This window comes from Bufo gargarizans, chromosome 4 (assembly GCF_014858855.1).
Source record: "Bufo gargarizans isolate SCDJY-AF-19 chromosome 4, ASM1485885v1, whole genome shotgun sequence".
NCBI lineage: Eukaryota > Metazoa > Chordata > Amphibia > Anura > Bufonidae > Bufo > Bufo gargarizans.
Window position 1 is genome coordinate 42,124,800 of NC_058083.1, and position 72,089 is coordinate 42,196,888.

Here is a 72,089-nt window from a genome sequence, read left to right on the forward strand (position 1 = left end):
TCCAACCCCCACTTCTCCTCCGCCTCCTCCTCCACTTCCAACTGCGAATTATCTGTGTGCAGTACCAGTCAGTCATCAGTCGGTAGCTGGAAGCAGTGTAGCTCTGCAGTGGGAAAGCGGCAACAGGCCGTGCTAAAGCTGATATGCTTAGGGGACAAACAGCACACCGCCGCAGAGCTGTGGCAGGGGATAAGAGACCAGACTGAGCTGTGGCTCTCGCTACTCAACCTAGAACTAGGCATGGTTGTGTCTGATAATGGCCGTAACTTGGTGACGGCTTTGGAGCTCGGCAAGCTCACACACATCCCATGCCTAGCCCACATCTTAAACTTAGTGGTTCAGTGATTTCTCAATACTTACCCCAATTTGCCTGAGCTACTGGTGAAGGTGCGGCGCGTGTGTGCACATTTCGGCAAGTCATTGACAACTTCGGCCGGTCTGTCAGCGCTGCAGCAGTGCTTGAAATTGCCAGCTCACTGGCTGTTGTGCGACGTGAGCACGCGCTAGAACTCCACGTTCCACATGTTGGCCAGGCTTTGTGAGCAGCAGAGGACAGTAGTGCATACCAGCTGCAACATGGTTATCGCCTTTCCAGTCAGCTTCCGCTATTCACAAGAGAGGAGTGGGCATGGATGTCTGACCTCTGCGAGTTTTTAAGAAACTTTGAGGAATCAACACAGATGGTGAGTGGCGATAACGCTATTATCAGCGTAACCATCCCACTTCTGTGTCTACTCAAACGCTCACTGCTCACAATTAAGGACGATGCTTTGCATGTGGAAGAGATGGAAATGGGGGAAGACATTACACAGGTGATGGCTAGACCACCCTCAGTTCGTCTTCTCTGCGCAAATTGGACGATGAGGAGGAGGAGCAGGAGACGGTTGCCACCGCTACAGAGGGTAGTGCCCATGGAAGTTTAATTCCATCTGTTTAGCGTGGGTGGGCAGAAGAGGAGGAAGAGGATGAGGAGATTGAGAGTGATCCTCCTGATGACGACAGCGAAGCCTGTTGGTATTCTGGCACACATGGCTTACTTCATGTTAGGCTGCCTTTCCCGCAACACGCGCATTATACACATTTTAGACAACACGGATTACTGGTTGTTCACCCTTCTCGACCCCCGCTACAAAGAGAACTTCTCATCTCTCATTCCTGTGGTGGAGAGGACAAGCAAAACTGTGCAATACCAGAAGATCCTTGTTGAAAAATTGCTCCAAAAATTTTCATCTGACAACGCTGGCGGCAGAGTCCGTAGTTCCTTGGCCAACTGAGGAGGGGAGAAAAGGGGAACACACAGCAGTTCCAACACAGGCAGGGCAACACTCTCCAAAGCCTGGGACAGTTTCATGAGCAAAATGGTGCAATACCAGAAGGTCCTTGTGGAAAAATTGCTCCAAAAATTTCCAGTTGACAACGTAGGCGGCAGAGTACATAGTTTCTTGGGCAACCAAGGAGGGGAGACGAGGGGAACACACAGCAGTTCCAACAGAGGCAGGGTAACACTCTCCAAAGCCTGGGACAGTTTCACGACACCTCGCCAGCACCCTCACCCTGATGTGCGGCCTAGTGCTACAAGGAGGGAAAAATTTTGGAATATGGTGGAGTACATAGCAGACAGTGTCAGCGTCCTCAATGATCCTTCAGTGCCTTACAACTACTGGGTGTCCAAGCTGGACACGAAGCACGAACTGGGGCTCTACGCCTTGGAGGTGGTGGCCTGCCCTGCCGCCAGCGTTTTGTCTGAGCGTGTATTTAGTGCTGCTGGTGGCATTATAACAGATAAGCGTATCCGCCTGTCAACTGAAAATGCTGACCGGTTGACTCTTGTAAAAATGAACAAGGCCTGGATTGACCATGACTTCTCGACTCCACTAGAGGAAAGCGGCTGAACATAAAGGCACTTTAAATGTGTTGTTTATAATGTACTGAATACACTGTATTCCCATGCACCCCTTCCACCACAAGGGTTGAATCTTCCTTTTCTCATCCTCCTTCTCCTCTTCCATCATATCAACATGCTTATTTGTCGCATATAATGCCCTTCGCATATAATGTTTTACAGGGTCAGATCAGCTGCAGGCCCTTGTATATAATTTTTTAGAGGGTCAGCTCACCAGCAGGCCCTCAACTACAATGTTTTACAGGGTCAGCTCACCAGCAGGCCTTCACCTACAATCTTTTACAGGGTCAGCTCACCTGAAGGCCCTCGCATATAATTTTTTAGAGGGTCAGCTCACCAGCAGGCCCTCGCATATAATGTTTTAGAGGGTCAGCTCACCAGCAGGCCATCACATATAATGTTTTACAGGGTCAGCTCACCTTCAGGCCTGCACCTAAAATCTTTTACAGGGTCAGATCATCAGCAGGCCCTCACCTAATTATACCTACAGGTAATTTGCATGCATGATGCCTTGCTTGGATGTGGTAGCCGTAGCCATTTCTTAGGCTCCCTCTCTGGAATTGTACTCCGATTCCCCGTTACCCGTGGTCACCATGGTTTGCGCTGACAATAACATTGAAAGTTGATAGGCCAGACATCCGAATGGATCGCCGCAGTCACAGGGACGTGCGATCGGCCCCAAGTTATCTAGAGTCACCAAAGCGGCAACAGGCCGTCACCCATAATGTTTTAGATGGTCAGATCAGCAGGCCCTTGCTCTAAATGTTTTTGAAGGTCACCAGCACGCCATCAATAATTTTTCTAGGCTGTGTATGATGCCCTCCTTTATGTGTAATAAAGGGTGTATTGGAGTGCCGATCCTTGTAATTTTTGGCAGCCCTTTGACTTAGTGCAGAGGCTTTATGAGTGTAGTAGTCCCACTACCTGAACAATTGTACCACAATGTGAATGAGGCCCTCCTTTATGTGATGTACAGGTTGTATCGGAGTGCCTCATCCTTGTAATTTTTGGCAGCATTTGCACTTTATATGCAAGTAAATATACAGGAAAGAATGTTTCCTAACAATTTTTCCTCTAAAATCAATTTTATCTTCGGTTTTGTGCGTATTATTGTCAGTCTGTAAAAGTGGTGTACTACTCGGACAACATCGTTCTCAGCAGCGACCTTGGAGTCCAAGATGCATCCAGACATTCCCCCCATGCTGTTCCCGAACCATTTCAGTGGTGTTTCCATCAATTTCTGACCTTTTACTATGAACCAGACACCCTCCCCTCTTCAGAGCAGGGGGTGCCTGGTTTAATGATCAGGTTCTCCCATTGACTTCCATTATACTTGGGTGCTTAGTAGAGCACCAGAGCATCCCGATGTGTTCGGCGAGATCACCTGAGCACTTTGGTGCTTAATCAACACTAGACACAATACCCTTAAACCTGTGTACTTACAGTACATAGGCAGTTGTTAGGCCTTACCCATCTAACAATCGCCAAACAACAGGGAATAACGTTCAACGGACCTGGGTATTTGTCCATACAAGGATCCTCTATGATCTGATAACAGGGATGTCAGGATTTTGTAATAGGGGGGTGGATTTGTGACCAAACTTACATGATAAGTGCAAACGGAAAAAAACAATAAAAAATAGTACATACTCACACATACAGTATATACGAGTCCCAGAGGTCAGACCACACGGATCAAACAAGTTTAGGCCATTAATGTTAAAGACCCAGAAAACCAGTTAATACTCATGAATATGGATCCCACTGTGGAGAAACATTTTCTTCTATCATTTATTAAATCTACTGGAATATTAAAGAATAAAAAGTAAAAAAAAAAGTCCAACAAAGAGGTCTTTAAAGTAAATATCCACACTTGAATTCCTACATCGGCCACTAGAGGGAGCTCTCTGCATATTGCGTATACACTGAACTCAATGATATAACACTATGATATAAGCTCCCTCTAGTGGTGGCCGCAGGCGGATTTTTATTATAATTACTCTGTTAGTGTTGGGGATTTTGAGCTCTGTGTCAGAAAAACAGAGCTCTGATCTCTATAAAATATATAAAGATGTTATTCAGTACAGAATTATGGACCTAAATAACAACATGATGATAAAAGACGGAATGTCTCTAAAAAGAAAAAGATCTCTAAAAAGAAAAAAAAAAAAAAGTAAAAGGATAAGAGCAGCTTCCCGCAATATAGTACCTGTCGTTATGCCTCATCCTTCCTCTAGTTCATTTCACATCTCCTTTAGTTTCACACATCCTGGTTTTTAACAGTATTATATCACGCGTCACACAACGTACCTGCTATAATTATTACACTACTGCAATTTTATACTTTATTTCTGAGCTTAAATCATGATATAGAAAAGTACAGCATCAGGCACATACTTTGTACTTAGCTTGACTCACATTACTTGTTATGCTCTAGTCTACCCCAGAGCTGTATTCAGAATTCTGCCAGACACTGCTCTGTCGTCATGAGCTCATATTTCACTGCTGTTTCATTGCCTGTGCAATAGACAGGACTGAGCCCATGGGCATTAAAGGGGTTGTCCAGCAGGGAAACATTTTGTACATTTGCCAAGCTAAAGGTGGCTTACACAGGGGCCCGAGGACCTACACACACCTGGAGCTGCCCTGGTGAAGAGCTCACAGCAGTTGTTGAGGGCTCTATGGAGGTCATTATATCTCAGGGTCATGATATAGAGATACAGAAGAAAAAGCATCATGTAAATGTGTGAATAATACATGTTCAGCTACACATCGTGTGGAAGTAACACAAGAATGCAAGTGGATTAAACTACAGTTTTATGCATTTTTTTCTAATTACAATAAATTAAACAATCATTATTTTCACTGTCACGCATCATTTGACCCCATTCACATAATATCAGTCTCTGTCCATCTGTGAATTTTATGTATAGAAATAATGTACATACAAATATAAATCATGTTATAAATACATCACATGACATCTTGTACTGATCCCGAATGACAGTATATTCTGTATTATACTCCAGAGCTGCACTCACTATTCTGCTGGTGCAGTCACTGTGTACATACATTACTTATCCTGTACTGATCCTGAAATACATCCTGTATTATACTCCAGAGCTGCACTCATTATTCTGCTGGTGGAGTCACTGTGTACATACATTACATTACTTATCCTGTACTAATCCTGAGTTAGATCCTGTATTATACTCCAGAGCTGCACTCACTATTCTGCTGGTGCAGTCACTGTGTACATACATTACTTATCCTGTACTGATCCTGAAATACATCCTGTATTATACTCCAGAGCTGCACTCATTATTCTGCTGGTGGAGTCACTGTGTACATACATTACATTACTTATCCTGTACTGATCCTGAGTTACATCCTGTATTATACTCCAGAGCTGCACTCACTATTCTGCTGGTGCAGTCACTGTGTACATACATTACATTACTTATCCTGTACTGATCCTGAGTTACATCCTGTATTATACTCCAGAGCTGTACTCACTATTCTGCTGGTGGAGTCACTGTGTACATACATTACTTATCCTGTACTGATCCTGAGTTACATCCTGTATTATACTCCAGAGCTGCACTCACTATTCTGCTGGTGCAGTCACTGTGTACATACATTACATTACTTATCCTGTACTGATCCTGAGTTACATCCTGTATTATACTCCAGAGCAGCACTCACTATTCTGCTGGTGCAGTCACTGTGTACATACATTACATTACTTATCCTGTACTGATCCTGAGTTACATCCTGTATTATACTCCAGAGCTGCACTCACTATTCTGCTGGTGGAGTCACTCTGTACATACATTATATTACTTATCCTGTAGTAACCCTGAGTTGTTATAGGACCTCAATGTCCTATAAACATTTGTCATCCATCTACAGGATCATTGGGACCCCACGGTTCACAAGAATGGGGGTCTATGAGTCCTGTGTGTGAATAGAGCGGTGCTGCACATGCTTGACCACTACTCTATTCCATGGGACAGCCAGTGAAAATGCAGCTGAAGGAGAGAAACTAGCACAAAGCCGGTAGAGACAGAACACACCAAGAATGACTAAAAAGCAACAAGGACTCAGTGACAAGTAGTGCACAAAAGTCAGTCCTGTGCAATTGGAAAAACATAGGATGACCCAGTGGTCTATATGTCACATTTATCCCAGGTGTAAACCCACAGTGTGTCCAATGAATAAACCCTTATATGCCAAAAGTGAATTGACAGTGCCAATTGTTACAAATGGACCTCAACAAGTCTCTAGTCCTCTGGTTGTAGAATTGTGAAATCACTGCCCCACTGACAACGTCCAAAATGGAAAGCACCATGCTGGATGAACATCTTCAGGTGGAGGTCCCATACTTGACGTTCTTCTCGAGAGGCCCACAGGTTTTGATCCATTGGCACTGCCTGATTTCCCCTAGGTACTCTTCGTTCATACAGCTTCTCTATGTATAATCTGACGTTGGCCATAATTCCAAATACATTGTACAAATAACAGAAAATTTTAAGTGAAACTATTATATTGGTTGCTATTGGGTAGAGCAGAGGAAGACTTATCCAATCATCTAGTGACCAATCCTAAAATATGTCCTATAAACAGGGATTGAGGGGAGTCATTACTTTTAAGCCCGGATCACATGACTTGGACTCCAGCGAAAGTAACATGCAATAAGTCAGTGTCAGGGTTCATCCTCGTACTGCTTCTCAGTTGCTGTCCCGAAATCTTCTAGAACCGACTGCAGATACTCGAAGGTTGGTCTTTCCTCTGACGTTTCTCTCCAGCATTTCAGCATGATATCATACAGTTCTGACGTACAGTTTTCAGGGCAGGGCATGCGATAGCCTTCTTCTAGTAGCCGTATAACCTCAGGGTTCGTCATACCTGAAGGAAAAAATTGTCATAATCAATCCAAATTTCTAATAGGAGTTATTTAGTGTAGGGATCTGTTTGAACCGGTCCGGTGGTGACAGACTTCACTTGACTCAGCAGTTTTAAAGGTCCACCTCAATTTATTTAGCATCCATCAGACTCCAGCAAGTTCTGCTATCACTTGGCTAAAGCCACTGCACCAAAATGAAACAAAAATCTCTAATACTATGGGCACTTACTAAACAGTGTACCTACCTCAGCTATGTACAAGTCACAAGAAGATCAGGCTTTCAGAGGAGACAGGTCTACCAGCTTTAAGTACCTAGCCCAGACTGACAGTCTGAGGCCTCTATTTATTCCCCAGTAGGGATCCCAGTGACTACACCTGAGAATGCCTCAGGCAAAGGAGAATAGCTTTACTGGAGTGGGGTGGAATGGTAGGTCCCTCTACTAAACCTGCCCACCATTTCAAAAAAATCCAGCCCATACATAAAGTCTGAATAAACCAGTTCCAGCAAACAATACTTTGTTGAAACCATACAGCCTTCTGGATTCCTTTTATCTCAGCCATCTGAGCAATCTAGGAGAGATATAAAATCCCTCCAGTACTTTACCAAAGACACTGTTACATTAGCCATGGTTTCTTCACTTTATGTATGGAGCTGTTATTTGGTGATTGTAGATAAGTGAGCACAGGACAGTGGAATTTACTTGGACATCGTGTGGCACTAGTACCTATGCACAATATAGTATAGTATTTATCTTTTTGGTGGCTTTGTGATATTTGATAATTAGACACTATATGGTATATTTATTTGAATACTGTTTTACAATACGTCATATAGGAGAGGAGAGTCTACAGAAGGTACCGCATAGGGCACCAACCGGTGTAAGGCTGGCTTTGCCCATAATACTTTTAAATGTCTCTGATTTTATACAGTGGCCAACAGAGATCCATGACATAAAACTTGGCCTAGGTTTCTGAAACCCCCTGCTGTCTCTTCTGCTACCCAAAAAAAGGTTACTTTTAGAGGAATTAAAATTTCAGTCCCCTTGACTAGTGTCAGAGATGGGCAACTTTGGCCCACCAGAGAAAACTATTTGGAGGGTCTGCTATCAATTTATATCTTATTCTACGTTATCATCATTTTTCCAGATCCTAATACTTTATTTATCAGCTCTGAATTTGCCCTTGCAGCAAGTGATTGGCTCAGATCAGTTTCAAACTGGCCCATTATGTCAGAACTTGGGCCCACTGGAGTTTCCTCTGGAAAGCCAGGCCAACCCCTGCTTTCATTTTGCCTGTCCACGAGTTATCCATCATGGTAAAAGGGGCTAATACAGGTAATCATCAGATCAGGACCTCCTTTGAGAAACAGCGCGATTACAAAAATCAAATCTACTTTGGTGGACTAATGCCATCCACGAATGGCAGCTTTTATCGTATGTAAGGAATGGGTTTCAAAATGAGGAGTCTTTAAAAAAATTTCATGGCCTCTGCTTAGAGACCCTAAGCCCCTTAGGGGCCTAACTTTTATGAGAAGGTTATGCATCTCCTTGAAGACACAGTAGTGGTTAGGTCTAAAAAAATAACACAACATTTTTGAATGTTTTATAAGGTAAAAAAAAAAAGACCAGACAGATTACCTGGGTATGGAATTCGACCATATGTCACAATTTCGGTGAGAAGTATTCCGAAGGACCACACATCAGACTTTATAGTGAAGACTCCAAAGTTGACGGCTTCAGGGGCTGTCCATTTGATGGGAAATTTTGTACCTGTGATTGGAAAGGACATTTATTTTACAAGAACATCTTCCTAATGTTGGTAATTGTCATGGAGGTTATTTCAAAAGACACAAAGGGAATCAAATACTTGGTCATACTAATAATCCCAAGGTTTTTGTAATGAAGATTATAGATCAAAGCTGTTGGAAAAAAAAAAAAACGTCTTAAACAGGGACGTCATTTTCTATTTTCTTTCAATCTTGCTGTCTCATAATAAAAACTAAGAATGTGTTCCAAGAGCTCAGCCATGCCTACCCTCCTCCTCATTGTCCTTCATGTGGCTGTAAGGCAACTAGCTGCAGCAGTAGCCTCCTCCCTATCTGCTGTAAGATCAAATGATTGCTAAGCCACACCCCTTGACTCCCACCCATGCAGGCAATCCCCAGCTAAAGAAAGGATCAGCAAGAGATTAACCCGTGCCATCCTTGCAGGTTTTCTACAAGACTGTTTCAGTAAGATGCAGAAAATCCCACTGACTGACAAATGGTGGGGGCAAAATCATCTCCTGGTTACTTTAATCATCTCTAGGTTTTGTGTTCTTTTAAATGTCTGGAAACACAATTTCAAGAAAAGGGTATATTCACACAAACTATTGTATACAATGCAAAATTGTGAATTAAGCTATAAACAGGGTGGTAATTATGCTAATTTGCTCCAGTTTTTCTGGTTCTTTTTGGGGCTTCCTGTGTAGTATGGGCCAGGCTTGAAATGTCCCGAGCTTTCAAATGTAGGCAAAAATGCAAATTCTGGAAAAACCCTTTAAATATTCTACAGCTTTCAAACCAGCACCTGGATCTAAATACTTTTCTAATTGCATGTAATTAAAAATTTAGCATAGCCACTGAGCTATTCAATAAAATCTATCTGTATAGCGCCACCTGCTGTTTGTTTTTTTTCTTATTTCTTTGACCTGCTCACTGAGATGGCCGCTCATGCTCAGTTTCAACCTTTAACTGCCTCCTGAGCTGTGATAGGTAGAGCATGGACACGCCCCCTTAGCTCCAGCAGAAAAGACACTCCCCTTGAGATAAATCCAGCAGAGCAATGAATGTGGAAATCTCTGGATCCATGTGAGGTAAGGGCTGGTTCTTGCTTGGTTAGAAAGAGATTGTCATGTACTATATGGTGTCTGATTTTCAGTATTTACATTATTCATGGGAGAACCCCTTTAAGTCCTTCCAACTTGAATGCTCTCTGTCTACTAGACTGCTCAGTAGAGCACACTCTGCATTGAATACTGGAAAGATTATATTGAACACGTCGTAGAGTCTGACCACACGGGTATCAGATATGACAGCTCTCATGGGACCCAGCAGTTGAAAGTAGCATCAGGAGCAAAGGGCCAACATCACTAGCAATCACTGTGGGTAGAGATTGCAGACAATAATATCTTGTTTATTGAAGAACAGTAAAGGTTGATTTAGACAGGCTGACTGAGCGGACGATTGTCGGGAAGGACAGTTGGCTGCCCACTCAGTAAAGGAGACCATTGCATTTACATACAATGATCTCCTTCACAGTGTGAGGACGAGGGATAACTAAAGCAATCCTTCGTCCCCATACAGAATCATGGTTTCTGACCACATGATCTGCTGCCCGGGAGCCATGATCCTTGGTGGCCCACGAGCATTTTGCTCATTCATCGGGTGATTGGTGGCACATTTAGATGGGCAGATTATCGGGAACGAGCGGCCGCAGGAACAGTCGTTCCTTATAATATGGACAATTATTGGTTTGTCTGAATTCAACTTAAAGGTATCAAAAAGACTTCCAAAAATTAGACAAAAATTTCCCTCATTGGTGATAAATCTCTCTCAAATGGAATCACTTGCGAGTTTATGTTCCTTTTTCGTTTAATCTTTACATATTCGTGAGTTGCAAATGCAGTGCTCTGCTTCATGATTCTAGCACCCTGCACACGAGAAAGTAGAACTGATCGCCAAACTGCCAGTATCAATATGACAAGGTGAATCACCTACTTCTGCTTTTACAGACATAAACACAAACCAAAGAAACACCATGAAGTCTCCTCACATGTTTCTTACAAGAGGATGAAAGAAGCTCTGTCACTGTCACATGATATTGCCTAAGTCTCAGGAGCTTACAATTGAAAGGAAATTAAAGTCGTGCACGAGTGTTAATTTATTTCTCTGGAACCAACTTTTAAGTACTTAAAGGGATTATCCGAGAGTTATTTTTTAAATTTCATCTTGCCCCTCGCTGATGATTAAAATTTTCTTATAGGGCCAGCGCGGAGCTCCACAATCTACTTAGTTTGCGTGCCCCACAGTGTGCATGTGATCCTAGCAGTTACAACTCACGATGCATGCAGGTTGCGCCTGTGCAGTCAGGCAGCCTCAGGCGTTGTTAGCTCGTGGTCCTGGAAGTGCCACATCCTAACTAGTGATGAGCAGCAGGTGCCATATTCGATTTCGACGAAATTAGCGAATATTCGCTAGAATATTCGTCAAAATCGAATATTCGTCATTTTTCTAGTTATCGCGATTTGGATAATCGCGTATTGCGATTGTAACTTAAGGCTACTTTCCTATTGGTTTGATATCTAGAATAAGCGAAGATGACGAATATGACTAATGTATTCGTCATATTCCTCAAAACGAAGATAACAAAGTATTCTCCATCTTCATTTTAGCTACCTATTTGTCAACTTCGCTAATTCTAGCAATCAAATAGGAAAGTTGACTATAGAGACAGCTAAGTTTAATTCGCTATGCTTATGATTATATTACTTAGCTTTTTTTAAAAATAAATTTAATAATTATAATACTCGATAATTATTCTATTTATATAAAAAAAAGCTAAGTAATATAATCGCCTAGCGAATTAAACTTAGCTGTCTCTATAGTCAACTTTCCTATTTGATTGCTAGAATTAGCGAAGTTGACGAATATGGAGCTAAAATGAAGATGGAGAATACTTTGTTATCTTCGTTTTGAGGAATATGACGAATACATTCGTCATATTCGCTAATTCTACCAAGTCAACCATAGTAAACCGGGTCCAAGTTGAAATCGCAATGCAATTAATTCAACTTATAATAAACGAATTGTGATTTCAACGTAATTCTCAAATCCAACAGTACATTCTAGTATGGAGACATTCCCATGGTGATGGGGACGCTCCATGAGCACGGAAGTCAGCAGAAGCAGCAACGGGCACTGACTGGAGCAGCCAGGAATCCTAAGGACAGGCAAGAACTACTTTAGGGAAGTGGGAAAGAAAAAAATATAACAATAAAAAAAAAAGAATATTCAAAATATCGAATTTATAGCACTATATTCGAAATATTCGCGAATTAGCGAAGTGCCGATATTCGCAAAAAAAAAAAAAAAAATCGATATTCGAATATTCGCGCTCAACACTAATCCTAATTAGACTAGGGAGCACTGGCCAGGTAAGGAAATTTTGATCTTTACCTCAAGAGGGGCAAGATGAAATTAAACAAAAACATCTCGGATGATGCCTTTAAAAATGTAAGCATAACAAGATGATATTTCTCCAAGAAGCTTTTTAAGTTTTACAGGTATTTACAGATAAACCATGTGTGTTAAGTGATGGCAGTTCTACTTTATGATACCATGAGTCAGTAAAATTAGTCACTCACCCTCTTTTGCGATGTATTCGGTATCGATGATTCGTGCCAGTCCAAAATCACCTATCTTACAGCACAGAATATCAGACACCAGGACGTTGGCGGCTCTCAGATCTCGGTGGATGTAATTCTTCTTCTCAATGTAGGCCATGCCCTCAGCCACCTGAAATCAGAGCAAGAGGATAACTGTAGTTCGCCAGGGTAGTCATCTGTTGGCGACACTGGACAGACAGTTTTCTTCCTTCTGGAGAAGAACTTTCAGGAGAATAATTTCTGGAGGTAAGGGGGGGGTTCAATGTTTGCTATGTTTATTTGTAGTCTGTAATGATGGAGACACACAGGACCAACAAAGTGCAGGTTACCGCCTAGGGCACCACCTTGTGCAAATTTTGGTAGGAGAATATTTATTAGAAAAAACTATTAGGCTGGGTTCACACGGGCGTCACGTTTTGGCTCAGGATGCGTCCCGAGTGCATTGCGGCAAACCCGCGCGAGTAGGTACCCAATTGCAGTCAGTTTTGACTGCGATTGCGTTTCGTTGTTCAGTTTTTATCGCGCAGGTGCAATGCGTTTTGCACGCGCGTAATAAAAAAACTGAATGTGCTACCCAGACCCGAACTTCTTCACTGAAGTTCAGGTTTGGGTTCAAGGTTGTGTAGATGTAATTATTTTCCCTTATAACATGGTTATAAGGGAAAATAATAGCATTCTTTAATACAGAATGCTTAGTAGAAGGTCAATTGAGGGTTAAAAAAATATATATATTAACTCACCTCCTCCAATTAATAGCGTAGCTGCCGGTCTCCTGTTCTTTCTTCAGGACCTGTCAAAGGACCTGTGGTGACGTCACTGAGCTTATCACATGGTCCAATCACATGGTCCATCACCACGGTGATGGACCATGTGATTGGACCATGTGATGTGATGTCACCACAGGTCCTTTAGCCGGCAGCTCATGATTAAAGAAGTAAGAAGAGAACGGCAACTACGTGATCAAGAGGAGGAGGGGAGTTATTTTTTTATATTTTTTTTTTAACCCTCAATTGACCTTGTACTAAGCATTCTGTATTAAATAATGCTATTATTTTCCCTTATAACCATGTTATAAGGGAAAATAATACAGTGAATAGACTGTCATCTTAGCAACCATGCGTGAAAATCGCACTGCATCTGCACTTGCTTGCGGATGCTTGCGGTTTTTACGCAGCCCCATTCACCTCTATGGGGCCTGATTTGCGTGATAAACGCACAATATAGAGCATGCTGCGATTTTCACAAGTGATGCGTGAAAATCACCGCTCATGTGCACAGCCCCATAGAAGTAAATGGGTCCGGATTCAGTGCGGGTTTAATGCGCTCCACTCACGCATTGCCCCTGCGAGGAAATCTCGCCCGTATGAACCCAGCCTGAGGCCTCATGCACACGACAGTCGTTTTTTGTGTCTGCCCAAAAAAACTGATGCGGCATCCTTTTTTTTGGGAGGATCCATTTTTTTCCACAGATCCCTTGTAATAAATGCCCATCCTTGTCCGCAAATGTGAAAAAAGTAGGACATGCACAATTTTTTTTGCTGAAGGGAAACACGGACAACAGACGCGGAACACAAACAGATGAACTATCAGCATTTTTTTGCTGACCCATTGAAATGAATGGGTCCCCATCCTACCCACACAAAAAAACGGAACGGAGGCCGAGAAAAACAACTGTCGTGTGCATAGAGGCCTTATAGGGAATTAATGCACATTTCAGTGATGTTGAAGATGACTGACTCCAATACTCGGCCATGCAGATTCTGGACTTTCTAGTGCTTTCTTTCTCTGTCTCTTTCTGGAGCACTGTAGAGGAGGGATGGCCTTCTCTCTGTAGATCTCTCAGAGATAGTGGTTCTCTGGGATGTAGGACTAGTTTTTCTGAGGGGAGAGCATATGTAGGTTCCTCTCACTTCTCCAGTTACTATAGACTGAACTAGGGGCAGGGCTAAGTCCATCACCTGGCTTCCTGCAGGGGAGGATTATTAACCCGGACTAATCCATACAGAACAATAAGGGTGCAATACAATGCTGTGAAGTATGAAATAACATGATATTACATTTTAATAACAAGAAACTATTTTACAAGTAGACCATTCTGGGGTACTGCCTGTATACTGGGATCTGGTCTTTTTTGTTCTGGGGTCTGCTCTGAGATCTGTATTTCATAGTCTAGGGTCTGTACTTATTTTGGGACCCATATTTATTTGGGGCCTGGTTTGGGGGTCTGTACACTAGGATGTGGTCTTTGTTTCTTCTGGGGTCTGTTCTTAGGTCTGTATTTTATGGTCTTATGTCTTTATACTGGGATCTGGAGCCTTGTCTGGGGTCTGTCTACTGGGATCTGATCTTTGTTTCTTCTGGTGTCTGCTCTGAGGTCTTATTTCTAGTGTCTGGTCTGTGTTTATTTGGTGTTCTGGCCTAAGGTCTGTTTTTATTGTATGATCCGCTCTGAGGTGTGTAATTCAGGGTCTGGAGTCTGTATTTATTCACAGCTGTCTGTTTATTATGGGATTTCGTGTGGGCCTGTATTTATATAAGTCTGTCCCTCGTTGTACATATAGGTGACTTTATACCATTCCCTTGCTCTCCACATGCCAGGATCCCCGCACTCTCAGCTCCAGTACTTATAGACCAGTGATTGGGTAAGGACAGCACTAGAGCCTAAGGAGGTAAGTAACCACTGGACAACAGTTAGTTGACTAAAGCACCAATTAAAGGCTATGTACACTTTCGGGGGCACATTTTTTTATGATTGCATTTTGGGATAAAAATCTTTTTTTCAGTTGGTCTTTATTAAAAATATTGAGCCGTTTTATTACAAAGGGTTTACTGTTTGTCTAGCTATGTAAAGCGTACTTTTCACTTTTACTTTGTCATCTAATAAACCTTATCTCTAAACTACTAAGAGATTATAAACACTTATTTAAGCCACATTCTTATCAGTAAGTTAAGAACTGAGCTATAATGAGTGTTTATAATGTCAGAGGGCAGAGATAAGGAGCCATCAGATTAGCTGGCTGACGGAGCAGAGAGAAAATTCAGATCCTGCTACTAGAGCATCTCAGCCCTGTACAGTCGTGGCCAAAAGTTTTGAGAATTACATAAATATTGGAAATTGGAAAAGTTGCCGCTTAAGTTTTTATAATAGCAATTTGCATATACTCCAGAATGTTATGAAGAGTGATCAGATGAATTGCATAGTCCTTCTTTGCCATGAAAATTAACTTAATCACAAAAAGAACTTTCCACTGCATTTCATTGCTGTCATTAAAGGACCTGCTGAGATCATTTCAGTAATCGTCTTGTTAACTCAGGTGAAAATGTTGACGAGCACAAGGCTGGAGATCATTATGTCAGGCTGATTGGGTTAAAATGACTTGACCTGTTAAAAGGAGGGTGATGCTTGAAATCATTGTTCTTCCATTGTTAACCATGGTGACCTGCAAAGAAACGCGCGCAGCCATCATTGCGTTGCATAAAAATGGCTTCACAGGCAAGGATATTGTGGCTACTAAGATTGCACCTCAATCAACAATTTATAGGATCATCAAGAACTTCAAGGAAAGAGGTTCAATTCTTGTTAAGAAGGCTTCAGGGCGTCCAAGAAAGTCCAGCAAGCGCCAGGATCGTCTCCTAAAGAGGATTCAGCTGCGGGATCGGAGTGACACCAGTGCAGAGCTTGCTCAGGAATGGCAGCAGGCAGGTGTGAGCGCATCTGCACGCACAGTGAGGCAAAGACTTTTGGAAGATGGCCTGGTGTCAAGAAGGGCAGCAAAGAAGCCACTTCTTTCCAAAAAAAACATCAGGGACAGATTGATCTTCTGCAGAAAATATGGTGAATGGACTGCTGAGGACTGGGGCAAAGTCATATTCTCCGATGAAGCCTCTTTCCAATTGTTTGGGGCATCAGGAAAAAGGCTTGTCCGGAGAAGAAAAGGTGAGCGCTACCGTCAGTCCTGTGTCATGCCAACAGTAAAGCATCCTGAGACCATTCATGTGTGGGGTTGCTTCTCATCCAAGGGAGTGGGCTCACTCACAATATTGCCCAAAAACACAGCCATGAATAAAGAATGGTACCAAAACACCCTCCAACAGCAACTTCTTCCAACAATCCAACAACTGTTTGGTGAAGAACAATGCATTTTCCAGCATGATGGAGCACCGTGCCATAAGGCAAAAGTGATAACTAAGTGGCTCGGGGACCAAAACGTTGACATTTTGGGTCCATGGCCTGGAAACTCCCCAGATCTTAATCCCATTGAGAACTTGTGGTCAATCCTCAAGAGGCGGGTGGACAAGCAAAAACCCACTAATTCTGACAAACTCCAAGAAGTGATTATGAAAGAATGGGTTGCTATCAGTCAGTAATTGGCCCAGAAGTTGATTGAGAGCATGCCCAGTCGAATTGCAGAGGTCCTGAAAAAGAAGGGCCAACACTGCAAATACTGACTCTTTGCATAAATGTCATGTAATTGTCGATAAAAGCCTTTGAAACGTATGAAGTGCGTGTAATTATATTTCACTACATCACAAAAACAACTGAAACAAAGATCTAAAAGCAGTTTAGCAGCAAACTTTGTGAAAACTAATATTTGTGTCATTCTCAAAACTTTTGGCTACGACTGTACAGAGAAAAGGGTTCCATGTTTGTAATTAAGACTAATTTAGCAGAAATTTAGTTCAATGCAATAATTTAAAAAATTTGCCCCCAAAGGCGTACATAGCCTTTAAAGCTGTGTTCATTCTTTAATTTGCAGACCCAGCAGATTTCAAGGGAAGAATAGTGCTTCGTACCCGCAGGCCTATTCTTCTCATTAAAATGACATAAACCACAATGGAACCCAAGAGACCCCTTTGGGTCCAGTGGGTGGTGCGGTCTATTGTGCAAGGACATCAGCAACTACAGTACTGTATATTACAATAGTACACACAGTAGCACTATCACAAAATGTTTCCAAAATTACTGTAAAGTGCCCAAATAATCACCATTCAGTGCCCAAAAAAGAACGCTACATATGGTTCTCTAATAATACCACCATACACCACCTAAATATCAATGCTATCTAAAAATAGTGCTCTAATAATACCTCCATACACGCCTAAATAACTTCACTACATAATGTAGTTCTCCCCTGCCATTGCCGTTGTGACTATTACCAGGTCCTTAGTCTCCACTTACTGGTCCCAAATCGACACACAGCAAATAGCAGGAAATGCTTGACCCCCGCCGATCAGATATTGATGACCAATCCAGAGGGTAGGTCATCATAATAAAACTCCTGGAAAACCCCTTTAATCCCACCAGACCTCTTTAAGAGGATACAGAGCCAATTACACTAGCTGGTTAACCCCTTAATTTCCATGCCTATTTTCATTTTTGCATTTTGGATTTTTCCTCCCCACATTCCAATAACCATAACTTTTTTTATTTTTCCCATTCACATAGCCATATCAAGGCTTATTTTTTGCAGAACACGATGCATTTTTAAGGCCACCATTTAATTTACCATATCTTGTATTGGAAAACGGGAAAAATTCTTTGTGTGGCAAAATTTAAAAAAAAACAAAAAAAACTGAATTCTGCCAGAATTCGGGTTTTGACATTACAGCGTTCACTGTGCACAAAAATATAACCTAATGTCCTTATTCTGCGGCTCAATACGAATGCGGTGATACCAAACTTGTATATTTTTTTTGTTTTACTACTTAAAAAAAAATTTAAACCTCAAAAAATAAAAATTTTCTTTGCATTGCCATATTCTGACATCAATAACATTTTCATATTTCGGTCTACAGAGCTTGTTTTTTGTGTAACGAACTGTATTTTTTATTGGTATCATCAGCTGGAGGGCCACAGGTTGAGCATGCCTGCTATAGAAGATCTACCAACAACAAGTCAGCTTGTTGACAGTGTCCCAGTAACAATCCGATTTTTTTTTATACCTTGGCACAGAGCAAAACCATATGAAAAAAGTTCACTATAGGTGAAAATTAAGGTTAATTCTATATTATGTGATTTCCAAAAGCATGCCATACAGGGGCCCCTGAATCTCATGGGGTCTAGACCCTCGGGTTATAACGGTCACCACTGACATGGTATGGCAGTTAGTCACAGTTACCAGGGAGGATGTTTTCCTGCACAACTACGCGGCCACAAAAACAGTTTTAGCCGTGACTTGTTTGTGACTTTTGTGGTCGTCTGCTCAGTAGACCATGATGGGCACAAGGTCTCAAAACAAAGAGCTATCAGGGTATACGAGGGTCTCAGCAGTGATCGCCCCCCCGCCCACCTCCTTATATTACAGATGCAAATCTGCTGATTATCTTCATCAGAAGGTTCTGGAGATCTGTATCTGCAATGAGGCGAAGTTGTGCCTTTCTGTATCTTTGAGAAGTTTCTGTAAAAAACGTAGACTCAAATTTCACAGTGTGCAATGGAAAATATAATGAATGTCATCTTCCTGCCGCTGATCGAGATGTCACCACAAGCTAAATTTATACCCGGACCGTCTAAATTTAACCACATGAAATAGTATTGCTTTTTATTTTCACATTATCTTAGTTCTTTGGCCCTTAAATTTGGAGTTAAAGGGGTTAAATAATGATATTTGAAACTGTTTTTTAGTTTTTTCTAGAAAACGGCAACACTCTTTTTCATGGGCCGTGTCTGGTATTGCAGTAGTCATTTAAATGAGGCCGAGCTGTAATACCAGTCAGAACCTGTCGGTAAGGGTGGCGCTTTTTTCTAAGCTTGGGCAACCTCATTAAGCATGTCAAGTATGAGACATGTGATCGCTGGTGATCTAAGACCCCTCGCCCCCAACCTGCTTATCTCCGGAATAATGGAGCTGAGATGGGGAAGCAGTTTGCCAGCCGTTGCTGTCACTTAGAGATTTCCATATGATGTGTGAAGCGGATGGTGCACCGAGTGAAATCAGCGGGGCTGGACTCTAGCATCATCTTCTCTCACAGAAATTCAAAGCTGAAGAGTCTCCTTTTGTTCTAACAAGTTAAAGGTCTAAACTCTGCCTTCTGCTGAGTGATCAGGTTCCTGGTGTGATATTAGAGCCATGCACAACGCTCAGAGCCAATAAAAAGTCTCTTCACGTCTGCTCTTCCTCCCCTGTCACAGCATGCTGTCTCAGAGAAACTACAGCTCAGTCTCCCTCCGATCCCCTCCTATTATATGCTGTAGTTTTCAGGGACCGAGAAGGCTTCTGAAGATTTCCATATAGTCTGTAGCTAAGTAAAGGGAAGGTGAGGACACACATGTATCATACAGTCGGGTACTGTCCTGTCACGTACCTGTGCCGCCATGTCTACAAGTTTTGGAAAGCGCAGCTTTGCTCCTTCATCTGTCTTAAAAAAATCCACTAAACTCCCTAAAAAAAAAAATAACATGTTTTTTATATTATTATATATTATTGCATTTTTACGAAAGCTTTTTGATATTAATAGAATACATCATTATTTTATTTATGTTGTAGCAAAAAATATGCTATAAAAAACTCAAAATGGAACTCATGAATCCCATACTAACATACCATAACAATAAATGATGTGACTATACCTTTAAGGTGATAAGCGAGTGACAACGATGTCACTTGCTCCCTATCTCTGGAGCATCCTGTAGAACTAGATACTATGTATCACTGTGCTATACTTACCGTTACTCATATATTCTGTTACTATGTAAATGGGCTCTTTGGTGACCACAGCAAATAACTGCACAAGCTTGTCATGTCGGAGCATTTTCATCAAGTTCGCCTCATCCAGGAAAGCCAGAGGGGACATGCTGCCCTCTTTTAAAGTCTTTATGGCCACTTTTAAGTTGTTATTATAAAAACCTAAGAGAACACGAAGAAAAAACGATCTATTAATCAATCATTTTGATCCTCTGTGACCTTTTTGTTACCAGCGGTCTGCAGTCTGTGGTTCTCAGCTGTTACAAAACTATAACTCCCAACTTGACCTGACAACCGAGCTGTTTTGCAACTGCTGAGAAGCCTGAGGTCGGAGACCACTGCTCTGTAGGGTAACTGTATTGGCCAATTTATCCATGTCAACAAGATAGGTTGAATCAAGAATTTTTTCCACTACAAATTCTTCTTCACCCTGTACTTCAACAGTTGGAGGAGGAAGATGAATTCTCCCAGAAAAAGTATTTTCATGAAACGTTTTGAGTAGCGATACATGAAAAACAGGGTGAATCCTCATATTGTCTGGAACTTTTAGGCGAAAAGTGACCGGTTTGATCTAAGCAGAAATCTCAAAAGGTCCCACAAACTTTTGACCCAACTTAGCACATGGTGTCACGACCGCTATCCCAGCAGCAGTCGTGTCGCACCAGACGGAGGGGAAGGGGGACCCTTATCTACGGATGGGAAATAGAACGGCCACCCCTGACTAACCCTAAGCTGGCACCTGGCTGCCCTGATACCCTAGACGGCCTAAACCCTCAGTCATCCTAACAAGACTAGACTGGGGAAAGGCAGATGGGAGCACTAGTCACCATCACTCATGTCTAGGAGAACAACAGGGGAAGACAGCAACAAACAAACAATCTACAGCAGAGATAGGCTTATCCAGTCACGAGCAGAGAAGGTGATCCCAATAACGACAGTCCACGCCAGACAAGAGCTCCACAGCAATACCGTCAAACGATCTCCTTCAAAGGTCAGAATAGCACTGGAAGTAAGAACTATATCTGGCAATGACTGCAAGTAAAACTGAAACTAATATAGTAGCTGGAAGTGGCAGACAGGACTCACCTGAGAAGGATGCCTACAAACTCCCAGTCAGGACAAAAAGGTTCACAAGGCAAACCCCAGATGACATACCCTGAACCACGGGGCAAACTCACAAGCTATCGCGAGTAGCAAGTCGCTGCGACCTTCTCCTCCCAGACCTGTCTGGATCAGTCACAGTCGTGACACATGGAACCTGAACCTTCAAATTTTTGGTAGATAACCAAACTTTGTCACCTACGTGAAAGGTGGGGATTGATCTCCGATGTCTGTCAGCAGCCTTCTTGTAATATTCCTGAGCCTCCTTCAATGTATCCGTCAATTTCTCCTGGATCTCCTGTAATGAAGTTAATCTGTTGGTAACAGCAGGAATTGGAGTTGAAATGGGTAGATCTGGAATAAAAACTGGATGATACCCAGTGTTTAGGAAAAAAGGGCTTTGGGAAGTGGAGCTATGTTTAGAGTTATTATAAGCAAACTCTGCCGTAGGAAGGTAGTCCACCCAATCATCCTGAAGATAACTCACAAAACATTGGTCCTCTCGGTCTGACCATTAGACTGTGGATGAAAAGCTGAGGACAGATTAATTGTTACACCCAACGCTGAGCAAAAACTTCTCCAAAATTTAGAGTTAAACTGTACTCCTCTATCAGACACCACATCATCAGGAATTCCATGTAGTTTAAAAACTTCCCGGACCATTACTTCTGCAGTATGTTCGGCAGAGGGTACCCCCTTAACTGGAATAAAATGAGCCATTTTAGTGAGACGGTCCACAACTACCAGGATGGTGGTCATCCCTTTAGAAAGGGGAAGGTCGACCACAAAGTCCATAGAAATTGACCCCCATAGTCTTAATGGAACAGTCAGTGGTTGAAGTAACCCCAGAGGAGAAGATCGGGGTGTCTTATTGCGAGCACAGGTTCGACACGAAGCCACATAACTCTTGACATCTTTCTTGTACCCAGGCCACCAAAAGGAACGTGATAAGAGTTCCTCTGTCTTAGAAACCCCAAAATGACCAGCAAGTTTAGAGTCGTGAACCAACCTGAGGGCTTCTACTCGAACTGATTCAGGTACATAGAGGCAATGCGCTCTAGAGTCCAAAAAACGTTGCTGTAGTTGAGGTTAAAGTCTTTAGGAGGATGATTAAGAAGTGGGTCATTCTCATACCCCTCCTTGAGAAGATTAAGAAAGGTCTTAGAACTCATGGCCCCTAGAAAGTTCTTTTGAGGCAGGATCGTACATTCAGAGTTGCTTTCCTGGAGAGGCCCAGACAACATCCGTGACAGGGCATCAGCATTACCATTCCTTGACCCAGGGCGGTACGAGATAACCAAATTGAACCTCGAGAAGAATAGGGTCCAATGTGCTTGTCTAGATGACAACCTCTTGGCAGAACGAATAAATTCTACATTTTTATGATCCGTGAGAATGGTTACAGGGTGCTTAGCCCCTTCCAGCAGATGCCTCCACTCAGAAAATGCTTGCTTAATTGCCAGCAGCTCCTTGTTTCCAATGTAATAATTCTTCTCGGCTGGAGACATCAGTCGAGAGAAATAAGCACAGGGATGAAGCTGCATTTTTTTCTCCAATTCGCTGAGAAAGGGTAGCTCCCACAGCAGAATCTGAAGCATCAACTTCTACGATGAAAGGTAGTTCGGGATCTGGATGTACCAGTATTGGTGCAGTAGTGAAGAGAGTCTATAGTTTACTAAAGGCAGCCTGTGACTCAGATGACCACAAAAAGGGTATTCCTTTCTTTGTCATCTGTGTAATTGGAGCTATTACCTTGGAGAAATTCCTTATAAATCTCCTGTAAAAGTTGGCAAATCCAACAAATCGTTGTTCCTCCTTAACATTCCTAGGGACAGGCCAATCCACCACTGCTTTGATCTTATCGGGATCCATGCTTACCCCTTCAGAAGAAATTATGTAACCCAAGAACTGGATCTGACTTTGTTCAAACTCGCATTTCCTTAGTTTGATGTAAAGTTGATTCCGCCTTAGTCTCTCGAAGACAATACAGACATGCTTGTGGTGTTCTTCCAAATTATCAGAAAAAATCTGAATATCATCCAAATATGCTATTACAAACTGATCCAGCAAATCTCGGAAAACATCATTAATAAAATGCTGAAAGGTTGCGGGAGCATTGCACAATCCAAAGAGCATGACCAAAGACTCAAAATGTCCATATCTGGTTCTGAAAGCAGTTTTCCATTCGTCTCCAGAACGAGTGCGGACAAGGTTGTATGCCCTAATTTGGTAAAGAGCTTGGCAGAGCGGAGTCTCTCTCGCATTTCTGGAATCAGTGGGAGTGGATAGCGATTTTTAATTGTGATCCTGTTTAAATCTCTGTAGTAGATACACGGACGCAGGGTTGAGTCCTTTTTCTCCACGAAGAACAAGGCTGCCCCAGCAGGAGAAGTTGAGTGTCTGATAAAACCCTTCTCTAGATTCTCATTAAGCCACTCCCGGAGCACCTTCAGTTCAGGTTCTGATAAAGAAAAAAGGCGACCAAAGGGTATTTCTGCCCCTGGAAGAAATTCAATGGGGCAATCATAAGAGCGATGAGGAGGCAGCTGATCGGCGTTCTTCTTATCACAAACGTCCCGAAACTCAAGATATTGTGGAGGTAGCTTGTCATATGACTGGGTAGTTACCATAGCTGCTTGTGAACCCAGGGTTGGTGGAGAGCTTATTTGATAAGATTCCCTGCAATGTTTTTTGCAATGGTCAGATGTAAAACTTAAAGAACGTGTTTCCCAGTTGATGGAGGGATTATGGATAGAGAACCAAGGAATGCCCAGAATGATAGGGAACTTGGGTGATGTGATCAGCTGAAAGCTGATAGTCTCCCTATGATCAGTCTCAATTAGGAGTTTAAGCGAAACAGTCTCATGGGTAACAGGTCCTGAAGATAAGGGTGAGCCATCCACAGTTTCCATATCAATAGGGGCGAGTTTATTTCTTATTTGAATGTCATGATTTTGGGCAAATTCAATGTCTATGAAGTTTCCCCAGCATAGCAGAACAAGGTATTTCACCATGTTCTTCTAAATTTATTGGGACAATTAATTGCGTAATGTCCAGAGTTTCCACAATAAAGACAAAGTTCTCTGAACGTCGTCTTTCTTTATCCTGAGTAGTAATAGATTTTTTAATAGCATCCACCTGCATAGGTTCAGGACTGTCAGAATCCGGAAGAACTCTTGGACCCTTAGGAGTAAACTGACTAGTAGAAAAACACATGTCACCATTACTGCCTAGGATTCCCAGTCTCTCTTTTCTCCTTTCAGTAAGCCTGTGATCAATTTGAATACATAATTTAATAAAAGCCTCAAGGTCTTCAGGACTTTCTACTCTGGCAAGCTCATCTTTTACTAGTTCAGAGAGTCCTTGACGGAACTGACTCTTTTGTGCTGCTGGATTCCAATTGGTATCTGAGCTCCAACGTCGGAATTCCGTGGTGTACTCTGCAACAGAGTGTCTACCCTTCCGTAATTTGTGCAATTTTGCCTCAGCAGTAGCACAGTGGTTAGGATCATCGAAAACTTGATTCATAGCAGCCACAAAATTATTGAAATTATCCAGGATTACATCATCTTTATCCACATAAGGGGAGGCCCAGGCTAAGGCTTCCTCAGTCAGGAGATTGATAATAAACAGCACCTTTTTCCTGTCAGAAGTAAATGCAGCTGGTTGCATCTGAAAGTATATACGACACTGATTAAGGAAACCTCTGTAATGGTGAAGGTCTCTATTAAACTTGAGTGGTAGGGGCATTCGTGCGTTAGTATCTACGGCAGCAGTATCGCGGGAACGAAAATCCCGCAATTGTCTATACAGATCAAGGATGTTCTCTTGTAGTCCCTTCACTTCAATTTGTAAATCAGAAAACTTTTCCTGGTAGTTAACACCAAATGCCTGCAACTCAGAGATTTGCGCCCTGAGAGGAGCCACAGCAGCTGCTACAACTGCCTACATGTTTTGGGCCAGAATATTCTGTCACGAACTGGAGTCAGGCTCGGAGGCCAGTAGCTACAGCAGCGGAGCCGATATTCACACAGGTCACCCTGGCTGATGACACGGGTTCACCTGAGGTGCGGGGTCTAAGTACTAACCGGTATTCGCCAGAGCTCCTGATGGTGGAGATGGACTTTGCTGCGTGTTAGTACCAGGTTGCGGTCCTCAGGATAGCCCCACCAGGAGGTGAGCAAGCCAAGGTTCAGTAGCAGATATAGCAGGCAGGGATCAAGCAGAAGCGTGGTTGAGAAACAAGCCAAAAGTCGGTAACGAATAGTGCATGTTGGGATTAAGCAGAAGCATAGTCAAGGAACAAGCCAAATGTCGGTAACCGATGGTAGCAGAGATACAGTCGGCAGCAGGATAGACAGGAGCGAGATATTGGCTGGTAAAGGCACAATATTCTGGCAACCAGGAAGTGCAGAGACATGGCTTAAATCAGGAAGTTCATGGGAGGAGGCAAACAAGATTCAAGACAAGATCATTCAAGGAATTGTCTAAGGAACTGTCTAAGGAACTGTCCAGCATTTCAGGTGGCTCAGCAAGTAGAGGCACTGCCAGACACAGCAGAGGTCCCAGGTTCAAGTCCAAATCCTAACACTGCCCCACATTTATGACCAGGTTGTGTATCTCCAAACACATACTCACCCATCCACACTTCTCCAAACTGTCCTGCTCCAAGCTTCTTCACGAGCCTAAGAGACTCCCGGGGGATTTCCCACACGTCTGTCTCCCACTTGCTCCTGATCAGCGCCGGGCACGGCTTTGTCAGTTTGCGGCATAAGCCGTCTGCCTTGGCTGCAAAAGTCATAGATAGAAAAACAGTATAAGGCTTCAGTCACACATCATTTTCTGTTTGCCTTTTTATTTAGTGGTAAAAATAGGTTTTTTAACTGCATACTTAACAGATCAGGTGTTTTTTTTTTCAGCTATTTCTCACCTCCCATAGAGATTCCTCTAGGAAAAATGACTAAAAAAGCAAACCTAGAGCATGCAGCATCTTGAAAAAAAGTAGCAAAAACAATAAAAATGCTCAAGTGAAACACAAAAAATTGCCATAAAAAACTGAAAATGTTTAGTCAGTAGGAAATTTCGTAGCTCACTATAGACGCTAAAGTATTATTTGGTCACATAAAAGAAAAAACACATAAAACATAGCAAAAAGCACACTTAAAATGTTTGTGGAAAAACAGCTGAAACCTAATGTTCCCTATACACATGAATTTGGTCTGGTGTTTTTCCACTACTAAAAACATCATAGAAACCACTCACTTTTTTCTGACGTGTGTTCTGCATGTCCTATTTCCCTTAGACTTTCAGATAACATCTGGATCTGGCGTTTTTACCTCCAAAAATTAGTCAAAATCCACATGTGAAAAAACTTTACTAAAAATGCAAAAGTGCATAAAATTGTCACTAAAAACTTTTGTTTGAACCCAGTTTCACACAAATGAGTTTGGTCCAGAAAATACAGTCCATGTGACAGTATCTCCCAGACCAACCCGTAACTCGGATGACCCAAACTCATTGCACATTACTGATCTATGATGTTGTGAGCTCCTGGCCGACCAGGGGTCTATTGTACTATGCTCGCAGCATCATGTCAGCTGGACCATATTGTCTGGACTAAACACACCTGTGTAAACTGACCCAATGTATAAATGTAGAGGTCAGTGGAGGCGTCTATGAGGGCAGAAACCAACCTCTAAGATCATGTGTCTTGCTATGTCTTCTCCATCCTACCCTAAGAGGCCATTTAGAGAACCATTAGGGCAATAACTCAATAATAGATGGGAGAACTGCAGAAGGAGTAATTCCTAATATAATGTTTTTATTGGTTTAATTTCCATTTTAGAGCATATAGTACGGTAGCTGAAGGCAACTTCCCACATTTCCCATAAGTCCCTTATCATATATGGACGTTAGGTTGTCCTGTGTCTACTCTACCACACATAAAGCCATCCATGTGCATGAAACGACAGTCGACCGAACATTCATTCAGCCAACTATGACCCAACCCAATACACATGCTCTCCGCTCAGCTGAGCATGCATGTGTATTAAATGGGAGAGGGGAGAAAGCTGCGATCAGAAACCTTTGGCCAGCGGTTTATCTCCCCAAGAACAAGTTGTTGGATTTCAATGTGCCCGATCCTGGCCCCTACATCAGCTGTCAGGCTCCATACACATTAGGTAGTCGGCAATATACATATCATGTGTACAGCCCGGCCTAAGATCCTTGAGTGTTTCCAAAGCTACTATTCATGGAGTGACAGTGAATACTTGTCCTCCTCTCCAACCAAGAATAAGAATTTGAGGCCCCACGTTCTTGGCGGAGGTGGGGTTTTTTAAGTCGGAGCCCCACGTAACTTATTTTTATGACCTGTCGTATTGATAGTTTATAAAAATAGAATCACTGTCAAATAAAATGTTCTGCAGCTTTCTAATATATTTGGTGTCTCAATCTGTCCCCATCTTCAAGATCTTTGCTTGCTGTCAGCGCCTGAACACCTTCTTGTTCACCTCCATACAATAAAAGGTCCTGCAGACCCAATCTTCACAGCTCAGGGTTTCCTTTAGTTGCATTCAGTCTAGACCTTCCTTTCCAATCAAAACATCAGCCACACAAATCTCTTCCCAGTCCTCATAGTTTGTTACAATGTATTGGTGCAGGTAAAATGTATCAGCCCGGGGTACAGCCTAGTTTAGTAACTGGAGGATTTTCAATACTCGACACAATTTTGGCAAGCCTTTAGCTGCGAGAAATATTAGCTCAAGTGTCGCCTGGTGCCTCTAGATATAAATAAGAATGTTCCCATTCACTGACAGCATGCAGAGATCTTGAAATAGTCCGAAAAATGAAAATAGAAGTATATTAGAAAGTTGTAAAACCTTTCATTTTATATTAATGGGGTTGTCCAATTTCTAGGTGGTTTTTAAATAACCCACTGTTTCAAAACGTGAATTCAATAGATTTGAGAATTGGACTCCACTTAGAACTTCATCTTAGGTGGGATGTAAGTATTGATTTGCCCTATCTCTTGTACACCCCGGGGTGTCGGTCATGTGTTATAACGTGACATGAGTTATAGCATGACCGACGGAGTCTCACCCCATAGGCTAGTGATGTATAAACTTTTTATTATTCTGTATGTGATTTGTCTGTGATGTCTTATATTTAATCACACATAGGTAATATATTTATTCACTTAGCCCATGTAAGCCTTTTCATTCTCAAATCTTTTGAATTCACGTTTTGAAACACCCACCTGGTGGGACCTGTCAAAGAAAGCATACTTAACTACTCCCCTGACACTTAGTTCTGGTACCATGGAACCACGGCTGTCTTCACTGTGCTTCCTGCGCAGACAGGGTTACGTATCGCATAAAGACACGTCACCACTGCAGCCACGGGACCGCCATCCATGCCAGAAGATTACATGAAGGGACCAAAGTGCAGTAAAAGACCGTGGAGGACCCACAGAGCCTGAACAGAATGTCAAGGGGCAGGTAAGTATGCTTCCCTTGATGGATCCTGCTAGGTGAGGAGGGGATTATAAAAAAAAAAAATTGGAAGTTGGACAACCCCTTTAAGCTTGATTTACATAAGAATGATCTATGCAATATTTTAGTGACCTTGTACAATTTTGTTGCAAATTTGCTGCAGATTGTTACCTTGACTCCATAAGGAGATAAACTGCAGCAAATAAAAGCACATGAATTATAAGCAAATACCGCTTCCCCCGAAGAAGCCCCATCACTACTAGCGCATGCACGTGTTGTAGGCTATGTCCCCCTCTCTAATTTTTCCTTACGTTATAATCAGTCCCCAGAGTGTCTGTTATAATCCCCTGACCTTCACGTGTAATATCCCTATGATACACACTTACCGGAATAATGTCCGACAAGTTCCTGTAGTGAGGAGAAGGTGAGGGAGGGGGAGATATAATATCCGCCGTTGTCCAGCATCCTGATCTTATAGTGTTTGATTATGTCTCCTTTTGTTGCATCTTTGTCGCGGACAGAAAGCGAATAGGTGCCTGGCGGGAAAAAATAAAAATGGCATATTATCTTATTACATACATTTGTGGGCAAAAGTCTTGAGAAATTTTGGTTTTCAAAAAGTTTGCCGCTTCAGTGTTTTTGGATCTGCTTAGATGTTTCTATGGTATACTCAAGTACAATTCTATACCATAACTTTTATTGATGAATCCATCAATTTTATTCAGACTCAGTATTTCCAATGTTGACCCTTCATTTCAAGACTTCTTCAGTTCGCTGTGCTATGCTGGATATCAGCTTCTGGGCCAAAACCTGACTGATGACAGCCCATTGTTATCTAATCAGTGCTTGGAGTTTATCACAATTTCTTTTTTGTTTGTCCACCCGCTTTTTGAGTATTGACCACAGGTTCTCAATAGGATTGAGATCTGGGGAGTTTCCAGGCCGTGGAACCAAAGTTTCAATGTTTTGTTCACCGAGCCACTTAGTTTTCACTTTTGCCTTGTGACTTGTTCTCCATCATGCTAAACAAAGCATTGTTCATCACTAGTATTGAGCAAACTTGTGGTTTCAAGTTCAGTGTACAAGGTTCGGGTTATCTAAGAACTCTGTTATGGATTCCGCTACCACGGACCATAAGGTTATGGTCTGTGGTAGCGGAATCCATAATGAAATTCTTAGATAATCAAACCCAAACCTTGTATGCCGAACTTGAAACCACAAGTTCGCTCAACACTACTCATCGCCACATTGCTCATGGATGGTTGGGAGAAGTTGCTCTTGGAGAAGGATTTGATCTCATTCTTTATTCATGACAGTGTTCTTAGGCAAAATTGTCTCTCCCTTGGGTGAGAAGCACCTCCACACATAAACGGTCTCATGAAGCTTCATTGTTGTCATGACACAGGACCCATGAAGGCACTCAGCTTTTTTGCTCTGGACAATCGTTTTCCCAGATGTCCCAAACAATCTGAAGGTGGCTTCATCAGAGAAAATAACTTTACCCCAGTCCTCTGAAGTTAAATCTCTGTGCTTCCTGCAGAATATCTTTATGTCCTTGATGTTTTTCTTGGAGATAAGTGGCTTTTTTACTGTCTTTTTTGACTCCAGGCCATTCTCCAAAATCCTTTGCATCACTGTGCGTGCAGATCTTTCTCCTTGAAGTTCTTCATGATCCGATAAATGGTTGACTTACAATCTTACAAGCAACAGTGTCCTCGTCTATGAAGCCCTTTTGATGCAAAGAATTGATGACTGCAAGTGTTTCCTTGGAGGTAACCATGGTTAACAGAAGAAGACTACGATTTCAAGAACCACACTTTTTAAAGCAACCAGTCTGCTCTTCTAATTTCATCAGCATGACAGTGATATCAGCTGCCTTGACCTCATTAACACTTTCTCCTGAGCTTACGAGAAGATCACTGAAATTATGTTAGCAGGTAATTTTGTGGCAGGTCAGAAAAGCAGTGGAAATGCTTTTTTTGTGGAGCAGTTAATTTTCATGGCAAGGAATGACTTTGCAATTAACTGCAATTCATCTGATCCATAAAAATCAAGAGTTAAAGAGGACCTTTCACCGATTATGACATTGTGAACTAAGAATACAGACATGGAAAGCGGCGCCCGGGGATCTCACTGCACTTACTATTATCCCTGGGCGCCGCTCCGTTCTCCTGCTATTCCCTCCGGTATCTCCAGCCACTAAGTTATAGTAGGCGGAGATTTCAGTCACTAAGTTATGGTAGGCGGAGTCTGCCCTTGTTCTGCTCTAGCACTGGCCAATCGCAGCGCAGAGCTCACAGCCTGGGAGGTTATTTTCTCCCAGGCTGTGAGCTCTGCAATGCGATTGGCCAGCGCTACAGAAGAACAAGGGCAGACTCCGCCTACCATAACTTTGTGACCGGAGATAACGGAGGGCATAGCAGGAGAACAGAGCGGCGCCCGGGGATAATAGTAAGTGCAGTGAGATCCCTGGGCGCCGCTCTCCATGTCTGTATACTTAGTTCACAGTGTAATAATAGGTGAAAGGTCCTCTTTAATGCAAATTACCACCAGAAATTCTGAAGCAGAAAACCAAAATTTGTGTCCATCTCAAAACCTTTGGCCAGGACTATCTTCTTTTTGAAAAAATATAGTTTATGGGTAGAAAACAGCCAAGGATGTTAAGTGTACCCAAATAGAGGGGATTAGAATGGAAAATTTTGTGGTTAGGAAGAGGAAAAAGTATTCCCTCGACCCTCAAAAAATACCCATTTATTTGCATAAATAATCACACCCTTCAAGTCATTCAATGTGTATTTTAAAAGTGACTGAACATTGGTGGGCTCAGCGATCAGCTGTAATCTACAAGGAAACGTGGCAGCAGGTGTTGCAACTTCCCTGCAGTGCCTCCACAGGGGAAATAGAGGATTACACATTTATGAACTAATAGTGTAAGACATAGACGTACAGATCCTCCAGAGCGAGAGAGGATTTTTGTAGCCTCCCTCTGTCCGGAATTAACTCAGCATTTGTTGTAATAGGGTGTTTGAAAAAAAGGGGGGTTCCTAACCACTTTTGCTGAAAACATCTCTAGATGGAAATGAACAGCAGCGTAATGCAGGGGTGGAGGACATAACCAGACTTCGTACTGTAGCTCTGCACCTCGCATGGTGTCAACCACAGATTGCTAATAATGATAAGAGGCCGGCACATGCCTTTCCTCAGGAAATACTGTAACTCTGTAAATACTCTAATTACATTAATTTGACATATAAATACAACATAAATATAGATACTAGGGGAGGAGCTGCACCATCCAAACACGGCCATTGCCTCAGGTTTATGTATGTCTCTACGCAGGCATAGATCCCCATACAGCAGACGTCACCACGTAGAAATGGCAGCTGAGCTCCCCTGGTATTTGTCGCCTGCACAGCTCTGAGGATGTGGGATTAGTCTGCGCTTCCGCTGCGTAGGCCGAATAATGTCATCACCTGTAGTTATTAGTATTTTATATTATTATTATTTCTATCATGAAGTCATTATTTGGGCTCATTTAGACCGCCGTATGCTGTCCGCAAAAATGCGGATCCGTTTGCATTCCTATTTTTTTTGCTGATCCATAGACTTCAATGGGACCATGTCCTGATTTTCACTGACAAGTATAGGACATGTGTCATTTTTTTGCTGAGCGATGCAATGGAAGAAAAGGGCCCCATAGAAGTGAATGGGACAGTATCTAATCCGCAAAAAAACGGATCCGCATTTTTGCAGACAGCATACGGCCATCTGAATGAGCCCTTTAAAGGGGTATTCCAATCACATACAATGGGGGCATATCGCCAGAGGTGGGACACGCACCTACAACGAGAACAGAGCGGGGAGAGTTGTGGTTGGAGGACCCTGGGTTTTCCAGGATCTGGCCACCACCAAGCGCTGCTTTCATACAAGTGAATGGGAGCGCACTGCGCATGCGCAGCCTCCGCTCCCATATTAATTTCTATGGGGCTGATGGAAATAGCCGAGCCAGCCCTCGGCTATTTTCGACGGCCCCACAGAAATGAATGGAAGGCGGCTGCGCATACGCAGTGCAACCTCCTATCCTAGCAATATGCCCCCCATTATCTGTGATGGCAAAACCCCATTAATGATTGTATTATTTTATTAAACTATGATCTACATTATTATTGTTATAACATCAGTAATAAAACTAAAATGTTTACTGTACTATTTACTATCTACAATATTATTATTATCATAATTATATTTTATATTTTTTTTATTGTTGGTATTATTTAATATATTTGTTATTTATTTCTTCTTCTTGTTATTTTTTTATTAGTCTTATTTCATTTTCTTCTTCTTATTATTATTATCGTTTTTTAATTGCTGGTAATTTTAAATATGATACTTATTATTATTTCCTAATAATGTTATACATTTTTTTTATTGCTGATATTATTTAATATGACAATATTTATTATTTCCTATCATTATTATTATTATTTCTGGCATTTAATGTACTTATTATGTATGTTATTACATTATATTATTATTTTATATTATTTCTTATTATCATTATTCTTTTTATTGGTGTCATTATTTAAATACATTATTATTATTATATTCATTTTTATTAAAAATTATTATTGTTAATATCTAGCATTGTAAAGAGGGGGGTTCTCACCAATTGTACAGGGGTTTTCCAATCCACAGGAGAGGTTCCCACCTCTGGGACCAGCACCTATCTCCTAAATGTGGGTTCCCATTCTGGCTGTTTCTTTAACTCCCATAGAAGTGAATACAGAGCGGTGTGGACATCTGGGAATCTGTCACCAGCGACCTCCCTATCCAACCGCACAGACACATTGCTGTGGTTCACCTGATTAAAACACTGATCCAAGGCTTCGTTCCTGAGTTCTGATACATTTTCCTAATATGCAAATTGGTCCTTTGGTGCAATGAGGGTGTCGCCTTTTGCTCTTGTTGCACCCAATCTCCACTCATTTCTGTGGCCAGCCCCTCCATAGCTGCTTTTGTTGACGGGGCAGGCAGTGCAAAGCAGAGGGGAGAAAAGAGTGGAGCTTGGGTGCAACAAAAATAATGGTGATGCCCTCATTGCACCAAATAGCATAATTTGCATATTAGGAAAATGTATCATATTCAAGAACAGATCCGCGTCTCAAGAAAAGAAGCTCAGCTCAGGTGAACCACAGCTATGTGTCTATACAAACAGCTGGACAGGGAGGCCGCTGGTGACTGACTCCCTTTAAGAACTCATTGGACATTTAACATTTAATAGATGAATCAGCTACAGTCTCAGGACGCCATATTGTATTGTATTGCTATCAGAGGACCAGACGAGGATGAATGAGAATAAGTCGCTAAAATGCTGCAATAATAAAGCCTTTGCCAAGAACATAGAATTCAGATGGAAAATGGAATTTAATTTTCCAGAATTGTGGAAGCCACATGATCATACCTAGGCTGGTTTCACTCTCACGGATGAGAAATGTTCCAGGGCTGTTGTCCGGAGCCAGGAGTTGTCTTTCGGCATCTTTCCGAGTGATGTTATTGAAAAAGAACCTGGGCACAAAATACATGACATGTTACCTGCGGACCTGACAAGGTTCCCCGATTTGGAGACTTCCAACTAGTTAGAAGGCTCTCGGCTATCTCCAGCAGTCCAGTGGGGGGAGGGCAGTAGGCATGCTCAACCTGTCACTTCAATCAAATGGGTGGTCCCAGCAGTAAGACACCAATCAGATAGTTATTGCCTACTTTGAAATTGGCACAAACCCAGAAAGGAAATCTTTGGTGTCAAATAATTTTTTTATCTGCCCCAAACACTACATATTTTTGCTGCATATGCCTGTTTTTCATGTCCGCACTTTCCCTCCCCAGTTCTGAAGTATAATGCAGCAAAGCCAGTGGATGATCAATCACAGGGTACAGTCACATAGAAATGTAAAAAATTGGAAAGTTCTTACCAATCTTGAGGTGCCTCAACAGGTACGGTTCAACTGCATATTCTGGTGGCAATTAGCCTCTTGTATAGATAAGGCAACGGGGACCACTGACCCTAGTAAACCCTAGATTGAGGAAAGGGACAAGGAATACCCTGCCTATCTATACTAAGCACTAAGGGGCGACCCCGTTCGGATACCTGACCCTAAACCCGGGCGGTGTACCTAACAGACCCTATAAACAATTCCCGACGTGCCGCGGTTCGTCTGGGGAAGCATTAAAAAAATAGGGTATCCTCCAAAAGTTAGATGCAGAGTGTACAAAAAGTATGTACAAGATCAAACCAGTCAGGGTAAGATCCAAAGGTATGCATAGGTTGATAGGGAGGCCTCCCTGAAAGTCAGTGGACCAAAAAGTATAGGGAGAAAAATATATATCTGCGCCCCTCATCTAAAGTGCGCGCGCCCACCAGTAGGTACGGGCTGCCATATATCTATCTGCCATATATATATATAACTTTTGGAGGGTACCCTATTTTTTTTATGTTTTCCCTGACGAATTATCAGACAAAATACTTTACAGAATACAGACGAATACTTTTTGTACACTTTGTATATAACTTTTGGAGGATACCCTATTTTTTTTATGCTTCCCCAGATGAAACGTGGCACGTCGGGAATTGTTTATAGGGTCTGTTAGGGACACCGCCCGGGTTTAGGGTCAGGTATCCGGACAGGGTCACCACTTTCGGGGCGAGTGCTCTGTATAGATAGGCAGGGTATTCCTAGTCCCTTTCCTCAATCTAGGATTTACTCGGGTCAGTGGTCCCCGCTGCCTTATCTATACAAGAGGCTAATAGCCACCAGAATATGCAGTTGAACCGCACCTGTTGAGGCACCTCAAGATTGGTAAGAACTTTCCAATTTTTTACATTTCTTTGTGACTGTACCCTGTGATTGATCATCCACTGGCTCACTGGGTTCGCTGCATTATACTTCAGGGGCGTGTATAGTATGTCATTTTGATTTGCTTTTATTTTATTTTTATTGATTACTAGTAAAAATTTAGTTTTATCTCCCTTTTTTTGCCCTCTTGGGGTGCGAGTGTCATTATTAGTCTTTATTGGGAGCTCTATGTGAGAATTTACACATTTATTATCAGCGTTTATCATCTCTAAGTAAAAATTGGAAAATATTGGAAAAATTGGAAAATTACACATTTTTTTGCTGACATTTTTACTCACATTTCCAATTCCAAGCTGTTGACAAGAGTCACAAAGTTACAGGGAATGTAGCCTTCTTTGCCAGTACGTTCAGACTTTGCCAACCACCAATCTCCACTGGAACTGAGCAGAAAATATTATATTCAAGAAAATGCATTCATTTCACATATAACTTATCTCTAATTAGGCAATAAATGCAAAAGTTAAATAAAATATCGGAAACCAAAAATGTAAAAAAAAAAAAAATTTACATTCTAAAAGGAAGTGATTGGCCCAAGTTTAACAAGTCTAATCGTTTCAGTAGAATATGGACCAATATCTGGCAGAGTGTAACATGACCGGATCTTATGGCAAGATGTTTAAAACTGGTCATACAGATTAGATTAATGTCAGGTGAACTCCCTCATTGTGGCCACAGTGGCCGACTTATATGTATTGGAGCCCACAATGACAGATGTTAGGGGGAAAAAAGGATCGGGCTATTCGATTTCAAAATGCCTATCCTTTTATTCTTAAGGGAGTTAAACCACCACCAGAGGAGTCTGGTAACAGACCGCCACCAGGCATACAGGTGTGTGGAGAGGCCGGGAAACTTAGCTATTAGCCAATAGGTGTTCATCCAACATTTATCTAAAGTATAAGGTCAGCTTAAAGGGCACCTGTCAGCAGGAACAACTCTATTAAACCAACTATAATGTCTGGTAGGGTTGAATCTGCTGATTAAAATTATACCTGTCTTGTAAAAATCGGTTGCAGCGTTCCCAAGACAAAAAATAAAAAAGGCTTTCCATTCTTTATACAAATGAAAGCCTCAGGGTAACTGAGGGGTGTGGCCAGACCTGAAAAGCTGAGGAGCACTGAGGGTCTAGGCCACACCCCTTGGTGCACTGAGGCACTTACTTGTATAAAGAATAAAAGTCTTTTTTCTCAGGAAAGTCACAACCGATTTTCACAAGACAGGTATCATTTTGATTGGCAGGATCAATCCTACCAAGCAGTGCCTGGTTTATTAGGGTTTATTCAGTTATTAAATCCAGCATATTGCCTGGTAGGGTTGATTCTGGTATTTAAGTCATTTCAAAGCTAATCACCCAATCACTTGGCAGGTAAACAGGTTTGTTAGAGGGAGGGGAAAGCTGAGATTATTAATTCTTTGGAAACAAGAGAGTAATCCTGCCATAATATGGCTCCAATAAGGCTACCAAATATCAAAATACCACAGACTGTGCTTCATAACAGTACCGTAAAAGGCACACATTATACTGTCATATGGTGCTTATATAATAGTGCCATACAGACTGTGCCAAATAACATAGAAAAGTGTGGCACTAAAATGAGTAATATGGCGGGACAGTCCAGAGGTCCAGAATGTTCATAAAGAACCCCCCTGTGATAGCATCATGTCACCACTTACTCTGACAGGAGCTCCAGTTTCTCTCCTTTTTGTAATTCCAGGTCCCCATTATTTAGAGGAGTATAGTCATGCAATGCAGCAACAAATTTCTTTTCTGTGCCCAAAAGAAAGATGTCCAAGGGTTAGAAATCCAATAGAGCAATTCAGAATTCTGTGTGTAGTGAGAAGCATTTAAAGAGAACCTGTCACCTGGTTTGGAGGCACTAAAACCACCAGTGTGCCATTATGCAGCTGGGGTATAGGGTCCTCATCCTGCCCATAACAAGCCCATCTGTCTTGGCAAAGAATATTAAATGGAAATCAAAGATACTTGCACAGGACAGGTGCTTTGAAGCAAGGCGTTCCGTCAATGGCTTCACTTGGGTTTCCATCATGGTGCATTATTTTTTCTGTAACTTTGAAAAAATCTGCTAAAGAGTTGTAGGACCTTCAAGATAATATGTAAAAACCAGCACCGATGGATAAAATCTTAAGTGCGTTATTGCATATAGCTTACGCGTTTCAAGTCAAATGCCTCTTAGTCACAGAAATTGGTGGTGGATTTTACATATTACTTTAGATGACCTTCCTGGCATGCTGGTTCTCAAGCAGTCCGGGCACCTTTGTTCTTACGCCTAGACATCGACATGGTTGGTGGTTGAGCATCTTCGCATGGTTGGGCCTATTTCTATATGTACAAACTTGTAGTAGTAGAATGTCTAAATTTAGGAGTTTGTGAAAATTTTGGAAACTGTAGAAAAATTTTAAAAATTGTGCACATGGCATGATGTTTTCGGTGCAACTCGCTAGGCATGTGAGACATGTTAGTCTGTCTCATGGCTGTTCATATACAGTAATATGGTCTATATTAATTTGGCTAATTTTACGACTCGTCTTAGACATTATTATCAACACTTTTCAAAACTGTTGTAGGTGTAAAAAGTGTCACATTGAGCACACAAAGCACTATATAACTTGGGTTAATAAATATGTTCCTGAAGATAAAAATTTGGGAAACCATTGTTAAGTATAAAAAGCATCTCTCACCTTTTTGTGAACTTCTGCCTTGTACGGCCAAATGCTGAGGTCGTGGAGTTGGAACCTAGAGTCAGAATGAAGTACACGATTATTTGGACTTCAGGTAAAAAACTAGAGAAGGCCACACCTGTACCATTTCTAATGGAAGCAATGAAGATGGGTGGACAATGGACACTAGTATGGAAATTATTGCTATGCCAGAACATCATGATACAGAAATACTAAGACCATCTATATACATGACTTACTATTGGAGGATGAGAAGGTTTGTAAAACTGTCCAGCTGGAGAACTCTGATTATGATGTTCATTTTTCTTCCAGAAGATCTTTTTACTGCCGACCACCCCCATCCTTGAAGCAAAAGAAAACATATAATGGCAAAGCACAACTCCAGTCAGATGTTAAAATTATTATGTTTGCTTGAGATCTCTTGACCTACACCTATCATTATGGTTGTGTCCATCTAACCTAAGCTTTACAGCAACGCCATCGACACAAGAAACCTCAGAACATCAGGACATGATCTACTACCTTCTGTAGAAGAATGTAAAGGACTGCTCTGTGAGCAGAAAATGACCTATTGACTTCTACTGGAGAGTGTTGTGTGCATGCTTAGTGACATATGCATAGGCTACTGAGCAGGAGAAGAAGTTGAGCTGTGACTATCTCCTATTGTCAGTGGCGGATAATGTGTTATTGGCTTTGAGCTTTATAATAGAAGTGCTACCTCTCCTTGTAATCCTGCCTGTGGTAATGAGATGACTGAGAAGTGATCTCTACAGAAAAGGAAGTTTCAGTCTATTATGAGACTTAGTGGCCAGTGTGTACAGGCTAGCGGACTGTGAAGTTTGACAAACTCTTGTGAACTATGGGCTTCACCAGCACTTTGGGAATTCTCCAAAGTATGTCACCACCCTAATTAATGTCTACAGGGCAATGTCGTGCTGCTGTCAGTATAGCCTTGCTAGCTTGATGGGAGATTGAACAACTGGGCCTATCAAACGTTTGTGGACTGTTTCACAGATCAAGTGACCCTTTGGTCATATAATTATAATAATTGTCGGACAAATAGCTTCTGTATGACTTCTGATCTTCCCATACGCATACACACTCAGCTTGGTCAAGTGGGGAGAGTAGAGCAAGCAACTGCTAGACTCCTCTGGCGGCTTATCTACAGTGGAGAACAATGGATTGGACATGATGAAATGAATTGTTTGTCAAGGGATAGTTGGCACACCCCCATACACATAAGCTAGTCAGCTGACCCCACCAAACTCATCAGGTTCAACTTTACTGTCATGTATGGACTCCTTAAAACCAAATGATGCACGCACATGCATCCAAAGTGTGCTAATCAACATAAAGGGGTTGTTTTATCAAGGCAACATGCCACCTAGATGTCATAGAAAGGGATTCCCTACTCATAATTCTCCTTATTGAGTCAGAACAGAGAGTGTTCATTTCATGGTAGCATACTGTATATGGTAATACCTATCTTTCCTGGTGACAAAGGTTGACTGTGTGTGATATCTATGATCCAAACCCAGGGGTGACTGTGTTTGGAGAAGACTGTCTTTATGACACAACCCTTTATTCTTTATAGGGAGATAAGCCATGCAAGGATTTTCAACAGGTTATTCCCCTCTTCCTTACGTGTAGGGTACCTCTCCAAGTATTTAGGGCTGCTGCTCAAGGGATCTCCATCAAGAACCTCAACTACCCCTCCATACCACCTCTTAGGGGTAACACTAACCACCTCCCTTGCCAATTATCCTATGGCTGATGAATCCAGTCCATTGCCAGTTGGGAACGCTTTTTCTGGTATGGTCAATTGCATTTCTTCATGAAACTTTTGGCCTAACCTGTCACACTTTTCTGCAGTATTACATTGTGGTTGCATTTTCTATGGTTCTGAATTCTAGCCATCAATCTATATTATCAGTCACTTAAGGCTGAAAACACTCTGATCACTATGTTCTTCGTCAAGTTCAAGATCAGAGATTTACCGTTATCACCTTATCTTCTATATATACATTTCTGGTAAACTTCCAAAAACTTTTCATGCATAGTTCTCAACATGAACAACATTACTGATTTACCTATACATATAATTATTCTCCATAGATGAACAGTACATATAAATATAATAATATCTTAGAAGGGGACATGTTCTCCAACTCTCAGCAGCCTGGACATTCCCTTTCCTGATTGCAGGTTCCTAGTAAATTTTAAGAGACCTCCTCATTTCCCTGTATGGAGGAATACAGTAAATAGAAGGTGGAGAGTAGTTAAGATGAGGGGAGAAGAGGAGAGAGGAAGGGATGGGAGAAGAGGATGGAGCAAAGAGGAGCGGAACAGAGAGTGGGGAGACGGCAGGAGGGGAAAGGAGAGGAAGGGAGAGGGGACAAGGAGGGAAGAGAGGAAATGAGAGGATGGGAGAAGATGAGAGAGGTGAGAGTAGGGGAGAAGAGGAGGGAATGGGAGAAGAGAGTGAAGTAAAGAGGAGAGGAGAAGAGAGTAGGGAGAGGGCAGGAGGAGAGAGGAGAGGAAGGGAGAGGCGACAAGGGGGAAGAGATGAAAGGAGAGGATTAGATAGGTAAGAGTAGGGGAGAAGAGGGGTGAGGAAGTGATGGGAGAAGTTGGTGGAGCAAAGAGGAGAGGAGAAGAGAGTGGGGAGAGGAGAGAAGAAAAGGGAAGAAGAGAAGATGGGAGAAGATCAGAGAGTAGGGGAAAAGAGGAGAGAGGAGGGGAGATGAGGTAAGAAGAGAAGAGGGGTGAGAAAAGCGAAAAGGAGGAGAGGACAAGAGGGGAGAAGAAGGGAGAGAAGAGCAGAGAGGATGGGAGAGAAGAGGGTTGGATAAGATGGGTGGGAAGAGTAGAGAAAAGGAGGAGAGGAGGGAAGAGTAGGGGAGGGGAGAGGAGGAGAGCAAGGGAGAGTTGGGAGAGGACAGGAGGAGTAAGGAGAGGAAGGGAGATGAGATGAGAAGAGCTGAGAGGAGGGGTTGGGAGAGGAGGGTAGAAGGGGGTGCAGTTGCAGAATATCTCTGAATGTGTCTGTGAGACTGCATTCTGTGAGAGATGAGGGGGTAATAAGAAGCTACTGTAGGCTCCCACTAGGTAAATGTGGGCACTACACAAGGGTCAATTGGGCCACGTTGTCCTCCACCTCCTGTGGAACAGTGGCATTGCACTTTACACTCCATTTTAATGCATATTGTTATGTTTCATGTGTATTTTCCCTGTGTATTTGTGTATCAGGCCTGTTAGGGTGTAGTTCCTCCTCCTAGGCAGTAGAGGGAGATAGGGAACCCCCTAATATAAATAGTCAGGTCCTGTTCAGGGAGAGGAGTGTAAAGTCAGAAGTAGTGTGGACTTTAGCTAGGCAACAGATGAAGGGAGCTTCTGACATGTAGCTGGACAGTCTAGCCTTCTAGTGTAGTCCAGGGACTAGTAAGTGCACACTAGCCAGCCTGAGGATCCTGAGCCAGAGTTAGCTCAGAAGATTGACACAAGGAGAAGGGTTTGCCTCCTGAGAGAAGCCAAGTTCCCACCAAGCAGAGCGGAGCCAGAATGACAGCTAGACAAGAGAGCTGAAGGGCAGAAGGATTTACCCAAAGCAAGGATATATACCTGAGGAAGTTTTCTACCAAGGATAAAGCCAGCATTAGGGCATACGGGCCTTGGGACTGAGACAGCCAGGAGTTCTGAGGAATAGTGCACAGGATTTCTGAGGAAAAGTGCAGCCTGGTCTGTAAGTGTTCTTACCCTCTGTGTATTTTGCAAGCACATTGTACCTGCCATTATTGTGAAAGCCTGCTTATACCTGCTACTGTCACATGGAACTTTACCAAAGACTGTATAAAGTTAACTCTTTCGAGTAAAAGGAAGTTTTCGTTCACCACAACAACGTGTTCCTCACTTATTCCCACTACCAATCGGTGTGCCACCGTCACAGGCACTGGCGTCACAAATCTTAAAGGGACCTTGCTCCAGGCACAATAAACACCTGCAACATCCAGGGCACCTCATCCACCATCAGGCCTGGTCCCTATATACAGAGAGTGCCCCAGAGGACCCCTGTGCCAGCCTCTCCATCACTGCTGTACGCCTGCCCAGGGTCCCCCAACAAACTGTGAGTAACCCAGAGCAACCCTCGTATGCCTAATAACCGTGACCTCACATCGCGATACCCTGCAGGTCTGCGTACTGCACTACTACCTGTACAGTGCTTGTATATCTGCTCTAGGACATGCAGAGGGCGTTATAGATGCATTGGTCATGTGATAATTCAGGACACGTACAACCAGTAAAGACTATTCGCATGCACCAGGTATATTTAGGAATGGGAAAGAAGGATATTGGGAAGGTTTAGAGCAGGGTGACCCCAGTGGGCATTGTGATAGCTCCTTCTAGTGGTTGTCACCCAAAATACTTTGCCCTCTCAAGTGGCCAGGATGACTCTGACAGCTGAATATGACAGAGGACAAGCAGTTATATCTGTAGGAATGTGTTAGTAATATTATTATTATTAGTATTAGTATTATTACCTTGGTAACATTATATTCTTTAAAACTAAGGATATTATGTGATGATTTTACATCTTCTCATATAGTCACATACTCATACTCTGCTCTGCACTATTTACAGGCAATTAAGGTCAGTATTTCCTGGTGATCGGCGTGGAAGCGCTGCTATGTCTAATGGATCCGGCCACATCTTCTAATCTTGCTCTACTTATGAAAATAATGATTAAAAACAAGAGACAAATCATATATTGAATATTCAATAGAGGTCAAGTAACCATAATGGTTGTAGCTGCTGCATCATGCACTTGGAGCCTGTGGGGAGACACAAAGAGTCTCCACATACAGTACTGCCATATGATCGAAAGAGCACCCCACATACTGCCATATAATGCACAGAGCACTCTGCATACCGCCATATAGTGCATGGAGCATGCTGCATACAGCCATAGGATGCATGGAGCGCTACGCATACTGCCATATAATGAACAGAACTCTCTGTACACTACCAAACAGTCCACTGAGCATGCTGCACACAGACATATGATGTACAGAACTGTACAGCTGTATACTGCTTTATGGTACACAGAGCACCCTGCATACTGCCATGTGATCTGCATACTGCCATGTGATGCACAGAACACTTTGTATACCACCATATGGTGTACAGAGCACTCTGCATACCGTCATGGAGTGCACAGAGCATTCCGTTTGAGTCACATTTTTGTAAGAACCGTTTAGTGATGTGATAAAAAGAACTGTTTAGTGATATATAAAAATATCACATGATCTACCCCATTAGGTGAACGCTGTAAAAAATAAATAAAATCATGACAGAGCAGCTATTTTTTTTTCGTCACCAAATAAAAACGTCAACATCATTTTGCAAAAATCATTTTGCAAAAAAAATGCTCTCACACAAGACCATTGCCAGATAAAAATAAAATAAAAATATGGCTTTCAGAAAATGGTGACACAAATACATGATTTAAAAAATATATATTTTATTGTGTTTTTATTAAAGTGATAAAACATAAAAGAAACAATATCAAATTGGTATCTCTGTAATCGTACTGACCAGCAGAATTATTATAACATGTCATTTTTCCTGCACGGTGTATGCCAAAGTAACAAAACCCAAAAAGGCAGTGACAGAATTGCGGCCTTTTATTTAGCCCGCTTCCTAAAAAGCGAAATAAAGAGCGATCAAAACATTTATGTACCCCAAAATAGAACCAATGGTAATAGTAACTCATACTGCAAAAAATAAGCCCTTACACAGCTCCATCAAGAGAAAATAAAAAAAACATGTGGTTCTCCGAAAATAGCTGTACTGGTATCTCAAGGGCTGTTCAAAAGCAACAGGATACCCGTAAAACAATCCATCAAAAACCAAAAGGTGGTCTTTCCCTCCTGAAAACTGCAGCATACCCAAACAGCAGTTTATGGCCGCATTTGTAGCATTTCAGTATGCAGTAACCGCCTAACAATTTAGGAGGTGAGGTATGAGTCTCAGTTAGCAGAGCATATATTGAGTATTGAAATGTCATATCTGGGGAAAACCTTCAATTTTCATTTTGCTCACTTCAATTGATAAATAATGTTAGGGGTGTGTTTTCTAAAACAGGGTCACTTATTGGTGGTTTCCACTTTATTGGTACCACAGGGTCTCTGGAAATGTGATATAGCACCCGCAAGCCATTCCAACATAATCCTCACTCCAAAAGCCTTATGGCGCTCCTTCCCTTCTGAGCTCTGCCATGTGCCCATACAGCAGTTTATGTCTACAATTATGAAATTTCCGTACCTGCCTAAAGATTTAAATGGTGTAAGTCTCTTACCGGGGTGCACAATGTACTCGGTACTGAAATGCATATGTTGAAAAGCTGCAATTTTATTTTGCACGGTCCATTGCACATTACTTTCTGCAAAATACCTGTGGCGTCAAAATGCTCACTCCATTCATCAATAAATACCTTCAGGGGTGGAGTTTACAAAATGGGGTAACTTCTCAGGGTCTCCATTTATTATTTCCCCCCCAGAGCCTCTACAGTTGTTGGTGTAAATCACCACATTGGGCCTCAAATGCACATGGGCCTCTTTTACTCCTGAATCCTGTAGTATGTCCAGGCAAAAGATTAGGGCCACATGTAGGGTGTTTCTACAACCAGGAAGCACAGCATAATAACAAGAAGCCTTACTTTCCGCACTGGCACATGCTGGGCACAACATATTGGGCACTGAAATGTTATATCTGAGGAAAAATTGCAATTTTCACTTTGCACCACCTGTGGGGTCAAAAGGCTCACTACACCCTTTGTAAATTATGTGAGGGGTGTGGTTTCTAAAATGGGGTCACTTCTTGGGGTTTTTTTTTTTTTACTTCACCTCAGACCCGCTCCAGTTGTTGGCTCTACAGTGTGCCCAAACAACAGTTTAAGACCACATAGAGGATATTATTATACTCAGGAAAGTTAAGTAACACATTTGGGGCGCTTCTTCTCCTATTACCACTTGTGAAATTGAAACATTTGAGGTTAAACCTACATATAATTAAAATACAATGTCATTTTTCATTTCATGTCCCAATTTAAAAAAATTCTATGAAACAACTGTGGGGTTAAGCCAATATAACCGCTAGGTGAATTCCTTGAAGGGCTTAGTTTCCACAATTGATTCAATTTTTGTGGGCTTCCACCATAGAGGTACTTCAGGGGCTCTGCAAATGTGACATGGCACTCAAGAACAGTTTCAGAGGAATCTGCTCTCCAGAAGCCAAATGGCGCTCCTTCCTTTCTGAGCCCTGAAGTGTGCCCATACAGTGTGCAGTTTACAGCCACATATGGAGTGTTGCTGTATTCAGTAAAAATGCATAGCAAATTGAGAACAAAAAATCTGGAGTTTAGGCTACTTTCACATTAGCGTTTTTCTTTTCCGGCATAGAGTTCCGTCACAGGGGCTCTATACCGAAAAAGAACTGATCAGGCATATCCCCATGCATTCTGAATGGAGAGTAATCCGTTCAGGATGCATCAGGATGTCTTCAGTTCAGTCATTTTGACTGATCTGGCAAAAGATTAAACCGTAGCATGCTACGGTTTTATCTCCGGCGGGAAAAAACTGAAAACTTGCCTGAATGCCGGATCTGGCATTTTTTTCCATAGGAATGTATTAGTGCCGGATCTGGCATTCAAAATACCCGAATGCTGGATCTGTCCTTCCGGTCTGTTTTTCCGTATGGAATATACAGTATACAGTAATTAAATAGATAAAATTGGGCTGGGCATAACATTTTCAATAGATGGTTCAGCAAAAAACGGAACGGAAACGGAAGACATACGGATGCATTTCCGTATGTGTTCCGTTTTTTTGCTGACCCATTGACTTGAATGGAGCCACGGAACGTGATTTGCGGGCAATAATAGGACATGTTCTATCTTTAAACGGAACGGAAAAACTGAAATATGGAAACAGAATGCACACGACCGTTTTTTTTTACCGTTTACTGGCCGTTTTTTGCGTTCCGTATATATGGAACCATTCATTTCAATGGTTCCTCCAAAAAAACGGAATGTACTCTGTATGCATTCCGTTTCCGTATTTCCGTTTTTCCGTTCCATTTAGGGTCCATTCACACGTCCGTTGTTTCTTTCCTGATCTGTTCCGTTTTTTGCGGAACAGATCTGGACCAGATCTGGACCCATTCATTTTCAATGGGTCCTGAAAAAAAATCGGACAGCACAATGTCTGATATTTTTTCAGGACCCATTGAAAATTAATGGGTCCAGATCTGGTCCAGATCTGTTCCGCAAAAAACGGAACAGATCAGGAAAGAAACAACGGACGTGTGAATGGACCCTTAAAGATAGAACATGTCCTATTATTGCCCGCAAATCACGTTCTGTGGCTCTATTCAAGTCAATGGGTCAGCAAAAAAAACGGAACACATACGGAAATGCATCCGTATGTCTTCCGTTTCCGTTCCGTTTTTTGCTGAACCATCTATTGAAAATGTTATGCCCAGCCCAATTTTATCTATGTAATTACTGTATACTGTATATTCCATACGGAGTACATTCCGTTTTTTTTTGAGGAACCATTGAAATGAATGGTTCCGTATACGGACCGTATACGGAACGCAAAAAACGGCCAGTAAATGGGGAAAAAAACGGTTGTGTGCAGGAGGCCTAAGCAACATTTTATTAGAAAAAATACAGCAGTTTAAGACCACATGGTAAGGCCTCTTTCACACTACAGTATGTTGAATTCAGTGTTTTGCGTTCCGTTTTTAACGGATCCGTTGTTCCGTTTTTTGCTTCCGTTGTGTTTCCGTTTCCGTTCCGTTTTTCCGTATGGCATATACACTATACAGTAATTACATGGAAAAAATTGGGCTGGGCATAACATTTTCAATAGATGGTTCCGCAAAAAACGGAACGGATACGGAAGACATACGGATGCATTTCCGTATGTGTTCCGTTTTCTTTTGCGGACCCATTGACTTGAATGGAGCCACGGACCGTGATTTGTGGCCAAATAGAGGACATGTTCTATCTTTCAACGGAACGGAAAAACGGAAATACGGAAACGTAATGCATACGGAACACATTCAGGTTTTTTTTGCGGAACCATTGAAATGAATGGTTCTGTATACGGACTGTATACGGAACGCAAAAAACGGACCGCAAAACGAAAAAAAAAAACGGTAGTGTGAAAGAGGCCTAAACTACAGGATCAGGGTCATAAATTGCTGTTAACTCTTGCTGTGTGTTTTTACCGTGAATTCTGAAATCTGGGAATAAGATAAGCTTAACACAGTCTAAATGAATAAAAAAAAGTTTACGAACAGTGATAAAGACATATACAGACAGACAAATCACATACATACACAGTACAAACCCTCTGACTTGTATTCACTGGGCAGGCTCCTGTCAGCTGCTCGGGCAGGCACAGGCACATAAACCTTGTAACACACTTTGTTATAGGAAAAACTGATTACAATGGAAATTCAGCAAAAATTCATTTTGCTTTAATTCCAGTGGAACATATAAAGGGTTAACAAAGTTTCTAAAATCGATTTTGAAACACTTGGGTGTAGTTTCTAAAATGGGGTCATTTATAGGTGGTTTCAATTATGTGAGCTTTTCAAAGTCATTTCAGAACTAAATTGGTTCTTTAAAAAAGTCGCTTTTGGAAATTTTCTTGAAAATTTGAAAAAAGCTGATACTAACATTATAAGCCTTCTAACATTCTAAAAAAAATAAAATTACAGTTAGAAAATAATGACAACATTAAATAGACCTATGGTAACTATTTTACCGGGTATCACTATGTCTTAAAAGCAGAGAAATGTAAATTTAGAAAATTGCAATTTTTAAAAAATGTTCAGCAAATTTGGGATTTTTTTGATAAATAAAGGTATTTATATCGGCTAAATTTTACCACTAAGATGAAGTATAATATTTTATAAAAAAATAAAAAATTTAATTATCGCTCGGAAAGACCATTCCAAAGTTATTACCACATAAAATTATATGTGAGATGTGCAAAATTCAGCTGGGTCCTGCAGGTGAAAACTGGTTGTGTCTGGAAGGGGTTAACATACTACAAAGAGCCACCATCACTACATTTCTTTGTACAAAAAGGATACAGTAAAAAAATAACAGTAATAATAATATGATGCCCAAATTGAGCCCTTAAATAGTCCCCAAACAAAGCTATCGTTATAGTGCCCAAATAATGCTGCCATACAGTGTCCAAGTAACAGTGCTCTCCAGTGTCTCCACAATACTACCACAAAGCAGCTATATAACAGAGGCATACAGTGCGCAAATAATACCTGTATTTGGAGTTTCATTAAGGCCTCCTGCACACGACAGTTTTTTTTCACGGTCCGCAAAAACGGGGTCCGTGGGTCCGTGATCCGTGACCGTTTTTTCGTCCGTGGGTCTTCCTTGATTTTTGGAGGATCCACGGACATGAAAAAAAAGTCGTTTTGGTGTCCGCCTGGCCGTGTGGAGCCAAACGGATCCGTCCTGAATTACAATGCAAGTCAATGGGGACGGATCCGTTTGATGTTGACACAATATGGTGCCATTTCAAACGGATCCGTCCCCATTGACTTTCAATGTAAAGTCTGGAGTTCTTTTATACCATCGGATTGGAGTTTTCTCCAATCCGATGGTATATTTTAACTTGAAGCGTCCCCATCACCATGGGAACGCCTCTATGTTAGAATATACTGTCGGATATGAGCTACTTCGTGAACCTCAGATCCGACAGTATATTCTAACACAGAGGTGTTCCCATGGTGATGGGGACACTTCAGGTTAGAATACACTACAAACTTTGTACAAGACTGCCCCCTGCTGCCTGGCAGCACCCGATCTCTTACAGGGGGATATGATAGCACAATTAACCCCTTCAGGTGCGGCACCTAAAGGGGTTAATTGTACTATCATATTCCCCTGTAAGAGATCAGGGCTGCCAGGCAGCAGGGGGCAGACCCCCCCCTCCCCAGATTGAATATCGTTGGTGGCACAGTGTGCGCCCCCCATCGGGCCCCCCCTTCCTCCCTCTAATGTTAGAAATCGTTGGTGGCACAGTGTGCGCCCACCATCGCCCCCCCCCTCCCTCCCTCTATTGTAATAAATCGCTGGTGGCACAGTGTGCGCCCACCATCGCCCCCCCTCCCTCCCTCTATTGTATTAAATCGTTGGTGGCACAGTGTGCCAACCACCATCGGCCCCCCCACTCCCTCTATAGCAGTAACAACATTGGTGGCAGTGTGCGGCCTCCCATTCCCCCCCCATCATTGGTGGCAGCGGAGTTCCGATCGGAGTCCCAGTTTAATCGCTGGGGCTCTGATCGGTAACCATGGCAACCAGGACGCTACTGCAGTCCTGGTTGCCATGGTTACTTAGCAATAGTACAACAGTAGAAGATTCATACTTACCTGCTTGCTGCTGCGATGTCTGTGTCCGGCCGGGAGCTCCTCCTACTGGTAAGTGACAGGTCTGTGCGGCGCATTGCTAAAGAACTGTCACTTACCAGTAGGAGGAGCTCCCGGCCGTTCACAGACATCGCAGCAGCAAGCAGGTAAGTATGAATCTTCTACTGTTGTACTATTGCTAAGTAACCATGGCAACCAGGGCTGCAGTAGCTTCCTGGTTGCCATGGTTACCGATCGGAGCCCCAGCGATTAAACTGGGACTCCGATCGGAACTCCGCTGCCACCAATGATGGGGGGGGGGGAATGGGAGGCCGCACACTGCCACCAATGTTGTTACTGCTATAGAGGGAGGGGGGCCGATGGGGGGTGCACACTGTGCCACCAACGATTTATTACAATAGAGGGAGGGAGGGGGGGCGATGGTGGGCGCACACTGTGCCACCAACGATTTATTACAATAGAGGGAGGGAGGGGGGGCGATGGTGGGCGCACACTGTGCCACCAACGATATTCAAACTGGGGAGGGGTGGGGGGACTGCCCCCTGCTGCCTGGCAGCCCTGATCTCTTACAGGGGAATATGATAGTACAATTAACCCCTTTAGGTGCCGCACCTGAAGGGGTTAATTGTGCTATCATATCCCCCTGTAAGAGATCGGGTGCTGCCAGGCAGCAGGGGGCAGTCTTGTACAAAGTTTGTAGTGTATTCTAACTAGAAGCGTCCCCATCACCATGGGAACGCTTCTGTGTTAGAATATACTGTCGGAAATGAGTTTTCACGAAGTGAAAACTTAGATCAGAAAAAGCTTTTATGCAGACGGATCTTCGGATCCGTCTGTATGAAAGCAACCTACGGCCACGGATCACGGACACGGATGCCAATCTTGTGTGCATCCGTGTTCTTTCACGGACCCATTGACTTGAATGGGTCCGTGAACCGTTGTCCGTCAAAAAAATAGGACAGGTCATATTTTTTTGACGGACAGGATACACGGATCACGGCCTCGGCTGCAAAACGGTGCATTTTCCGATTTTTCCACGGACCCATTGAAAGTCAATGGGTCCGCGAAAAAAAACGGAAAACGGGACAACGGCCACGGGTGCACACAACGGTCGTGTGCAGGACGCCTAACAGTGACTATTCCAACTATGCACTTCTCAATGAATGGAGCTGCGGATAATTATAGGGAACGCAGGCGTATTAGTCAAACCTGGGTCCTGGTGCCTGGCAGCACCATCATATTAGCTTTTAAGTAGTGATGAGCAGCAGGGGCAATATTCGAATTCGCGATATTTCACGAATATTTGGGCGAATATTCGCCATATATTCGAGAATTCCCGAATTCATGATCTCCAGGCATTATTTTCTTGATTGCGAAAATTCGCATGCACTGGTATTTTCCCAAAAATCGAATATTCACAATTACGAATATATTTTGCGATATTCGAAATATTCGCAAATTCTCGAAGTGCCGATATTCGCGATTAAAATTCGCAATTCGAATATTCGTGATCAACACTATTTTTAAGGACATGTATACAAATAAGAGTCCCATAATAGCCCCAAACAATGCCATCATACACTGCCTGAACAATGCCATCATACACTGCCTGAACAATGCCATCATACACTGCCTGAACAATGCCATCATACAGTGCCCAAACAATGCCATCATACACTGCCTGAACAATGCCATCATACAGTGCCCAAACAATGCCATCATACAGTGCCCAAACAATGCCATCATACAGTGCCCAAACAATGCCATCATACACTGCCTGAACAATGCCATCATACACTGCCTGAACAATGCCATCATACAGTGCCCAAACAATGCCATCATACAGTGCCCAAAGAATGCCATCATACACTGCCTGAACAATGCCATCATACAGTGCCCAAAGAATGCCATCATACAGTGCCCAAAGAATTCCATCATACAGTGCCCAAACAATGCCATCATACACTGCCTGAACAATGCCATCATACAGTGCCCAAAGAATGCCATCATACAGTGCCTGAACAATGCCATCATACAGTGCCCAAACAATTCCATCATACAGTGCCCACACAATTCCATCATACAGTGCCCAAACAATGCCATCATACAGTGCCCAAAGAATGCCATCATACAGTGCCTGAACAATGCCATCATACAGTGCCCAAACAATGCCATCATACAGTGCCCAAACAATGTCATCATATAGTGCCCAAACAATTTCGAAAAAAAGAGAAAAAAAAAGCACGGCTCGCACATCCCCATGCTATGCATTGATCTACTGTACAATTGCTTCTCAGCACAATTCATATCGCTTCTCAGCGTGAATAATAGTATACCAAACCCTAATCTACATAGGGTACACAAGGTATTAGTATATGTTATGTATGGTATATGGGGATATCTACTCTAAATTGGTGTAGCGCCACGTGGCGACCACCACCACTGCAGCACCACGCCAGCAGGCAGGAGACTGCATAAGGTTAATAAATTCCTACCAGTTCTCAGTTGGAGTTCCTGAGAGCACATGGAAAGGTGAGTTTCTGACATCTGTTGACACGGTGCGGTACTGCATGGTTGCTATTGTTGCTGTGGTGCTGTGCTGGCGGGTTGGTGGGATCCAGTTGCCAGGGTGGCTTTGTCTAGCAGCAGGGATGCTGTTTGACTGCTGGGACCCGCAGCATGCTAGTGCAGTGTAGTGGGGCATCCAATTAGAGTAGGTCCACCCAGCCCCTGCAGGAGGTTGGGTGAGGATCCAGGATATTCAGTTTGAGAGTTAGAGTTTGTGAAGAAAGAAAGCTGTGACTTGAGCTCCCTCTTCTTAGGCCCATAAAGCTACACAGACTCAATGATCTCTGCATCATTTACAGAGGAAAAGAAAGAGTAAGACAAATGAGATAACTGGAGAACTGCATGGCCAAACACTAGAGTCAGTAAGGCAACCTGCTACTAAAGCTGTTAAGACTTTACTGCTGTGAGGGACACCGTTCAGACACCCTTCATACTTGGATATGACTTGGCCAGTCATATCACTAAAACCCTGTGACATTGCTGCCACCACTGCAAGGGTACGATTACCTGCCATAGATTCTGCAGGAAGAGACTTGACACAGATAGAGAGTAAAGAGGACCATTACTCCCATCCTGATTCCTTGTTTAAATCCATACATCGTTATCTGGGAAGAATTGCACTGTGTATGGTTGGAACTGTCTTTTGCTATCACTGGATGTATTACAGCTCCTATTTTGCTCTGCAGTAAAGAGAAATATTTATTCTGTTAAATCTAGCCTGGTTACTGACTCCTGTACCATACGCCGACCATTGCACTATACACTCCCGGCCTTGCACCTATACAAATGCCTAACATCAAAGGCACCCAAGCTACCATCAGGCAAAAGCCCCAGAATCAGGATGTGCACTGAGCTCCTAAAGACGTAGGAATTACCCCAGAAAGACAACAACCCCCATAAGTCACTATCTCCACTGAACAGTTTCATTATCTCAAAAAAAAGGGCGACAAGCTCAGGGAAATCTGAAAACCAGGATGTTTTCTGCTAAAAATACAAACTGCCAACTCCAGTCTGATGTATGACAACGGAGCGAGGCGCAGATGTAGCGCAGTGGAAATTGACTGGAAGGGGGAAGTGTCCAGGCAAGTTAGGGTTAATGTGGTTAGGAAAGGGGGAGTGTTTCTGGGGAGGGTCTGTGGGGGTGGCAGGGAGTTCGCGCGCCGTATTTAGGCTAGGGTTAGGGGCTAGGGTTAGTGTCCGTTGCGCCTAGGCGAGTTGCCCACCCACCCGCCCTGTTTTAAGTTGTTTCGGGGGGACTTTTTTCATGTCATAGCAGGGGGCAGGTTAACGGGGGGTCCTGGAAGGCAATTCTACGTTTTATTAGGTGCATGACACGTTGGAGCGTGCATCTTATGTGGTTTGGTAAGCTGAAAGCTGGGGGGCTCCTGTTGGGCTAAAAGGCCTACAGGGGTAGAGGAAGATATGGATTTTGGAGGATTCGGTGCCCTTGGGTCGGAGAGTGCGGCCGAGGGTAAAAGGATAAGATGTGAGGAGTGAAGATAGCAGCTTCCTTGGGTTGCCTTCTAGGATCCTTCTGCAAAGGGATTGTTGGGACATTGTACTGTTGATGTTTGCATATATGTATATCTCATGTTTGCATTATAATAATGTTGGATAAAATATTGTTATTTAATAAACGGCTGCTATGGCCTTTCCACCAAGAATTCAGGTTTTGTGTGCTTACTGGGGGTAGGGGGGGAGTGGTTGGTGGGAAGGGTCTGGAATGATCTTACCTCCTTAAGTCATAGGTCTCAGAATCCAACCACAACATGGCTATGACAAACAGGCTCCATCAAATCAAAAAATCTCCAGAAAACAGAAATTTATACATAAAATAATGGACAGGATAAATGGAGAGAAGAGAAAAACATCTGATTAAGGGCCCATGCACACGGCCGTTGTGCGGCCGTTCCGGGCATTGGGGACCGCAATTTGCGGTCCCCAATGCACGGGCAACATCCGTGCGGCGGCCAGAACGGATCGAGACCCATTCAACTGAATTGGTCTGTGATCCGTCCGCACCGTCAAAAAATAGAACATGTTCTATTTTTTTGCGGTGCGGAGGCACGGACAGAAACACCACTCTGTAGTGCTTCCGTGGGCTTCCGATCTGTGCTTCCTCTCCACACCGCACCACATCTCCCGGATTGCGGACCAATTCAAGTGAATGGGTCCTCATCCGTAATACTGGGAGCACACGGCCGGTGTCCGCATATTGCAGACCCGCTGTTTGCATGAGCCCTAACTGAAATACTAAATATGTCATGTACTGCATCTAATGTACCATTTGAAATCTTGCTTATGTTGGGTGCACTACACAGCAGTTAACTCGAGTCCCAGTGCCATACGTGTATGGCGTAAGGGAGGGATTAAAAGATGGATCTAACGTCTAAGCGTAGTGGGCGCCATAGTCGCTGACACCCGAAGCTAATGTCTGTATTTGGATAGATATCCATTAAAAGTTGCAAACTAAAGAGCGCATGTTATAGTCACTTAGGGTGACTTCAAAAAAGTTTTAAAAAAAAAGTTTTAAAAAATATATAAAAAAATATATAAAAATTCTAATCAACCCTTTTCCCCAGAATAAAGAAAAATTACCAGTATTGCTGTGTCCAAAAACGCCTATGCATTGAACGATGTAATTGAAAAAAACTGAAAATGGTCGGTTCGCTGTATTTTTGTTTCTTCACCTCCAAAATTAAATAAAAAACAAAGTGATCAAAAAGTCATACAACCTTAAAATGGTATCCTTAAGAAGTATAGATCGCATCACAAAAACTAGCCCTCACATAGCTCTGCTTTTATTTGTTTTTAGGTATTAAAACACCAGAAAAACTATATAAATGTGATATCACTGTAATTGTACTGACTTGGAGAATGAAGGTTATGGGTCCGCTTTACCACACAGGGAATGCCAAAACCCATAAAACTGTGGTGTACTTGTATTTTTTTTTTCCCAATCTCACTCCGTTTGGAATTTTTTTCTATGCAAAAGTAAATTACAAAGTACACCTTCTCCTGCAGAAAAAAAAAAAAGTTATGGCTCATCTAAGAATAAAAGAGCAATTCTGCCATAAAAAAAAAAAAAAGTGTTACAGCGTTCACCATACAGGATAATTTACATGATATTTGTGTAGTGCGCGTCATTATGGATGCGGCGATACCAAACATGTGGGGGACATTTTAGTTTTGCAATTTAGTTAATCGAAAAGTGTATTTTCAATGGAAAATTTATTTTACTAGAATTTGTATTTATAAAAAAAAAAGCGCCGGTCCAGCCTAAAGTCCCTTAGTGACCTCTGTAGAAAGGTGTATGGGTGGTCACGAAGGGGTTAATTGTCCTTCCACATGTGTGCACCTGAGACAGGGGGTGTATGTATTGTGTATATATGTTCTTAATTACACTTCCACATGTGTAAACCTGAGATGGAAGGGTGGGCACTATATAATACCTCCTGACATTCTCAGCACCATGGCTGTGAAAGAGGACTAGTAGGTCTGAAAGTCATTGCCATGGAGTGTTTTGGTCTGAACATGTTTTCTCTTAGAAACCATTGGATTTTTATGGATTTACTAAAACAAAAAGATTAAGGATTTAACGGTTGTGCCGTAAACTCCTTCTCGTTGGAAAACTTAAACTATTTGCTTGTAGTCTATATTCATAAAGACACATAGAGCTGCATACTCAATACAGTAGCAGGTTTCTAATCAACACTATTTCTAGAATTGCTTCATTTTTTTGGTTTTAGATAAATCAGAGCAGTAAAAAAATTGGTTGCCAAAGTCTGCATGCCCTTTATGTCATTGAAGTCTACATACCCTTTATGTCATCGAAGTCTACATACCCTTTATGTCATCGAAGTCTACATACCCTTTAGGTTATCGAAGTCTACATACATACCCATGTCATCGAAGTCTACATACCCTTTATGTCATCGAAGTCTACATACCCTTTATGTCATCGAAGTCTGCATACCCTTTATGTCATCGAAGTCTACATACCCTTTATGTCATCGAAGTCTACATACATACCCATGTCATCGAAGTCTACATACCCTTTATGTCATCGAAGTCTGCATACCCTTTATGTCATCGGAGTCTACATACCCTTTTTGTCATCGAAGTCTACATACCCTTTATGTCATCGAAGTCTGCATACCCTTTATGTCATCGAAGTCTACATACCCTTTATGTCATCGAAGTCTGCATACCCTTTATGTCATCGAAGTCTGCATACCCTTTATGTCATCGAAGTCTGCATACCCTTTATGTCATCGAAGTCTGCATACCCTTTATGTCATCGAAGTCTGCATACCCTTTATGTCATCGAAGTCTGCATACCCTTTATGTCATCGAAGTCTGCATACCCTTTATGTCATCTAACATCCCTTTATGTCATCTAAACAACTACGCCCACTGGAAGACGATATATTGTGCGTCTATACACATAGAAATGCCTTATGGATTAAGGCTAATTTAAATTTACTAAATATTTTTTCCTGGATCTATAATGAGGTCTTGTAAAAATCAAAAATATGATAGAGATGATTTACGATGCACTTTTATAAAATTCTAAAAAAAACACTGAAAATTACTAACTATTCAAATGAAATAATAACAATAATTAACTAATTAATATATGAACTTAATTTTCTAAAATAACAAAAACCCAATATTTTCTGCTTCTCAAAAAAAAAAAGTGAAGACTAAAATATTTGTAGGCAACTCCATAATAAAAGTAAATCGCTATTTCTTTAAGTACCAATTTGGAACCATGGAAAGAACGGGCATAGTTCCTAATTCGTAGATATTATCCAAATATTACCAAAATTCTAAGATGCCGTATTCTTCAAGATGTCTCACATTAACTGAGAAATGCGAGGCCAAAAAACCTTTAAAAAAGTAAAAAGTAATTTGCATGGTGTGTGGCTAGAATGTCAGATTGCAGATTGTACATTTACAATGGCTTTACTTAAAAGTCCAAGACCACGTGCCATACATTTATGGTGTGTGGTCCTTAGAAGGTTAAAAAATGTACTACACAAACCCTGAAAACATAAACTCATAGAGGGATTAGAGTTGAGAACAAGATCAAACTGGCCAAAGAGAGGAACCTCCAATGACCATATCATACAGCAGGGCTCCAAAGGTCCAGCAGAAGACAACCCCATTTGGAGGTGACCTTGATGCCCACCACTACATCTTATTCAGCATACATCCTGTGCGTACAATGCTACCAACAAAGACTAAGAGGACCTATACATGTCCTGTATGGATGGAGGGTGGACCTCAGGATCATCTCTTCTGGAGGTTCCAAGGAACCTCAGTCCCACACTGAGAAATGCTCTTTAATGTGCTCTCTGTGCTTTTTGTTCTGTAAATAAATGGTGCCCCAAGTCATGGACACAAATCACGGGATGTAACGGAATTTTATTTTTAATAATATTTGTATATTTCCAATCTTTATACAACAAAAAAAGTAAAAATCCAAAAAAACTAACAAACAACCAAATGCATAAGGTTTTAAATTCTATTATCTTTTCAAAACATGATATTAGAAACCATCCCGAGTAGAGGAACACTCAAAAAATAGTGCTTGGGTTCCAGTGTCCGACTCCTTGTCAACACATTAATAATAATAATAAAAAGAATGCTAAAAGTAGCATTAATACTAGTAATAAAAATCAATAACCAATAAGAGAAACAATAATATGACACTGATGATATTTTAAAAGTAACAATCTAATAATAATAATAATAATAATATAATACAACTATAGTAATCATAATATAATAGTAATAAGGATCACATTTTTTTTAAAATAAAACTAATAATAAGAAAAATAATAAAAAAATAAATACAAAAAGATAGAAATCTTATAAATCTTAATCTGTCTCATTAATAACACTACTGTACTTGCCCCATCTGCCCATATACTATGCCCTATAGGGATGACTGGGGCCATACCAGAGCTTTTATTTCCTATAAACATGTGTCACAAACTGGTGCAACCATATTAGCATTTTTTTGGTTGCAGAAAATATTTTCCTGTAAATTTCAATACAAAAAGTTGGATACAAATTTTGGGCAAGACTTTTGTGCCCTGTAAATATCCCCATAAAGAAATCCTGAGTGGCCTACCTCACTGGTCAGTGTTATAAGTTGGTAGAACTCATGGAGTCCAGAGAAATCTCCCTTCTTCCAGTAGAGGCTGCAGCGAGCTCCATACACTGGCATGCAGCTTGTGAACTGTCAGTTACAATAAGACAAGACCCCTGCTTCCTGTCAGCCCTGCTCTGATAAATTTCTTTGGTCGCTGACGTTCAAATATACCAAAAATAGCACCCAAGGGTGTCGCTGGTTATCTGCGTTCCCACTTTATTATCCTGTAATCAGTTGCAGAACGTATATTATTTTTATCCCCCTCGTAACTGTACGGAATAAAGGAGGAAACATCTGACGACAGCAGACAGCGTGTCAGTCCACCAGACGGCAAAATATTATTTTTGAGAACAGGGAAATGTCTACAGGTTTCATATCTAGAATTTTATTTTTAAACTTTCATTGTGAACTGGTCCACAAGTTCTGCTCAACATGTGCCCACTCATTTCTCTTTTAAAGGGGAAGTAGCTCCATAACATGGTATACGTATTACATTATTTATCCTGTATTATACTCCAGAGCTGCACTCACTATTCTGCTGGTGGAGTTACTGTGTACATTACATTACTTATCGTGTACTGATTCTGAGTTACATCCTGTATTATACTCCAGAGCTGCACTCACTATTCTGCTGGTGGAGTTACTGTGTACATTACATTACTTATCATGTACTGATTCTGAGTTACATCCTGTATTATACTCCAGAGCTGCACTCACTATTCTGCTGGTCCAGTCACTGTGTACATACATTACTAATCCTGTACTGATCCTGAGTTACATCCTGTATTATACTCCAGAGCTGCACTCACTATTCTGCTGGTGGAGTCACTATGTACGTACATTACATTACTTATCCTGTACTGATCCTGAGTTACATCCTGTATTATACTCCAGAGCTGCACTTACTATTCTGCTGGTGTAGTCACTGTGTACATACATTACTTATCCTGTACTGATCCTGAGTTACATCCTGTATTATACTCCAGAGCTGCACTCACTATTCTGCTGGTGGAGTCACTATGTACGTACATTACATTACTTATCCTGTACTGATCCTGAGTTACATCCTGTATTATACTCCAGAGCTGCACTCACTATTCTGCTGGTGGAGTCACTGTGTACATACATTACATTACATATCCTGTACTGATCCTGAGTTGCATCCTGTATTATACTCCAGAGCTGCACTCACTATTCTGCTGGTGCAGTCACTGTGTACATACATTACATTACTTATCCTGTACTGATCCTGAGTTGCATCCTGTATTATACTCCAGAGCTGCACTCACTATTCTGCTGGTGCAGTCACTGTGTACATACATTACATTACTTATCCTGTACTGATCCTGAGTTACATCCTGTATTATACTCCAGAGCTGCACTTACTATTCTGCTGGTGTAGTCACTGTGTACATACATTACTTATCCTGTACTGATCCTGAGTTACATCCTGTATTATACTCCAGAGCTGCACTCACTATTCTGCTGGTGGAGTCACTATGTACGTACATTACATTACTTATCCTGTACTGATCCTGAGTTACATCCTGTATTATACTCCAGAGCTGCACTCACTATTCTGCTGGTGGAGTCACTGTGTACATACATTACATTACATATCCTGTACTGATCCTGAGTTGCATCCTGTATTATACTCCAGAGCTGCACTCACTATTCTGCTGGTGCAGTCACTGTGTACATACATTACATTACTTATCCTGTACTGATCCTGAGTTACATCCTGTATTATACTCCAGAGCTGCACTCACTATTCTGCTGGTGGAGTCACTATGTACGTACATTACATTACTTATCCTGTACTGATCCTGAGTTACATCCTGTATTATACTCCAGAGCTGTACTCACTATTCTGCTGGTGGAGTCACTGTGTACATACATTACATTACTTATCCTGTACTGATCCTGAGTTACATCCTGTATTAAACTCCAGAGCTGCACTCACTATTCTGCTGGTGCAGTCACTGTGTACATACTTTACTTATCCTGTACTGATCCTGAGTTACATCCTGTATTATACTCCAGAGCTGCACTCACTATTCTGCTGGTGGTGTTACTGTGTACATACATTACATTACTTATCCTGTACTGATCCTGAGTTACATCCTGTATTATACTCCAGAGCTGCACTCACTATTCTGCTGGTGGTGTTACTGTGTACATACATTACATTACTTATCCTGTACTGATCCTGAGTTACATCCTGTATTATACTCCAGAGCTGCACTCACTATTCTGCTGGTGGAGTCACTGTGTACATACATTACATTACTTATCCTGTACTGATCCTGAGTTACATCCTGTATTTTACTCCAGAGCTGCACTCACTATTCTGCTGGTGGAGTCACTGTGTACATACATTACATTACTTATCCTGTGCTGATCCAGAAATACAGCCTGCGTTATACTCCAGAGTCCAGAGCTGAAATCATGGTTCTCCAAATTCAGAGCTAAAATGTCTCAGTATGCTTGCTCGGTGTCTGCACAGACCTTGCTCTGACGAACTGCATACCGAAAACGGTCCCAGGCGCTGTACATCAATCTACTGTAGGAAAACACAGCTGTCCTCTGTATTATGCCAGCTAGGAAAATCAATTAGAGGTTCCTGTCTATAAGCTTGCTGACTGTTTCCAAAAGGTGAATATATTAAACTGAAGGAGATCATAATCAAATTATTTTCTTTACTGACATGAAAATTAAGGTGCCCGTTCACCTTTAATAGCTGTCAGTCGAATGCCCATTAAAAGGGTTATCCCATGACTAATGTAAAAAATGAAAATCAGACATCATGTAGTACATGACTCTGTCTAACAAAGCTAGAACCAGCCCTGTACCTCACATGGATCCATATATCAAGCTGACAGCTCAAGGGGAGTGTCTATTCTGCTGCAGCTAAAGGGGGCGTGTCTCAGCTCTGCCTATCACAGCTCAGGGGGCAGCTGAAAGATTAAACTGAGCATGTGCGGCCATCTCCGTGAGCAGGACAAAGAAATAAGAAAAGAACATACAGCAGGTGGCGCTATACAGATACATTTTATTGAATAGCTCAGTGGCTATGCTAAATTTTTAATTACATGCAATTAGAAAAGTATTCAGATCCAGGTGCTGGTTTGAAAACTGCGAAAATATTTTTCATGGGTCCAACCCCTTTAAAGTCGTCAGCTATCTCTCCTGACTGTTAGGAAACAGGAGCAACAACCCCCGACCTCTGCAAATTTCAGATCCATCCCTGGTTTCACCTCATTTTAAGAGGGCTTAAAGCTGAAATGATCCTCTGCCTGACACGAAACCCCAAAACAGGTAAACGGATGTTCAGGTCGAGTGTCCCATTTTTGAGGCTCTTTGGTCACTTTGACTGACACATGCAAAAATGTCAGAAAAGTGGATGGGGAATTGCCTTTAACCCCTTCAAACCCTTGGCTGTAACAGTACATTGTATCCTGTGCCATTTATAGTACTGGTGTCTCTTTTATGTGGCCTAAGGGTAATTGTGGCTCCTTAGGAGGTCACAGCCTTGATGTGAGTGCTACTTGTGCTCTCCCTATGGCCGCCCCAGATGATAACAGGGACTAAAAATATTTCTTCAGCACTAAAATAGATTATTTTACGTCAGTGGACTGTTTAACACTATATTGTAATACTATCCGCAGAATCAACCCTATTAGGGTAGGGTATGGTTGATCCTGCTGATTAAAATGACACTTGTCTTGTGAAAATCGGTTGAGGTGCTCTCAAGAAAAACTCAAGCCAATCTCATATTGATGACTAGAGAAGAGCGAATCGAAGTTGATGAAGTGGAATTTTATCTGAATTTCAGGAAAAATTTGATTCACACCGAATCCGAATTTCCTCACACTTTGTGGTAACAAATCTATTTTTTTTCTAAAATGGCTGCTGTACGTGTTAGGACATGGAGCAAGGAACTCTGGGAACGAGGAATCACCCACAATGCCATGCATGCAGCCAATCAGCAGCCAGCCAGCCCTGTGATGTCACAGACCTATAAATAGCCTCAGCCATCTTGGATTGAGCCATTTTCCAGTGTACTTAGTGCAGGGAGACGTCAGCAGGCGCTAGGGACAGTGGTAGAAAAGACTTCAAAACTTATATTTTGCTGTATAGAAGTTCAGGGATGGGTTGCAAGTGCTGTTTGATACAGCCATTACCAGGGTTTATTACAAGGAAATATTTTTATGTCTTATTTGCCCTTGTGCGGCGCAGTTACAGTATATGTTCTAAAGCCTTTTTTGGCTTGTATTAGTGGGGGAAAAGGGCTTATTAGCCGTTGTGTGGTGAAGTGAGAAAATTACAGCCCTTTTTGGCTTGTATTAGTGGCACAAAAAAAGTATTTGCCGTTTTGTGGTGAAGTGAGAAAATTACAGCCTTTTTTGGCGTGTATTAGTGGGGAAAAAATATATATATTTGCCATTCAACGGTGCAGTTAAATGTTCTAAAGCCCTTTTAGGCGTGTATAAGTGGCATAAAAGATATATTATTTGCTGTTCAGCTGTGCAGTTATATGTTCTAAAGCCTTTTGTGGTGTGTATAAGTGGAAAAAAAATAAGGGCCTATTTGCCGTTCAGCGGTGCAGTTATATGTACTAAAGCCCTTTTTGGCGTGTATTTGTGACAAAGAAATATATATTATTTGCCGTTCAGCGGTGCAGTTATATGTTCTAAAGCCTTTTGTGGCGTGTATAAGTGGAAAAAAAAGGGCTTATTAACCTTTGTGTGGTGAAGTGAGAAATTACAGACTTTTTTGGGGGTGTTTTAATTTCCTTTTTATTTATTTGATCTAACAGTATGTCAGACAGAGAAGTGCCAGGCCCTGCACAGGTGATTGGCAGAGGCCTAAATGTTTCTGGCGCAGGCACAGGTCGCAGCAGAGTAAGGGGGCGTGGCAGCAGGAGTCGCAGCGAGAGGCCCGAGCTCCCGGTGTCATCTAGCGTTCGTGTCTTGACCAACAACCCAGCGGTTCTTGAATGGTTGACTCGGTCATCCACTTCATCCCAAGTGACATCAGACACCCACAGCCAAGAGTCGGTGGGTTCGTCAGACACAACGCTTAGTTGGCATGGCCCGAAACTAGGCCCTGTGCCATCACCTGTCCTCAACCTGCCTCTGTCTTTTCTATTCCCTCAGCCAGAGAAGTATTATATGCTGTGCGCTCAGTTCCACTATACAGCGAGAACGAGCTACTAGAGGACAGTCAGCAGCTACTGGCCAGTCAAGATGTGGAGGAGACATCCGCTGATTCCTCCAGTAGGTGGGCAAGTAGTGATGAGGAGAGTGGCGTGATAGTTGGTGTTGCGAGCGGTCAGGCTCCTGACCCAGAGACCGTTGAGCAGGACATCAGTGACGTGCAGACATTACTCGATGATGATGATGTAGGTGATCACACTTGGGAGCCGGGTGAATTAGGGGCTTCATCATCATCGGGAGAAGAGGGTGGCAGCTTGCCCGTGAGGCAGCGGCGGAGCCAGCAATTTACTTAGCGTGGCCGGGAGTCAGCAGGGTGGCAGCAGTGGGAGTTTGGGAGCCAAACGTGTCCGGGGTAGACCACCCGCTTCACAGGAGCCTACCTGCCCGGAAAGTAGTGGTGCAGGGGTTCACAGAAACAGCGGCGGTAGCAGTCAGTGCGGAGTGTTGGGGGTAAAATAACCTACTTGGCGGTGTGGCAGTTTTTTGTTAAGCCACCGGAGGAGGTGAACATGGCCATTTGTAGAATCTGTGGGCAGAAAGGTAAGCGTGGCCAGGGTGCCAATGTTGGCACCACGGCCCTGCGTCAACATATGCAGCGTCACCATAAAGTGGCCTGGGAGAACTGTGGCTCCGATGTGGTGATCCAGCCTGCCCCAGCAACCACTGTATCACCCAGTGGCATGCACCCGATTTCAGGCAGTCAAGGCTCCACCACCTCAGCCAAAGGGAGCTGTCTGTCCTTCCCATCATCTGCTGGTCCTGATGCTCCTGCTCCTCCTTCTCGTCAGTCATTCCGTCAGCAATCAATCACTGAAGCGATTGCCAAGAGACAACAGTATGCGTACACTCATCCAATGGCACAGAAGCTAAACGTGCTCCTGGCCAAGTTGCTGGTGCTGCAGTCCCTCCATTTCCAAGTAGTGAACTCTGCACCTTTCAGAGAACTGATGGCTTGTGCCAAGCCGAGGTGCAGAGTCCCAAGCCATCATTTCTTTGCAGTACCAGCCCTGCACACATATGTAGAACAGAAGGTGGGCCAGTCCTTGAGCCTGTCGGTGTCTGCCAAAGTGGACGGCAGCGATGATGTGTGGAGCTGTAACATACGGTCAGGGGCAATACATGTTCTTTACGGCCCACTGGGTGAATGTGGTTCCTGCACAGCCACACCAGCAACTTGGCCAGGTGAGGCACTTCCACCTCCTGCGACAATGTCCGCCTCTGCCTCCTCATTCTCCACCATGTCCTCAGCCTCCACTACAGGGACAATTCACAGTATCCCTCCAGCATACCACATGTGCAGGGCACAGCGGTGTCACGCTGTTCTGCACCTCGTTTGCCTGGGCGAACGGAGTCACACATGGGAGCAACTGCTCCGTGTCCTTCATCAAGAAATCGAATCCTGTCTTTCTCTGCGACAACTCAAAATCGGAACCATGGTGACCGACAACGGGAAGAACATGGTGTCGGTGCTGCGTCAAGGAGGGCTGAGCCATGCGCCCTGCATGGCACACATGTTCAATCTGGTTGTCAAGCGGTACCTGAAGTCTTCCATCCATCTGCAAGACATCCTAAAAATGGCCAGAAAACTTGCATGCACTTAAGCCACTCATACACCGCAAAGCACACCCCACTTGAGCTGCAGCAGCAGAACAGCATTCTCCAACATAGGCTAATATGTTTCCACCCATTGGAATTCCACCCTCCATATGTTGGACCGACTATACGAACAGAGAAAGGTCATAAACAATTTTTTGATGATCCAAGCAGACAGGAGTACTCCCCTTTGTAACTGCTATGTCAGCCAGTGGCAGCTCATGCGTGATACATGCCGTTTGCTCAGGCCCTTAGAGGAGGCCACGTTATTTGTCAGTCGCCAGGACTACCGGATGAACAACGCCATTCCACTGCTTCATGTCCTGGAACATAGGCTGGTAAATCTGGCTAGTCAGGGGACTGGAGACGCGGCGCCTAGATCTCACGGCCACATGAGCCTTGTGGGGGCTGAACTGGAGGAGGACATTGGAGCACAAGCAATGTGTAGCGAAATGGGTGTTTATTTCTACACAGGTGACAGGAGAGGAGGAGCAAGAGCAGTCAGAGGAGCTACAGGGCAATGAGGAGGACGAGGCAGAGGACCCAGACACACCAAGGCAGTATGCAATGGAGATGGAGGCAGGGAGTCCTTCCAAGTCACTTGCCCAGCCAGTAGTGTGGCATCAGAGCAGGTGTTTAGTGCGGCGGGGGTCATAGTTACCCCAAGAAGAACTCGCCTGTCCACCAAAAATGTGGAGCGACTGACCTTTGTCAAGATGAATTTCCACCCACCAATGCCTGATGCATCAGACTAGATCATCCATGGTGCCACACCAACACTCACAAAAGAGACCGGTTTCTTCTGGAAAACTGCCTCAGCTACTATTCTGATGCTGCCACCTGCCTGATGCCACGTGCTCCTTCTTTCACCCACCATCTTCAGCTGGTACTGGTATTGCCACCCACCTCCCCACTCTGTGGTCTCCTGATACTGCTCCCACCTCCACACTATGTCACCTTGCCACCTCCACACTGTCATTGTGCCACTCTGTGGCCTCCTGATGATGCTGCTGCCACCTCCACACTCTGTCATTGTGCCACCCTGTTGGCTCCCCCTGATGCAACTGCCACCTCCACACTGTCAATGTGCCACTCTGTGGTCTCCTCCTGATGCTGCTGCTGCAACCTCCACACTGTCATTGTGCCACCCTGTGGCCTCCTCCTGATGCCGATGCTGCCGCCACTTCCACACTCTGTCATTGTGCTACTCTGTGGCCTCCTCATGCTGCTGCCACCTCCACACTGTCATTGTGCCACTCTGTGGCCTCCTCCTGATGCTGTTGCCACCTCCAGACTCTGTCATTGGGCCACTCTGTGGTCTCCTCATGCTGCTTCCACCTCACCACTATGTCATAGGGCCACTCTGTGGACTTCTCATGCTGTTCCCACCCTTCCCACTTCATGACTGGGCCACTATTTTGCCTTTCGGCCTGGCTGACATCATCATTTATTTGACCCTTCTTCTGATGTGTCAGAAGGAAGGAAAAATGAGATGCACAACGGCTCCTGTCTATGTAACAACTGTAAGGTCTGAATGACATGGTCCCTATTTTGCATCAGAATTGGCTTATGATTTGGTAGCCAAGAGCAGGAGTGGGTACAAAACAGAGAAGACATACAAATATTCCATTCACGTGTCATCTTTGTTTTGGATCCACTCCTGTTTTTTGGGGCCTTAGCAATACTGATGGATTACTGACCAAATGCTGAGCGAGTGAAGGCGGATGCTCCACAGACAGGTTCAGTTTTTTGGGGGTTATTGTTCTGTAGGATCAGAGGAAGGGCAAAATAATCAATGATGTCAACACAAACTTACTTCTGACACCCTCTCCACTCTGTCGGGGGGCTCTACTTGTATAAGCGTTTAATAGAACAGGTTCTGTAGATGTATAATAACTGTTTGGATGTGTGGTGCAGCACAATGGCTTACAATCTTACAAAGCTCTACAGTATTCCCCCTCCCATAACTGGTCTTGTAGAACGTGACTGAGTATTCCTCCTGAGCAAACCGCCAGCCTGGCTTGAGTTTGTGGGAAGTTTATCAGCGCTCCAGTGTGAAATGTCACTTTAAGTTATGGAGTCCTTGCAATGGACAGTAGCAACACTTGTGGCCTGACACAGAGACCCTAACTAACTACAGGCCTGGTCTCAGTCTCTAGGCGCCAACACTGTAATGAGGTGCCTGCACCATCTTACCGACCCTGGTTTTCTCTGCATCCACTTGTGACTCTGAACAAAACAAATGCCTCTCCAACAAGCATGCGGTCCAGCAGTGTATGTAGCTTTGCTTCTCAGCTCTCATAAGCGTTCCTGGAAGCAATCCTCCTTCCTCTGGACAGGATCAGGGTCTTGGACACGATCAGCTTCACTTAGCTGCAGCTCTGGTCACTGATATATGCTCCCACACCTGGATGCCGTCAGATCCTCTGCTGACACAGTTCCTCAGTCTCAGCTCCCTCTAAGATGGCTGCTCCCTTTTTCCTACTCTCCAGGCTCTCTGTGTAACTCCACCTCTCATGGATATGGAAATATGCAGTCTGTAGCTGTGTTTAGGAAACAGTGGCATCTTGTGGCCAAACAGCATAATGTCAAACCAGATCATTTAATTTAATCTACACAAACAGTGTTCAGACAAGGAGAGCTGTTTCCCCATCTCACATAAATAGCTATGTGGAATCAGCTGCCGACGATGTAAAAGGAGTGCGCTTCACGCTAACGCTAACATTGATCTGTAAGGCTGAGTTCACACTTAAGTTAGTTGGTCAGTTTTGGCCCCGTAACTGCCCAAATAAGTGAAGTGTGCAGTGATTCTAAGAGCGACGCCTGTCATCTGCGTGTCATACTGACTCACAGTATTATTTCACTACCACAGCAGACTCCCTATGCGTGTTACTGCAAGGCACAGTGTTCTACACCACTATAAAGGCTCTCTGCAGCCAGGAAATAGCCGTTTTTTTTTAACGCAATTCACCACAAATGAATTTGTATTGAAGCAAATTGTTTTCAAAAAATTCGGCGAACTGTCCGAATCGAATTTTTGAGAAATTTGCTTATCTCTATTGATGACCATTTCTGAAGATAGGTGAATCTTTAGTGAATTATTGAAAAATTCGATTCGCCTGCTTCACCGAATTTTACAAAAAAATTCACTTTGCGACTAATTACTTCGTCACGAAGCGCATTTCTTTGTAAGTAGTGGGTGCAATGACAGAGAGCGGCGATTGCACTGCACCCCGTCATTGTACCCCTCAGATGCCACGTTCATACATGATTGCGGCATCTGATATAAATAACAGAGTGTAAAATAAACAAATCATACCTGATCCATTTGCTCTCGATGGACCGTCCGCCACCACCTTGCTTAAAGATCTGGCGCGAAATCTTGCGCAGCCCGTTATAATGCCGGCCAGTGTAGTGAAGTCTTACGTCACCACGCATGGGATTTTGGCCAAGAGAGTAAAGCAAGATGGTGGCAGTCGGCCTGTCGCGAGTTTTATTTGTTTTGCACTATTTCAGGTTAAATCGATTCGCTACCATGAAGCATGAGGAAATTGGGCTTTGCGGCGAATAGAATTTATCCTGAAATTCGCTCAACATTAGCCATCAATATGACAATCCAGGAAAAATACCTTTAAGTCAGGGGCTCTTCTGTCTTCAGGGGCCACCCATGGTCTGTCTCCTTTGCAGGTTATAGGGTCATTAGAGCTGACATCTGGGAAGCTATATGTGGTCCTCTCATGTCTGTTGGATGTTCCACCTACAGCTGACATTTCAGTTTGTAGATGAATGCAATTACAAACATGAAATGAGGTCAGCAAGAAGGAAATGCTCGAACTAGCTTGACCATGTGAGGTCTATGGGTGAAAGACTGAGAAATGAGACCGGTCACCAGAGTCACTATAACCACATTAGCGTCAAACAGTTGGTTTGTTACTGAAGACATAACCGCTGCACGCACTCTTCCAGCCCATGCACATGATAACTAGCATGAAGAGCCATAAGTGTTCGGTCCCTAATGTCCTACCAAAGTAGCAGATGGTTCTTTGGTCCCTCTGATACATCAAGGGTGGGTCTTCATCTTCTATAGCCAAGCCTGTTCCTACTGGATCATAGGCCTACACTGCAGTCAATTTACAGGTGAAACCTTAGAAGAAAAAAACTGTGGCGTGATTTCCCATCGGTTCCTCATTTGGACCTTGGGAGAATTACATTCCCATGTTTGAACGTTGATTTGGAGATTTGAGTCTACTGGTGGAGTTTTTTTTTTTCTCCAAAGTTTACTGGGGGAGATTTCCTGGTCATCTTCACAACCTAAAGGGGTTCTGCAGCTTTTTCTTACTGATTTCAACTGTATCTACATGCTGAGGATGGGGACCAGGAGGGGCAATGACATCATTGCATTGAAATGTCCAGGTCGGGCTATCGACAGCAGGAAGGAGGAAGTGGATTGAGGTAAGGTGTTAATTAGTGCAAAGGGGGTGTAAAGGGAGACAGAAAAGGCATGTACTGGGATATTACTATTGTAGGTGGACATAAAAGGGTACTTTATTATTGTATGAGGGTACAAATGGGGCACATTACTATTGTATGGGGGTACAAAGGGGTCTACTATTATTGAGGATGCACAAAGGGGGAGATTTCTAATGTGAGGGGGACATTGTTATCATTTGGGGTGAGAGAAGAGGATAAAAAGATGGGGAGGGTGCTGGAAAGTAATGAACCAAATATGTCTCAGTGGTAACCTCTACTCTGCATGCACTAGTTGTGGCTGGAAAAAGTTTTCATTGTGGTCTGGGATAGATGGAGAAGAAAAGGGATAGTTAGCAACTCCAAGGAGAGACATTTCTTGCAATTCACTGAAAAGAAAATGTAATGTAATTATACCGTCTGCAGAGCCCCACAGTACAACTTTTGTCTACCGATATATGATCAGTGTAAGGTGGTCATTTCGGTCTTATAGCAGTACAGTAGTATAATCAGTCACTATGTGGTGGTAAATAACATTCAAATCTTGCTTTTTGTTTGTGTGTGGGGGGTGGGGGGGGGAAAGTATATTTCTATAGGCCTGGGCAACCTCACTGGATCTCTCACATCCAAGCAGCTTGCTGATGGTGGTAGGGGCCCAGATCCTAAATTTGTCCTGGGGTCCATAGGCCTCTAGTATGTCCCTGCTACCAGAAATTGTGAGAGATGGATAGCATGGAGCAGGGTCCCTTACATGTGATCTAATAGATAGTAGACGGTTATTTTGATTAACCGCTTAAGGACCAGGCCCTTATATGACCTTAAAGGGGTATTATCAACACTCTATTTCATACTTACCTGCTCCCAGCGCGCTGTCCACTTCCTGGGTTCGGCACTCCGCAGGTGGCGGGCTCCATCTTGATTGAAGTCTTCTCCCGGCCGGGCCGCGCGCTTTACTGAACGCGCATGCCGAGCCCGCGCATGCGCCCTGGAGACTTCTTCCTGTCAAGTATACTATACTGGCCAGGAAGAAATCACCATAGCGCATGCGCGGCCTCGGCGTGCGCGTTCAGTACAGCGCGCGGCCACCGCGATTCCTGAGAAGAGCGGTGGCCGTAACCAGGGGAGACGGAAGACAACAGTCAGGTAAGTATATGTTTATTTTCTTCTAAGGGGTGGGAATTTGTTAATTAAATATTTTTAGAAAAATGATCACTGTTAAATCATTAACAGATTTAACAGTGTAAATTAAGATGGTAATACCCCTTTAAGGTCAACACATAATTTCAGATTTTTCATCTTGCCTTTCCAGAACTAAAAACTTTCTATCATGTATTTCTGCACATATCATTTTGGAGTATATACTGCATACGTATGTTAAAATTATAAGAACAATTATAAACTGTTCTTTCTGTGCTGTGAAAGATGCAGCTCTATCTTACCCTCTCCCAGCATGAAGTCCCAGCACCCACTGAATTATTCAGTTGAGTTATTTCCATCATATCAGCTGCGTTTCATAGAGCTCTCCTTTTAATTTCAATACAGAAGGACTGTATATATGTGGCTACATCACCGATGGGATCACATCAAGTTGTTTTTAAAATGATTAACGTGTTGTAAAGTGTCCAATTTGTATCATAATTGCATCCCAGCCCTGTGGTCTTCTAAGATATCTCTTCCTTTCCTTTGAAACTCTGCCTTAGTTGTAAATCTTCATTAAGATGGATATACCTGCCAAAGAGAGATTAAAGGAAATGAATTACGTCGTAAGGACCCTGAGACAAGCGTTTTGTCTTCATTAAGGTGTAGAGCTCTATATGGAACGTTACCTTTCACCCTGCAGCTGTCGCTGGTTCTGGACATATACTGTATACTGAGGAAACTCAAACATCCATACATCTTAATAGAAGTCCTTGAGTCGTCCTCTTCTCAACCATATCTTTTAGGCTGGTGCAGAGTAGACGTAGAGGTAGGTATGTAGCTGTAGAGGGTGCAGGGGTAAAACAAAGGACTCTCTTCCTGGTCTTCCTCACCAAACTACTGTAGTGTTTGTATTTAACCGCTGGTTTGAGTTTGACTTTGCAGATTATATTACTGACGATCTCTCCTGGTTTTGATACTACCTGTGCTTGTCTCCTGTTTTGCTTCTGACATATGCTTTGTGGTCTGTCTTTGTTAGTCTGCCTGTCTATCCCATTTTGTTTAGGTACTGTGCACTTAGTCAGGGAGGGACCATCGTCCAGTTGGGGGCCATTGTTTAACCCTATTAAGCTAGCTGACATTAGCATTGTGCTAATGTCAGCTAAACCTAACTAGCCTATTCCTACTTTTATCTATGCCCCTTTTACGCCAGAAATCTAACTTTTATAATATGCTAATTAGTAGCCTCTAGGAGCGGGGGGGGCCTTTTTCCTGCACCTAGAGGCTCCGTTCTCCCACCTTTGTCGCCACCATCCAAGCCCTGATTGACAGGGCCAGGCAGCGCTCGCATCTGTC

General features: G+C 42.8%; 1 protein-coding gene across 2 annotated transcripts; it reads right to left on the reverse strand.

Moving 5' to 3' along the window:
* Positions 1–5,637: 5,637 nt before the first annotated feature.
* Positions 5,638–58,555, reverse strand: BLK (BLK proto-oncogene, Src family tyrosine kinase). Of its 2 annotated transcripts, none has more exons than XM_044289269.1 (13): positions 58,297–58,555; positions 38,360–38,462; positions 38,121–38,175; positions 37,095–37,194; positions 35,702–35,803; positions 33,974–34,077; positions 28,899–29,048; positions 25,658–25,807; positions 19,901–20,080; positions 19,539–19,615; positions 12,213–12,363; positions 8,447–8,578; positions 5,638–6,811 (listed from the first exon to the last, which is right to left on the reverse strand). In XM_044289269.1, exons 2-13 carry the CDS (start codon positions 38,459–38,461, stop codon positions 6,609–6,611), a joined length of 1,506 nt encoding a protein of 501 aa, XP_044145204.1. In that variant the 5' UTR covers position 38,462; positions 58,297–58,555; the 3' UTR covers positions 5,638–6,608. The 2 variants fall into 2 exon arrangements, with proteins under 2 accessions (XP_044145204.1, XP_044145203.1); XM_044289268.1 differs by lacking the exon at positions 58,297–58,555 and adding an exon at positions 42,659–42,779 and having other exon boundaries at positions 37,095–37,188.
* Positions 58,556–72,089: the final 13,534 nt, after the last annotated feature.

Excerpts from the sequence above, each read along its gene's own strand:
- BLK (XM_044289268.1), bottom strand. Across the intron at positions 38,176-38,359 it reads AACCTTCTCATCCTCCAATA|GTTCCAACTCCACGACCTCA; the intron begins GTAAGTCATGTA and ends TTCTGACTCTAG. Across the intron at positions 19,616-19,900 it reads AACAGAATATATGAGTAACG|GGAGTTTAGTGGATTTTTTT; the intron begins GTAAGTATAGCA and ends TTTTTTTTTTAG.